The sequence below is a fragment of the Acomys russatus genome, chromosome 1 (assembly GCF_903995435.1).
Source record: "Acomys russatus chromosome 1, mAcoRus1.1, whole genome shotgun sequence".
In the NCBI taxonomy this organism is placed as follows: domain Eukaryota; kingdom Metazoa; phylum Chordata; class Mammalia; order Rodentia; family Muridae; genus Acomys; species Acomys russatus.
In genome coordinates, this window is record NC_067137.1 from 4991703 (window position 1) to 5054808 (window position 63106).

At 45.2% G+C, this 63106-nt stretch overlaps 1 protein-coding gene across 1 annotated transcript; it reads left to right on the plus strand.

The window, feature by feature from the left end:
* The first annotated feature begins 9869 nt into the window (after positions 1–9869).
* Lhcgr (luteinizing hormone/choriogonadotropin receptor) lies at positions 9870–60423 on the plus strand. Its single transcript, XM_051156932.1, has 11 exons — positions 9870–10045; positions 30160–30231; positions 32286–32360; positions 34844–34918; positions 37008–37082; positions 37171–37248; positions 44796–44864; positions 47616–47690; positions 50029–50214; positions 53474–53554; positions 59237–60423. Exons 1-11 carry the CDS (start codon positions 9870–9872, stop codon positions 60396–60398), a joined length of 2124 nt encoding a protein of 707 aa, XP_051012889.1. The 3' UTR covers positions 60399–60423.
* The last annotated feature ends 2683 nt before the right edge of the window (positions 60424–63106 follow it).

The window sequence follows — 63106 nt, forward strand, 5'->3', positions numbered from 1 at the left end:
TAGGGAGGTGAAGGCCAAGGAGCACTTTAAATAATCATAAGAAGAGAACTAAGCACATTGAAGAAGGGACGGATGCCTTCCTGCCACAGGAGAAGCAGAAGCTCTGCCCACATGAAGGGATAATTAGTAGGCAAAGTGACCAGTGCCCATCACGGACCTAGGAACAGTAAGCACTTTCCAGTGCAAATGCTGCAAGCAGAGTGAAGAAAAAAATAATGTAACAATTAAACAAATAATAAGCAGCCGGGAGCAGAGTGCAGGAAGAGAAGAGTGGACCATACCCCATAGGATCAGGGTAATGGGAGAATAAGATTGTAGGACAGTGGAGATACAGAACTGTTTTCTTAGGCAAAAATATTGTTCCTTGAAAAAAACGATTTGGGATTTGTTCAAGAATCTGATCCCCAAATCATGTATCATTGCTGTACAGACATCTATTCAAACTATGTAGTAAAAGATATCTAAATTTCCTATTAATGGGTGATTTCAGCTCTTCACTAACTGTTTATATCTTCACGAAGTCCTCAGTCAAAGGAGCCATTTCACTATCAAACATTTATCCTTAGCTGTCTGGAAAAATTCACTGCATGTGAGTAGTGCCTCACTTTATTTCTCTGTGGAACAGTGGACCACACATAAAGACAGAGAGATAGATTTGTTTTTTAAAAACAAAGTAACTCTGTTAAGGTGCCATTTTCCAAACCGGCTCCCCAAAAATGAACTCCTAGAGAGGATGAAAAATACCAGAGCTGTGTGAGTGAACACAAGTGGAGGCCAGCAGCCTCTTAGTAATACCCCTCCCCCGAAACAAACCATCAGGCAGTGATAAAGACAGGGACTCTGAAAGTAAAACAAGATTAAAAAAAAACATGGATGATCTAAGTGACGCATCTCACCCAGGAAGTTACATTATCAAAGATGTCTAGTTGTGGCCCAAGAACTCAGAAGTCATAACACTTTGTTCCTTTCCATAGCTTATCTCAAGCACAGTTCAAGAGTTGGTTTCCAATGACATGGATAAACCTCAGAACGATCATGTTGAGTATAAGAAACCAAACAAAAAAGAGCGCATTGTCCAACACTTATGCAAACCAATCTACAGGGACAGAAGACAACTCGTTGGGTGGCTGTGGGTGGGGACACAGGTCGGTGGAAAGAATAGGGCTGAGCTACAAAAGGGCAAAGGGAATCTTTGGGAGCATTAGGCATGTTGATTTTTTAGATTATAGGAATTATTTTATACATGCAAATGTCAAATTTAATCAAATTATACAGCTTATTATTACATATAGCTATGCCTTTATACCTGATAAAGTTCCTTAAATAAGAAGAGTGTGTGGTTCATTGAGCTAGTGCATAGTAGTTCTCAGCCTCAATGCTATTGATACTTTAGTACCAGGGGCAGGGGACTGTGTATTGTAAAGTATCTGGCCTCTACCCACTATTAGCAATAGCACCACCAACGACAACCAAAGATGATGCCAGACACTAACAAATTTCCCGTAAGGAAAAACATTGGGAAAAAAAAAACAGTTTAGAACATGTGTCTGTAGGGAGAGGAACAGGACACAGTCTCTGCTGTATGAGAGGAAAGTTAAGCAATGGCACAGCAAGACTCAAGGAGAAAGGTAAAAAATGTTCGTTTATCTACTTATTTCCCAGAGGACATTCATTCACATTATGTCAGTGGGGCTTTCCAAAGCCTGTGTAACATGGCTCCTCACTCACTGTTCATATGTAGAAGCTAAGACCTAAAAGACAGTCCCACCCTTGCTGCAGCCCTAGGCCTCCACAGCAGCTTGAGCTGGGACTCTCATGGGTAGGAAGGCTCAGCGATGTTCCCTCGCCCAGCTAAAACTTCCAAGTAGAAGCTCCAGAGAGCCATAAGGGACGGATCTCATTCCTGGTGACACTCTAACAAGAAGCAGGCTGCACACTGTGAGGGACTGAAGGCATTCAGTGTGAGGAGGCATTCTAGGACGAGTCTTGTCAGACAAGGGACACATGCGTGAGGGTGTTGAAGAATATTCTCTTCTGATACTTAAAAGTGGGAGGAATATGCTTCCCTGACATGACTTAAAGTCACTGATACAGGGCAGGCAGATAAAACAAGAGGCCAGTGGCCAGCCCTGGGGGTGTCAGCAGGAGAGAGACCCCAGAGAGATGAACAAGCGTGTGAACCTCCCTCTTTTTAAGAAGGAAGGCTCCAGTGCAGCCAAGCTCCCTGCTCTGTGCCTTTGTCCTCCCAGAGGAGAGAAACTTGGCAAAGGGGCCCTTAGGACCTACACAGAAGATGATGTCGCATGGTCCAGCCACCCCCTAGACCTAAGAAATCTAAATCAGTCCTCAATAAAGGGTGACCACCTAGAAACAAATTCTCAAAAGGCTTTAACCATAACACTGTGATTGGACCTTTTATGGCCATCTATGTGTGTGAGACTGACAGACAGACGGAGACAGACTGAGAGAGAATTGTATGTGTGCATGTGCTTACACAGCAATAGTATTTTAATGGCCAAGGCTTGCATTTTTGAAGTGCCTTTCTCCTTTAGATCTCAAGAACTGTTTCATATGGGCCTTTAAAATTTCTAATTATATATTTTAACAACTTTATAGTGAACAATAAACAGAATCATCAAAGTAGGGAAAAAAAATTCCTGTGCCATAAAACTTATACTAGTGTCAGGACACGACGGCCTCTCCTGTCTTTTATGTTGTACAGATATAAATTTTTCATAACTGCTATTAATATCGCCATATTACCTTAATGTTTTATTTTACTTAACATTACATAAGCTACATGTGCTTTATATCCTACTTAATTTACATATTTTAAAGTGAGAAAATATTCAAATTGTTAACCTAACTGATTATTCAACAAGGTTGTCGCGTTGCCTTTCACAGGAAAATCACAGTTACCATCTAACATTTTGTTAGATTGTTTGTTTGCCTGCTTGCTTTTGAGACAGAGTCTCGCCATATAGTTCTGGCTGGCCTATAGCTCATTATGCAAATGAGGGAGGATTTGACCTTACAGAGGCCTGACTCTGGTCCATTTATTTATTCACTCATTCACTCAAGATGGACCAGAAGGAGTCCTTGGCAGAACACCGCTGCTATCACACGGACTGACCTTGAATTGCCTGCCTCCTGGGCACTGCTTACGTAAGCAACAGCAATGAAAGTCCTGCTTCTTGCCGCCCTGGCCACCACAGCCTTGGACCCTCTTGGGTCTCTGAGGGAGTAGTGCCCCCTGCTACTGCACCAGGCCCCCAAGGGCAGGCTGAATTCTCCTTCTTCTCCTGGCTCCTTTTAGGCCAGGTTCTTAAATTGCATCTGTCCTATCTCCATCCTCACTCTCTCCCTCTGTGCCTTTTTCCGCCAGCAACAATGATGGCATCTCAGGGAAGCAGCCTGCCCAGTTCTCAGGGGCCACAGAATTCTGCCAGGGCTACACTTGCTTCGAGAACTGATGCCATCCTGTTGAGCTAACTCTCTTTGGACTGCACTGTGGACCAGAAGTTTGCGCCCACCATTCTTCCTCTCTCTCTCTCTCTCCTTCATTCTCTTCCCAGTCTGAAGCCTCCTTTTCTGGCTTCCACTACATTTTCCCTAACAAAATCCTGTGTGTTTGATGTCATCTTGGCACAGAACGATGTTCTTTAAAGAACCCGGAGTAATACACAACTGTAGGTGAAATAGCTTTAAGAAATGTTTGTAAAATAATAAGTAGCAAGTGCTGCCAAATAAATCCAACCTGAAAGGCCAACACAAAGAAATGCGAAGAAACATTGAGCTAATTTGACTAGAATGTCCAAAGTCTTCGGACTTCACAGCACTGCTGCGTGGGATGAGGGACAGAAGTAGCCAGGGATGCTGTGTGGCCATGCAGAGCTGAGGTGACATGTGCCTGCAGAGACAGCCAGGAGGCATACAAACTGCACTGGTCAGAGCAGAAGAAAATCGAGTGAAAGGAACTTGCGAATCCCTATGGTCCTCATACATAGAGAACTTAAGACTCCATCCATTGTGCTCATCAGTCTTTTAGAAATCACTGTGGGGAGGTTTTTGGGGTCTTGAGTTGGGGGGTTCCCACTGTGGGAGAATCTATGCCTGTATATTTGCCATCCATTTAGGAAATGTGTACCCTAATGTCTCAGGTGACTTCTGGGGTATGGGAAGAGGATGCCTTCAATAAAATACTTCACTGAGTGGTCGGAGGAACCTGGAGAAGGGAAACAGACTAAAGACAACAGCCAGAGAGCTACAAGGAAAGAGAGAGCGGGGGAGGGGGGTCATTCTGCTTGCAGTCAGCCAACTTTGAGTCTGCAGCACAGTACCATGTGCTGTTCCCAACTCATTGAAGCCAACCATTTGCAAGCCCCAGGAAGTGGGGCCTCTTTGTCTACATTGCACAAGATGTCCAGAAAACATAATTCAAAGTGGTGAATTTTAGCAACACCAGGCAGTGAGGTGGTACATCCCTGATAGTGCTGACATGAAGCAAGCATCACTAAGAGTATGAGAAAAAGAGAGTGAGAGGAAAGGGCTGCTACATCTTGCTCAGTAGCAGGGAGCAACACGCACTTTTTTCATTTCCCCTAAGCTGTGTTCGGAATGCATCTGAGCATGCCGTTGGTAGGGCTTTCTGATGCTTCCATGATGAGATGGAGCTTGTAGGAAGGATGGCTCCCTTCCCCTGGGATTGACTCCAGTGGTCCTCAAAAGGCAGATCATTCACATGAAAATATTATTGGCTCCAATTGTTCCCACTCTTTGGTGTATTTTCAAGAAAGAGGAGGGTAAGAAGAAGGAGGAGTAAGAAGAAGGAGGAGGAGGAGAAGCAGCCACATGGGAAGAGCAGGCTAAAACAGTACATGATGAGGGAATATATCGACCTTGAGGAATAGAATGCAGAAGGGCCCAAAGACCTTCCCCTCAGCACGAACTCCACACACCAGTGTGCCATCTAGATGCTGAGGCAGCCATCTTCCAGGCCAGGATAATGGTTCTCTTCTGTAAAATCAAGGCGTTAAAAAAAAATCTGAATAAATCCACTTTCTCAATGTATTCTTAGGTCAGTTCTTCTGAGCAGCGGCACACCACCATTCCCTCTGCATATGCTCCTGTTCTTAGATACCCAGGGCTGGGGATTCCACAGCAAAGAAACTTATCTAACTTTCTAAATTAAAATTTCCCAAATGTCTTGAGTCGTGATACCTTTTCCCTGCATACTGTCAATTAGCAAGCAGAAAAGCACATCCTGGGGCCCACACTTTGATTCTATATCAATTTTTTTTTCTCAATCAAATCCTCTTTTCTTGATGGCTTTTTATCGATATTTCAGAGAGTTTTCTTCTTTCCTCGTTGAGTTTACCTAATATTTTGGCTTGAAACCGAACTTCTAACTCAAGGTCACAGTTTTGCTAGAAAGCTTTATCTGAAATCAAAAGAATGTTTGGTGAATTGTATTTTAAGACGTAGCTGCCCTAAGACGGGACAGCATAGCCCTTGGGACCTCATTTTTCTTCCCTTATTCATTCGTCCATTCGTTCACTCACCCACTCAGCTTCCCAGAGGCAGAGTGAGAAATCCTTCTGACACAGTGCTGGACACTCCGGTGGGGGGCAGTCCTGCACCAGACGTGAGAATGGAAACTCTACTTCCCTGCCATCTTGTAAAAGGTAGGGGAAGCAGATCTTAAACAAAGCCGCAAGACTCATAGGAGAGGTAAGGAGTTGGGGTTGCAGGTGACAAGGATTCAACTCCAGCTGGCTTAAGCAAAACAGTGAATGTAGCCGCTTGTTACCTGGGAAAATCAAAGGTAAAGATGGCGTGTGGCATGTCTCACTGCTGTTCTCTCCAGGGTTTAATCATTTCTAGTGCAGACATGAAGCAAGGCAGGGAACAGGACCCAATCCCGCCACATCCCTGCAGCATGGATGGCCAAAGCAGGTTCCCTTCTCAGCCTTCGCTCAATCCATTTCAGAGAAGGCTTCTCATGCCCCGCGTTTACAGCCCAACCTTCAACCCATCGAAGGACCAGAGCCAGGCCCCATGTGGCCTGAACCCAAAGGCTTCTCTCCTGCCCTCAAAAGCCTCAGGCTGACCCTGTATATGACAAAACTGGTTGCATCTCTAGTGTCATAGGGTGATATCAAGATGAAATTCCTAACTCTTAGGAGTCATCTTTCCACTCTGCCTGGTTTGGTTGGTGTCTGCTCCAGGTGCAAGGTGAACAGCTCTGGGAGGTAACTGATTTCCCACCCCCTAGCTTCCCCCTTTCACCCTCTGCTCTATACGTTCCTTCTCTTCTGAGAGAAAAGTGAAGCCACAGCTCTTAACATGGAAGAAACGCCAGTCTCAGTGTTAACACAGTGTGCACCACATTAGGTATTATCTCTTTAAGTTATTACTTTGCGGCTGCCTATAGCCCCAAAGTCTATCACCAAACGCTACCATTTTGATTGAGTGAGGTATTTTTACAAAATTAGACTCCATGATCCTGTGACATTCCAAAAGCAAAAACTAAAGAATTAGCCGGGCGTGGTGACGCACGCCTTTAATCCCAGCACTCAGGAGGCACAGGCAGATGGATCGCTGTGAGTTCGAGGCCAGCCTGATCTACAAAGAGATTCCAGGACAGCCAAGGTTACACAGAGAAGCCCTGTAAAACCACACACACACACACACACACACACACACACACACACACACACACACACACAAGAAACAAACAAAAACCCAAAGAATTAACCTCATCAATGCAACATAGCATATAATTTTAAACATTTAAACATATATACATACATACATACATACATACATACATACATACATACATACATACACAACTGTCTGTGTTCATTATACATACAGGTTTCTTTAACAACATATCAAAGTACTTAGGCATCACTCAAAGTCTTTAATGAGAATTATTTATTTGCTTGGGTCTGATTTGTTTTATTATATCCCAGGCTGACCTGGAATTCTCAGTCATCCTCCTGCCTCAGCTTCCCAGGTACTGGATTATAGATAGACATCAGCCATCATAGCAGGCTGTTAATAAGAACCCTTGGGCTTTCCATGGAAACTCAGTTCTAGCTCTTTAGCTTTAAGGGTTCTCATATTGTGTCCTGGGAACTTCCGGTGTATGGATCAAGTTGCATGGGGCAGTTTGACAAAATGCAGATTTGCATCTGTTGAGTTGGAATCTCTTGAAGGGGAGTCTTGGGAATCTTTGGTTTTTAAGCTTTGTAAATAACAGTTCTTCAACCTAAAATATGAGAAGTTCTGTCCAGAAACTTTGGGGAGCTTTACTGTGGGGTTTTTTTTTTTTTCACATTATTTTGTCAGTAAAATATAACTAGCCATCCTATGGGTCACTCTATTTTGAAGTTTTATAATAAAAGCATTTGCACACCCAGTTACAGAATGCAGCTCTAAAAACAGCCACTCAAAGGAGGGCACATATTAATTAATAGGAAAGGTAAATTCCACTGTAGCAAATTTTTCTGAATGTAACAAACAATTCAATGTGATTTAATTATCATGGATTCATAGTAAGAAATAAGTATAATTAATCTAACTGAAATTAATCATAGACAACAATGCTTTGTGAAGCTTTCTTCCATGTAAACAACTTTACCTCTTTATAAATAGCATTTGATCCCAAGACAGGCTATCAGGTCACATACACAGCAATATCATGGGAGCCCCTCACGACGTTCATGCACTTTTGGAAGAAAAAGATCTTTATGGGATGTAAATTTTAACCCTTTCTCCTACAGAGGAAGAAACTAAGAACCACGTCACAATGCTGATGACAAAACAGAACTTCCCAGCATCTCCATGTCCCAGTATTTCTGCTACTGGAGTGCACAGTGAGATAGATCTTTCTGGAATATCCACCACTCTTAAAGATTCAGTGGCGGTTTCAAACAACATACCTGTGGGAGTAGGGAATACATATGTGCTCTAGGAACACATGCACACATACACACACATGCACACACACACACATGTACACACACACACATGCACACACACACACACACACACAGGTGCCTAGATATGTAGGCAATATAGATAGGTTAATATGATAGGATGATATGAAATAAAAATAAGGGCCACACATAAGACATGAGCCTTGAAACAAATGCCATCAGCCACTATTAGTTCCTCATTTATTCTCTCCTGCTATTTAGGCTACATGGCGGAAATGTTTGAAAGGCCCGTGCTACTTCACCCAAGCTGCCAAAAGTTAGACGCACAGCTGCAGCACAACACCAAGGTATCCGTGGAGGTAGATCTGGTGTGGCTGACAATAAACCACACATTTGCTGGGAAGTCCTGCGTTGGGATTCAGAGTGTCTGCTACAGCCCCGAGCCTGGGCTTCGCTCTGCAGTTTACTGGTCAGCAGATATGTATGGAGCACCAACTACAGACTAGAAGCTATGACGTGCCTCTCAGTACTGAGGTCAGTTGACAGGAGAAAGCAAAAATCACATCCTTCATTGCAGTTTTAAGTTACAAGCTTTAGAAGCAGGTGCTAGAAAGCTATGCTGGCTCAGGGAAGGCTTCCATGGAAGAGGCAGCAGTCTGTCTTGAAATACAAGCAGGAGCTTACCTAAGGCAATACCAGAAAAGGAAGAGGGGGTCGTGCAAGCCCAGGGAAGTGGCACAAAGCCATGAAAACCTAAGTCAGCGAAGATCACATCCAGCACGGTGTGGGCAAAGCCAGGTGGTTTACAAGTGAGAGCGATGACAATAATAATCACCTACCCTACCCTACGTGGTTGGGCAAGAGACAATAGGCTGGTGACTGAGAGCGCTGCCTCTGCAAGCAGACTTCAGAACAAGAAACTTCCTATCCTGAAAACTTTAGATGCCCTTTCAGCTCTCAGAGTCTACCCTTTCCAGAAAAAACTGCCAATATTTCTAGAGTCCAAAATCAGTCCTTGGAAGGAACAGGGCCTAATGATTACAGTAGAGAGATAATGATTCCTTCCCAGGGTTGCTCTAAGACTGGGTCTTCTTTCCACAGGGTTTGGACTCACAGGCCATATAGCCCGGTTTTATATTGGTATGAGGCAGGTGGGTGATAGGAGTTCTTACCGTAAATGCCCTGAGGCAGGTGGGTGATAGGAGTTCTTACCGTAAATGCCCTGGGAGTCTGATGTGACACATGATGTGGGACGGGCCATCTCATAAAGTCTTAAAGTATATTGGACACCCACTGAGGTCAGACATTGCAAACTTATTAATTAAAGACAGAACACAAAGTAAATCCAAACTGGATTCTGCTCTCAGGGGCCTCACAGTACAGTGGGGAGACTGAGGACAGAGCCGAAGAGCTATGCTGAGGAGAAGAACAGTTACAACCAAGAAAAGCCGAAAGGGATCACTAGGGAAGCGGAGAGGGGAGAGATTACTTGTACTTCAAGTGTGGAGAAGCGGAGCCTGGGGCTAAAACACAGCGGACCTGGCATCTTCACTCTTCTGATGTGGATGTGGACAGCAACCTCTCATTTATGGAACCAAGAAAGATTTCCTTGAGGCCCATGGCAGGGCAGTCCAGAGCTCCCTACTTTTCACTCCTCGCTTACCACATCACCCTATGTTCTAACCCGCAGCTCATTTGCAGGTTTAGATAGAGGACAGGTCATAGGAAAACAGCGATGGAGTCGCTGGCCACAGTCCCAGGTCAAGGAGAGCAGGGACTCGCCAAGGGCACGTGGTGAAAAGGGAGGGCTGGAGTAGGCGGGTGGGAAGGCAGGCAGAGGGGCGGGCAGAGGGGGTGGGAGGCCCCCCGGGCGGTCCAGCATACTAGTCCAGCCACTGAAGCTCACACTCAGGCTGGCGGGCCATGGGGAGGCTCGCCCCTATGCTGAGACTGCTGCTGCTGGTGCTGGCAACGCTGATGCTGAAGCCGGCACCTGGGCAGTCCCGAGAGCTGTCAGGGTCGCGCTGCCCCGAGCCCTGCGACTGCGCACCAGATGGCGCCCTGCGTTGCCCAGGCCCTGGAGCCGGCCTCACCCGACTGTGAGTACACCGTGCCCCAGGTCGCTACCTTTTGCTACTTGATGTTGGGACCCTTTGTTGGAAAGCAGGACAGAACTTTTCATCATAGTAAACTTCTCATCCTTCCGGGAGACGAGGACGCAGAGCTTGAGACTATCTTTACTTACCCTTTACAGCCCAGACCTGCACTAGCCCCATGGGGGAAACTGAGGCAGGTGATATAAAACTGCCCCCAAAGCCACAGGAGACCTCTCTCTGCAGCTGCCTGAAGGTCTGGTGATTTGAGTCCCCCTCTTTCCCCCATATTCTCTGCCTGGGCAGTCTGAATGGTTCGGAGCCTTGGCCAGCCAAGTCTAGGAAGGTTGCTGTGGGCTCTATGCCCGCGGTATCTAAGAGCCAAGTGCTCAGGCACTAGGGCCAGGGGTGTCCTGATTTGTCATCAGGGATACCAGCAATCTCGCCTCCGGCCACCAGGCGACAAATCAGGACTGAGCAGGCAGAGAATATGGGTGAAGGAGGGGTACCCAACACACCAGACCTTCTGGCAGCTGCAGAGAGAGGTCTCCTGTGGCTGTGGGGCAGTTTTACATCACCTGGCTCTCAGTCTGAGTAGCTAAGCAGTGAAAGAAGAGCCTGTTACCTGACTTCTGGTGTGCCACCCACATAAGTGACAAATCTACTGCAAGCATCAGCAAGCACAGGAAGGCCCTGAAGTCACGGGATGATGTCAGGAGGGGCCACTCATACTAAGATCCCAAACATCCTTCCATTAGAAAAGGGTTCCTCGTGTTGCGTGTGGAAATGCCAGATGGAGGGAAGGTGGGTAGGTTAGTTGTTCCCTGGGGCTGAGGAACGTCTGGGAGCAGCCGTAAGGTTAGAGATGGTGAACTTTTTTCTAAAATTGGATTGTGGTAATGGCTTCACGTAAGCATCCCGAAACCATGGCATTGTACATTTGAAGTGGGTGGATTTTATGTTACATGACATAAACCTCAAGAAAACCACTAAAGGATGTAGGTGGGGTACCACAAATGTGCCAGGCTGCTGGACATCTTCCCTGTGAGAAGATACATTATGAGAACCGATACATTCCCCCTTTTAGAGGCCAGCAGCCTGTCTGTGACAACTTCCCTGAGCACTTGGTCTGTTCCCTGTGGACAAGTTAATCACCTTCTAGGAAAAGCTGTGGTCGAGAGAAACAGTTAAGGGTAGAGGGTTTCTATTAATTAGCTTCCATTAATTATCTTGTCAGCTCTATTCCCTGAAGGTGATGACCATGCTGATAGGATTTGTTTCAATCAATCAACAAATCCATGGGACCTGCTTCCCAAGTTCTGGCTTGCCCTTCCGTGACAAGCCTCCTGCCTTGCTCCTGTAAGTGGCTGTGTCACTAGCAGCCTTTCTTGTATGCCTGGAGCTTTCACTTTAGAAGACTCTTGAGATCTAAGTGCATGGGGATGCCTTGCTCCATATCCCTCTAGAGAAACATTACTAATTACCTTTCTGCAGTTGTCTGTCTTTCTAAGAAAATGATGTTTCCTTTAATTAAAAGAATTGCTTCACCATCAGTACCAGGTGGAAACTGCCAATAGAGGAAGATGGAGAAGAAATAGGTGAACCAAGTCCTAGCTTGTTGACATGTCCTCAGGAGGGGACCCCTGGCAGGTCCCTCCCCTGAAGAAAGCTGAAGTAAAAAATACAAGACACTACTTCGCTGTCCCACAGCATGGTTTCAGCAAGCCTTTATGATGGTTGCAGTGCTCAGTATGGCTAGGCGGGAGGCAGGGACAATCAAACTACAGCGTCTAATTCTGGATCTTAGGAGTTGGTTATAAGGGCTTGGAAGCCCCTTACTATCCATGAGGGATCCTAAAGACTCCTCAGCATCCTCCACAGGTCCTACCTTAGCATCCCCCACTGAGAGCATCCTCTCCTAGACATTAGAAAGTCCCACAGCAAGCACGGGAACTCTTACAAGGTCATGCCTCCTGGTGACCAGGTGACTGAGAGGAGGCTTTGTCCTTCAGCTGAAAACTCTGTGAAGGTAGAGCCACTGCAGGAACAACACTGAGAGTCCAACATCCATGTAAAAACAGATGCATATGAAAAGACAGGAAGATTGTCACTTTGAAACAATGTCTCTCCAAATGTGAACATGGGCCAACAACAGGAGCCTCTCCAGGATACACTTGGATCTCAGGCTCTGCCCATCATACTGAAACAGAAACTCCGAGAGATCTCCAGAGACCTCTCTTCGTAGTGGCATAAACTTCCTCCAGCTGTATGTGTCCCTTCTCCTTCACCTCCTCCATACATATGCCTATTTATTGGAAGAAGAAGAAGAAGAAGGAAGCATAAAATTAAAAAGCCCAAACTCAGAGACAGATGTGAACCAATGAGGACAATGGAAGGTTTTGTTCCATGTTTTTTTTCATCAAGGAAGGATAGAGGAAGGATTTCATAGAGAATGACAGGCAGAGGACATCAGGGAGGAGGGAAGAGGGAGGAGGGAGGACATATATGTTAACGTGAGCTATCAACTGGAAAAGGATGAAAGCACCAGTCTGAAAACTTAAGGAAAGAGTTAGTCTGTGTGCTGAAGAAAGAAGGCGTGTGGGTACAAGGTGTAACTCAGTCCTGAAGCAAAGGATGGAGAAAGCACAGGGCCTTAGACTGTTAGCCCATCATAGATTTATCATTTGTGATGAGAAATGAATAAAGCAATAAAAAAAATCATCACAAGACAAGAAAATGCTCTGGGTAATGAATTCTTAGACACTAATAAAAAGAAGAGAGCTGAGCTTTTGACGTAAGACATCCAGAAGGGAGCTGTGGTCTGGCATATGTATGTAGGGTTAAGCTTTGCAGAGGGAAGGGGCCAGCCAGGCTGTGGAGGTGCGAGGAAGAGAGTACCTCAAAGTACCTCAGAAGTCATCAGTCTCCCTCAGTAGATACAACTGTGCTTTAGGCATTTCAGATCCTGAAAACTCTGCCTTCTAAGCCCTTTGTCTGAAGTTCACTATTAGGTTTTAAAAGAACAAAAAGGTGCATGAATGATAATTGCTTATCACTGACAACCCGCTGCTGGCAATTTTTCAAAATGGCATTGTTCAAATTATTCATATTTTTCCTCCCCTTCCATTTCTCATTAAAGACATAAGTGTTTAAAACCTAAACTGTGACACAAAAAGCAGCCTCCTACATTTTCATTTGTTTTAGTGAGGGGTGGTAAATGGAAAAAATAATTTAAATTTTTCCCTTTCCTTTCTTCTTATTAGCTCTAAGCAACTGGTTGGGGGCAGGGAGAACTCTCACCTTGCACATAGTTATATAAAGATCTTTGTCTCTATGACAACAGAAAGGTTGATCTGCTTGATATGGAAACAGCTTCTGAAAACCTGTAAGTAAGTAAATGCTAATAATAATTGTAGCAATTTATTTTTTGCATGTTGTGCCTACTTAACAGAGAGTAAGCTTCTGGATGCTCACTTATGGCACAATGCAGAGACTCTGTAAGGAGAAAACGTGAGAACCCACTGGTCCAGTGTGCCTGGGAGGTGAGCATCTGTCACTCTCTCACCACCACCCCAGGCGGGGTCAGGGTCAGGCATAGCATCAGTGCAGTGGGTGACAGCAGGCACATGTGGGGTCTGTAGCTCTGTTCTAAGGTGCTGATCAAGGGGGAAACTCACCCAGTAGACTAGTGTAGGAGAACAGAGATGACATGAGGCTCTAAGGAACTTTGAGATCAGTGACGCATGGCTGACTGAGTTCTCCAGAACAAGGCTTTGTGGGCCAAGGAGGAGGAAATATATGCAAGAACTACAGGTTCCACTAGAGGGGTCTGGCTTGGGGTGGGGGGGGAGGGGGAGAACAAAGCTGAGTGAGTTCCTCCCTCTCTCAGACCCATTGGAGAAAAAAAAGGTTGGTTTTTTTTGTTTTGTTTTGTTTTGTTTTAAGGAAAATGGAAAGTCATCAGAAATCTTGATTAACTACCAGGGGACTGTACAAAATGTTGTACAGTTGATTGATTCAAGTGATTGTTTGGTGCTTGCTTACAAAGAGATAAGTACAAACAATGATTAGTAATCCCTTCCCCTTGAAGCCTTTATCATGCTTGCTATGCACACACACACACACACACACACACACACACACACACACACACACACACAGAGCACATATGCATGCACATACACTCACATATACACTCATGGACACTCATACAGTCATACACACACACACACACACACAGCACATATGCATGCACATACACTCACATATACACTCATGGACACTCATACACACACACACACACACAGCCCCAGCCTCTGCATACTTGCCTTGGTATCCTGTTCTCACATCTTTCTTCCATATTTTACCATTGGTTCAAGTGTGCCTTCTGTAGTAGAGTGGGTGTTTGAACCTCGGCACTTTGACATTTGGGGACATTGGTGGTTTGTTGTGGTGTACTGTTGGCCAGCATCCCAATTGCTGATCACTAGATGCCAGTGGTTCTGTCCTCCCAAATTATGACAAGCCATAATACAGCCACCTTCTGAGGGCAAATCTCCTCTAAGCTTTTGATTTCCAATGGACTAAGAACCATTTGAAGAAGTCTTACTTAACTTACGATTCCTAGCATGCCATAGACATTCTGTTGATTAAAGTATTAATCAAGCTAAGGATGATTGAATTAAGTAGACAGGCTGGGTGTGGCAGTGTATGTCTACAATCCCAGCACTCAAGAACCCAAGGCAGGAGGATGGTCCTGTGTCCAGGAATTCAAGGTCGAGCTCGCTTATATGGTGAGTACAAAGCCAGCCTGAGAGACCTTAGTAGGTAGATGAATAGAACAATAAATCAATGCAAAAGGAGCATATGCGAACTCATGCCGCAACTAAACATCACTTCCTAAACCTCCATCTACTCAAGGACAGCAGCAGCGAGGGTGCTATGGGCAGTCAGAGGAGTTCTTTGTGTCTTTCTGTTGTGTTAGTATCCAGATCCTGCAAGCTCCTGGCTCTCTGTCTGCCCTTTGAATGGTAAATAGCATCTCTATCTCCAGAGAAGCAAGGCCTGGCTGGGAGTATAAGTCCCTGACAGCGCTTGCCTGGCAGGCATGAGAACTTGCCTTGCAATTTGCAATCTGTCAGTCAACCAATCACTAGAACAAGAGGTTGGGGGAGGGGGATCTACCACTTATTCATATGACTATACTCATCTAAATTGTTTTCATCTTTGGTTGCTATCCCAGAAGCCATTAAAAAGAAAATTAATAACATCAAGGCAAATGAATTGGGACACATAGGTCCCAGAGCAGGGAACACCAGCAACCAGGTCACATGAAAGTACCCATAAAAGAGAAGAGAAAGCTTTCCAAGCTCCTGGGAGAACTTGGACTTCCTGTAGCCTTTTGACAGCCTGTACAGCCATGCTTTGAACACAGCTCTCACAACCGGTTGAGATGATAAATAGTTTCCTTGTACCAAGCTGTGGGAGAACCAAACTTTGCTTTTGAAAATCATCCTTTTAAAGAAAGCAAATGATGCCCCCTAGCAGAACACTAAAACACAACCAGCTCCTAAAATCTCAATGAAAAGCACAGGATCCAACTGGATTACATAAGAATCCCTTTGGGCCTGGGAATAGATCCTTGCTTAGAAAACAGTAATTCCTTGGGCTTTCAAGGCTTCTCATTGTTTAAGTCTAAACGCTGTCAATTCAGAGCTCATTTCTGGTCACTCACCTACTATTAACTGCTTCCAAGCCCATTAGTTGGCCTTCATTTATTTTTTTTAATTTTTATGTTATTTATTTGGGGCTAAAGAGATGACATTGCAGTTAACAGCACATACTGCTTTTGCAGAGAACCCAAGGATGGTTCCCAGCACCTATACCAGGCAGTTCACAACTGTCTGCAACTGCAGTTCTAGGAGTTCTGACACCCTCTGGCCTCTGTGAGCATTTGAATGCATATAGTACACGTAAACTCAGAGAGAGAGAGAGAGAGAGAGAGAGAGAGAAGAGAAGGAAGGAGAGAGGAGAAAGAGAATAAATTTTTAAAAATGCTTTATCTTTATTTTGTATATATGAGTGTTTGCTTACATGTATGTATACGTGCCACATGGATGCCAGGTGCCCAATGAAGCCAGAAGAAAATATCAGATCCCTGGAACTGGAATTACAGATGACTGGTTGTGAGCTATTATGGGGTGCTAGGAATCAAACTCTACAAGAGCAGAAAGCAGTCCTAACCACTGATCCAAATCTCCAGCCCCAGCCTTCATTTCTTACCATAAGGTGACACAAATTTCTTTCCAAAATGCCGTCTCCCAAAGTGACAGGCCTCAAGGCCTTAACCTGTAACTCTAGCTGTTCCCAAGGCAGGTGAATCAGGACCATAGCAAGAGGCCTTGTTGCTCACTTAAAACAGAACTGTTCTGGCTCCTTGGAACTGATATTCTCTGTGCCTGAACTTTCTCTTTCTCTTGGTTTGAGGAAAAAAAATGCAGATTTTAATGAAGATAAGCAACTTTCCTATCAGAACTTTGGGGGGAGTTGTTTCTTAATTTTTGGTTTGTTTGGTTTGAGAAGAGAAGAGAGGGGAGAGGAGAGGAGAGGAGAGGAGAGGAGAGGAGAGGAGAGGAGAGGAGGGAATTAGCAGAATTCCACTGGCTCTGGCCTGTGAGCAGGTTTTAGCAGCTCCTCTGTTAAGTCTTCATTTTTTTCAGCTTCCACACAATTGGGAGATGGCACGCCTCCCAGGCAGCAAACTGCTCACAGCTGTTCTGCATGTGGCCTTGAATGATACTGGTTTAACACCACTCAGGCCAAATTCAAAAAAGCCCAGGTCACAAACGAAACACAACTTGCGGAAGGAAGGCTTGGTCCTATTGCTGCTGTTACAGCTGCCCTTACTGTAGTGGCCTTGAGGTTACTCCTGGGTCCCCCCAACTTCTCACGGCCATCAGCAGCTGCAGGGAAGGGGCGTTCTGAGGTGATACAGCAGAGTGTGGCACAGCCCCGGCGTGGTCTGATTGATGGAGATGACAATCCTGGGCAGTCCAGGCTCTAACACAGGCTTTCTCCCCTAATTTTCACTGCATGTTTGGCCTAACAGTAAAATCCTGTGCCTTTTATAAAGAGACTGTAATGGCTCTTGCCTCTGAGTGGGGCTCTGTGTGAAGAGGGTAAGCACGGCAACAGAGCCAAGAGTACTAGAAAAATCGAGATTTAACATAATGACAAAATATTGTCGTAACAAATTGACAAGGCAGGAAGAGCAAAATCCCCCACAGCCTAGATATAAAGCTGTACAGCAATTATCTATCATCCAAGGGCCAAGCCTGACAGAACAGCTTTGTGCCTGGGAGTTATTCATTAGAGAAAATGACCCACTGGTTCCGCTCAACCTGGGAGGCGAATACGTTAAAATCTCAAAAATAACGGAGTTCATTATTGCCTGGAGTCTAATATTCTGACAACCCAGCCTGCACCGCCTCTGAAATATCCCTCTCCAGGTCTGCGCTGCTTTCAGGCTCAGCTGCCCCATAGGACAGCCAGGGCTCTTTTTAGTACTCTTCTTTCCTCATTTGTCATCCCCAGGCCTCAGGCTAGACACAAAATATGTTCAGGTCAGATTTGTTGAGCACTCAGGATCTACCTGCACTGAAACATAGAGTTCAGAGACCCCAGTGCTCTGCCCTTCAGGAACCCCATCTTCTGGTCACATGAGAAGGACAATGCTCAGACACCTGACAGGAATGCAGGTGCTTACTAACCAGATGAAGATCATAATCGTGATGGAGCTCAGAAATGGGAACTGTCTTTTCTAGCCAAAGGAGCAAGGAAGCCCTGGTGAATGGCTAGTTCACCAAGTTGAATTTTGTAATTTCAAGAATTTCAATTCTAATCTCAGATTGATTAACAGTATTTGGCATATCAGCTACAGACAGTACATACATGTTCAGTTCCAAAGAAAAAGAGGGGAAAAGACGTTTTGAAGTGTCGGGAACAAAAAGCTTTTAATGAATGACCAAGCTTCCCAAAGCATAACTATGGGGTTGCTGCCCTGACAACCTAATATTCTCTACCTCTGAGAAATATTTTTGAGAAATCATTACAGATGAGACAGACATTCCCTGGGGAGAACTCAACATGTAGTTTCATTTGCCAGAGTTATTCTTGTCATGTTATATTATTGCTGGAAGAATTCTAGTTTAGAGGGCACACTGAGTTATTTTGCTGTGTGTCTTTAGAAAACTTTAAATGGATTTTGAGTAAAGGCTTAGATGTGTTTACCATTTTCCTCTGAGGCTTTATATTTTTAATTTAGTTGTTGCACAAATGACTTGGAATAGCCATTATCCACAGAATCTTCTTAACATCTTCGTTCACAGGATTTTTCATAAACTCCTTGCAGGAGCTTCCTAGGTGCTCTGGAAATGGCCATCTTAGAGGCAAGTCACTCAAGCTACGTTTCCCACTGGGGAAGTTCCAACCAGCTGGAATTTTTTTAAATCAATGAGCAAATGCGAACTCTCAAAGTGGCTCCCTAGAGTCAAAACATTTCGTGGGAAGTTGTTCTTTGTCATCTCCCTAAAAGGCTATCAAGTGAGGCTTCTAAGAGCTGAGTCTAAGAGAAAAGTACCCAATGGGGCTGCTCGCCTCTCCAGTCAGTTGTGCGATCCCTAACCAGTGGAGGGGCAAAGTGAAAAATAAGTGACATGTATGTTATAGACTTAAGAGGGACCCAGCACAAACGGAAAACTCAACTCCAAATTGTCGAACCTACCCACAGCGGCCCCTGCCAAGAAAGTGAAGTTGCCCTGAGGTATAGTCCAGCTAGGTTCAGTCTGTCACAGTGAAAAGCTGTGAACAAAAGCATGTGGTAAAGAGTTCCTGTCCTGTACTATGTGTTGAATTAGGATTATATACAATTTTTAATATACTATTTTATTAATTCTTTGGGAATTGCATATGATGTATTTTGATCATATTCCCCCTCCTCCCCCTAACTCCTCTCAGATCACTTCCCCATACCCCTTGCCAGCTTCACAACCTCACTTAAAAAATAAATAAATACCTACAAGAAGAACTTTATGACAGGCAGATCTGGGTCCTGGGGTCCTCCTCAAACTAAGGCACCAGCCAAGGAAAATATAGGCAGTAAGCTTCGAACCCCTACTAAGACCTAGCCGACGAACAGGATATTCTCCACCGTTGAGTGGAGAGTGAGATATGACTCTCACACGAACTCTGGTGCCCCTTTTCTGACCATGTCCCCTGGATGGGGAGACCTGGTGGCACTCAGAGGACGGATAGCAAGTTACCAAGAAGAGACTTGATATTCTAAGAGCATATATAGGGGGAGGAGGTCTCCCTCAATCACAGACCTAGGGGAGGGGAGAAGGGGGGAAGGGGGAGGGAGGGAAGAATGGGAGGAAACAGGGGAAGGGCTAACAATCGAGATGTAATATGAATAAATTAATAAAAAATGTTTAAAAAATAAATAAATAAATAAATAAATAACCTGCCAAGTTCAATTTGAACTGCCCACACACTCATCCACTGGAGCTCCACCAGGGACCACACCCTTAAAGAGAACTGACTCCCTCCTCCAGAAGCCATCAATTGACAATAGCACCTCAGGAGTTGGGGCTGATGACTCTCCCTCCTCCATTCTAGAATGTTGACTGGATAAGTCTGGCTCAGGTCTTCTGCAGACCATCACAGCTGCTATGAGTTCAGCTATAGCAATCTTGTCATGTCCAGAAGACACTGTTTCGTTCTGGTCCTCCAAAACTTCTGGTACTTAGTCTTCTTTCTTGTCTTCTGCAATGGTCCCTTAGCCTTGATGGTCGGAGGATGGGTATATATAGATGTCCCATTTCTTTCTGAATACCGCCATGACACTTATTTTCTGCCCTTTGGTCAGTTATGAGTTTCTGCACCAACTACAGTCCACTAGACAAAGAAACTTCATTGATAAGGTCTGAGAGCTGTATAGAGATAAGAATTTGGAGGGAAGTTTAATACTATGCCCATTTGGAAAAATGATGGTACTATACTCACCTTAGGAGTCTGTGAGTTCCACAACCATGTGTTCTCAGCCAAGTTCATAGTACTAGACATGCATTTCCTCCTGTAGAATGAGCCTTAAATACAGCCAGGAAGCAGTTAGCTACCTCTAATATTCATACCACTATTACACCCATGTCATATCTTGCCATACTGGCCATTATTGTAATTAATAAAGTTTACAGCTAAGTAAGACCATTGATGACTTTTTACTACCAGAACTTTGACTTCTCCATTGTCTGCAACCAAAGTGTGTGGTGTCTTCAGCAATACAGTCTTATCACTGAGTTATAGTGGGCAACTAAGAAAAGTGACAATGGCCTTTATCATTTGGGGGATCTTCCTGGCACCCCTACCAAAAACTTAAGGGGACTGTCTCACACTCACCTGGCACTGGACTTTTCATTTGACAAACTATAGCTTCGGGAAAGACATTGTCATGGTCACTATTCTATTGCCATGAAGAGACACTGTGATCAATGCAACTCTTATATTTAAAAAAGCATTTAGTTTGGGGGAGGGTTGCTTACAGTTTCAGAGGGTTAGTACATTATCATCATTGTAGAGAGCATGGCAGCAGACAGGCAGGCACTGGAGCTGGAGCTGAGAGCTTTACATTCTTGATCTATAAACAGGGAGACAAAGAAAGAGACTGGGCCTGGAATTGGCTTTTGAAATGTCAAAGCCCACGCTCTGTGACATACTTCCTCTAAAAAGACCACACATACTGGAACAAGGCCACACCAACTAATCCTTCCAATCTTTTCAAGCAGTTACATTCTCCGATGACTAAAGCCTATGGTGGCCATTCCTATTCAAACCACCATAGATATTATCTCTCCTGTGAAGGATAACTCTAATAAAACTCCTTTATGTGGATATATATATTTAGGAAGCTTATAGAAATAGTAGGTCTCCAGAAGTCACTTTCAAACATCCTTAGTGTTGGTTATCTCTTCCCCAGCCCTCTATATTGGGATTTCTAAATTTAATATCAAAATTATAGGTTTTGCAGATGACATGCATTCTTTAGATCTGAAATGAACGTATGATTTGAAGCTGAGTTCTTTGGTTCCATGCACCTCATGCTGCTCAAAAGAAAAAGCATATATAGTTTCATATGGAAGATACAAATGGAAGATGCATAGCCTGACAAGGACCTATAAGTCAGGGCAGAATTTGGCCAGTAGTGCAGGGTGAAGATGTGCCAGGTGTTAGAAGCAATGTGAATGAAGTCAGGGCCATGCGAGGCAAGTTCAAGAAGCACAAGCAATCAGATTTGTCTAGGGAAACACTATGCAGAGGGAAGACGTGAGCCATGAGCACAATTTAAATTTTTCTAATAGCCACATGTAAGAAGTTTTCTAAAGCTGAAATGAACTTTAATAAGCTATTTAACCCAGTATATATAAAATATTATCTAAATTAGCAAGCAATTCAAAACTTATTGGGATGCTTTACATTTTTTTTAACCAAGTCTTCAACAATTAGTATGTTTTTGAGACTTGAGAGCCATCACAATTCAGACACAATTTCAGCTAATTGGAGACTGACCAAATGTGGGCTGGTGGCTGTCATATTGGACAGTACATGTCTAGTATATGAAAAGTGCAAATGAAGATTAAGACATGAGTATACTCAGTCTAACCATTTGTTGATAGTTTACTAGGCCAGGGGACAGCACAGAAGGTATTTGAGCAGTCGAGTGCATAATGGGGAAAGGGCGTGAAGAAATCCAAGTGGAATGGAGAAAGAGTAAAGAATGGGCAGGAGGTGATCAGTGGAGAAGAAAGAGGCTGGAAGAAGAGACTAAATGACAGCAGAAGCAGCAGAAATGAAGCGCTCAATGACAGAAGAGAGGACATATTAACACCTGGAAAATTCCCAAACAACGTGCAGTGCTAAAAGCATTGACATCACTTGGGCCGGAACTGGACAAAGAAAGGAAAGAAACCATCCCATTTGCTCCAAAGCCTCAAGGAAGAACAGAAATTTAGCTGCACTTTCAAATCAAAGTCTGAGGGTGCACCCTCAAAAACACCAAGGGCTTATTCAGAAGGTGAGTTTTTCACAGGAAAAGCAAAAGACTGTATGGCTGGGTGACTTGGTTCTTGGTGAATACTACACAGGACCACAGATGTGGTGACCAGTATCAAGCTCGTCCTTGAACTATCATATGCTTCAGGATGTCACTGCCCTTTTCCTAGCATGAGTCTGTCTCTGTGTAGAGAGGAACCGAGACAAATAGCGTGAGAGGAGCCCCTTGGCCTGGCTCATGGACCTAATACAGTAAGTGTTTCTGGTAGTCATCAGATGGCCATCAGCCCAGGGCCACTCCAAGATCCCCTGACGGGAAGCTTCACCAGCAGGTGCCCACTTACACCTACCTCATGTTGAGCTAACATAGAGGGCTCAGCTCCCTCCCACAAAAAAACCTAAGCCTAGGGACCAGAGTGAAGATTCTGCCAGTGATGAAGTCACCTCAGTAGCGCCATCCTTAGAATACTCAACATTTAAAGGAGGAAAACCATTCCCGTGTCATTCCAAGTGAAAGGAAGCCTTGTTGTAATTGCTGAGACAGTCTGAAAAGAGCAGAAAAATCTTGTGTCTGTTAAATGTAGAACAAAGCCTCATTTAATAAACACTAAGGTATTAGCATTCTTTGAATTTAAATATTCAGGCCCACTTTGCAACAAGTTTATGTACAAAAAGTTTAGGGGGAAAAAGCATTGATCTCTGACTTCTACCTTTTCTCCATTTTAAAATGCAAGGCGTAGCTCTAATAATAAGCTAATGTCTGTAGAAAATATATGTGTTTATAGCTTTCTTGAATGGATAATGTGGGTGGTTGTTTTAAACTGTTAGAAGGTGGTTAATAAAATTATTTCACTCCTGCCTCACACTGGGCAAAGGAAAGGTAAGAGCTCCGGAAAGGTGACCAAAGACTCTACCCAGGCTGTGGGGACTTCCAGATGAATGCTGTTTCTCTTCAGGCCCTCCTCTCCCTCTGGCAGAGCTCAGCCTAAGAGTCCCAGGAGGTGGGGCTGCCCAGGGAGGCAGCTTGCACTCTGAGAAACCTCAGGGCAGAGGGAACCCTGCAGCTGTCATTTGCTTTCTTCAGCCAGAACACTCTCTCTCTCTCTCTCTCTCTCTCTCTCTCTCTCTCTCTCTCTCTCTCTCTCTCTCTCTCTCTCTCTCTTTTTAAGTGTCAGTTGAAGTCTTTTTTTTCCCCCATTCACCTAGAGAATTTGCTATTTAAAGGAACCCTGCAGCGAATCCTTCTGTAGAACAAAGACCTTTTGATAATTCAAATGTATCTCAATTGATAGGTCTTCTTAACTAAGGATTTCTAAATCTATCTGCTTCCTTAAAGGCAGGGCACTGGAGCCCTCCTGAGCAGTAATGGTGCTCTCCAAAGTAACCTTATTTTGAGAGCTAGTTAACCAGCCAGTGAACTGGACAAATTGGCTCCTCCCAAGGCTGTCTCTGCTTTTAAACTCAAGGGGGTAGGGGGTGGGGTGAGAGAGGCGTGAGAAGCAGTGCACACAGATCATAGGAGCAGCAGTGGACACAGAGAGCACAGCAGTGGACACAGAGAACAGGAACAGTGTTGGGGCAGCAGTGGACACAGAGAGCCAGAACAGTGCTGGGGCCCTAGTGGAAAGAGAACAAGAACAGTCCTGGCGCAGCAGTGGCTACAGAGGCAGGAACGGTGATGGGGCAGCAGTGGACACAGAGAGCAGGAACAGTGCTGGAGCAACAGTAGACACAGAGAGCAGGAACAGTGCTGGGGCAGCAATATTCCCTCAGGAATGGGGTCTGGTGTTTGGGATAACAGGGAGGATGGCCTAGATCCGGTCTGAGGTTCACAGGGTACTACAGGATAAGGAAATTGGGTAAAGCAAGAATAAACATGTCATGGAAGTGAGCACTAACGGCCTCCCTGCTGTCCAGAGATGGTTGTGTCCCGTAGGGGAGGGGAATAAAGCGGAAGGGAGGGAGGAACAGGAGGATACAAGTGAGGTGAAAACAATTGAGATGTAATCTGAATAAATTAATTAATTTAAAAAATAAAAAATAAAACATGCTGATAGCTTTACAGGAACTGCAGTGCTCTTAATTTCATTCTGACACTAACCAACATGAGGAGGGGAGGTTTTCTGTCAGCTTAAACTTTCAGGTACCGGTCCCACACTGAAGGAAGTAAGGGCAGGAAGTAACTCTGCTTCTGCACGCCTCCTCTGGCTCCTTCACACAGCACAGGTCGGCTTCCTAGGGATGGTGCAGCCCACAGTAGGCTAGACCCTCCCACAGCAACTGTTCATCAAGACAGCCTCTCACAGACGAGATCACAGGCCCATCTGAAGGAGGCAGCTGACTCCAGTTGGCAGGAAAACTAACCAGGACATGGGCCACTTGCAGGATCCTTGGGCTATGAGTGGCTTCATTCCAACCCTGAGGAGCTGAGACCACTTCTTCAACTTGGGCCCGCATGTGGCTTGGTACCCACAAACTGGATTAATAAGTACAAACATGCCCAGAGCTGGCAAAGCCGAGGCAGTCCTTATTACCAGTACAGCACAGGCAAGTAGCATCCAGTCATGATCCAGGTGACACCTGCACTGTGTCACTGATGTGTAATTAGTATATTTTATTATCCTGAGGATCAGCACACAAGGGTCACAGTCTGTATAAGGAATTAATTCATCTGCTTGGCAGATTCTGAGCTGTTCTAATCCTATATCCCTTTAAACCTACAGAAAGGCCAATCACTTGCTTATCTGATGACTCCCAGGCAGCTTTGACTCCCTCATGGCACATTTCCCTTGACCTCGTGCTCCTATTCTATTCTGTCCAGCCATGGAGATACTTCCTCCTTCTCTTCTCTCTCCTACTACATCTTCTGCCCTCTGTCCACATGATCTCACAACTCCAAACCCAGGAACCTAAACTCTGCCTCTCTCTCTCTTCCACCCAGCCACAGGTGTCAGCACCTTTATTAACCAATCAGGGATAACTGCGGAACATTCTTTACACCTCATCAATAGAGATGGCTCACCATTCATAACAATGGCCGTGCTGGAGCAGTAACCAGATCTCAGGGCACTAAAATCAGCATCTGAAAACATCCTCCAACAGCACTCTAAACTCCTAACTATGGTCCTAAGCCTATCTCTCCAAGGCTGCTCACCTGCGTGATGACATGATGACATACCTTAGCTGAAAGTCAGATGCAGTCTCTAACGGAAGTCTCTGTTTCGAGGGTCAGGATCTTGAGGAGACTCTCTAGCCACAGGGCAGATCAAAGTGGTGTCTCCAGATGTGCAGAACAGCTCTTGGCCTCTGCTTGTATACTGTCCAGTGGGAATCATGGGGTTCTAAGGCTGTATCTGGTTACCTTGAGTGAGTGGTGTCACTGGGTTCTGGTTATCAGGTGCAGCCTTGGCTGTAGTGGGGTTTCTAGCTAAGCTATTTTTAAATGACTAAAATAGGTATTTTAGTCATTACACCCTGGGTTCCTCTCACTCATCCTAGACACTTTGCTTCTTTAGACTTTGATTGCCAAAGTCTAGTCCTGGAAGCCCGATTGAGAGCCAGAGTCCCGAGTCAATGCAAAAGCAAAGGGATTTATTAAGCTGAAGCATCAGGGTCCACCATGATTTATTAAGCTGATTCGTCAGGGTCCACCATACTCTGGGGAGATGGAAAGACCCTGTTTTGTAATGACGGAGGGTTTAAATACCCTTACAGATGCAGAACTTAATACAAACATGATTGGTTAGTTGACCTTTAAAATGATTGGTTACTAGTTATCTTATCCCTGAGGGGCAAGAGCTCAGCTTGGGACATGACGTGCTGTCAGGTGCTTGGGACAGGTATGAGGATGTGGCTTTTCTCAGATAGAATACAACAACCCTGAGGCCATCTTGGAAAGTACCAAATGGCCAGGGTGGAAAAACAACTTTTCTATCTCTTCACTTGTTTATCATGGCAGCTGTCTGGTAGCCCCAAAGGCCATCTAGGCACAAGGCCCCTTCTGTGGCTGCTTTTCCTTGTTCTCCATCGCCAGGGCCCCACCCCTGCATCCCTCTCCCTCGCAGATACATGTTTAGTTAGGAATGCCATAGGAGTGCTTCAGACAGAACAGGAAGGGGTCTTCCTTTGCCTCCTCTGCTATGTGCCTGGCATCTTTTTTTTTTTTTTTTTTTTATGCTGGCCTTGAGAGCTGCTGTCCTGTGCTGATCCTGAAGGACTCTTTTCATCCTTTCTCCTTGAGTTCTGCTCTGTGTTAACCTACTACAGGGGTTCCTGACAGTGACAAAAATTTTTTGAATGAAAGTATGTCTAACTTTAATAAGCAAATGAATAGGAAGAAAGAAGCAGCCAATCAAAATACAATCTTTTCTTCTTTTACTTCTTGGGTACATGGACTTAATTAAGCATATTTCTATATTGAGATGACACGATCATTGACCACTTTAGTTAATTTTTTAGTCCCCCTTTCTGGCTTCTGCCCTTTTTTTAATCCACCATTGATAACAAACCTAAGGTATGCTCATGTGTTTCATTTTTAAATGTTTAGCATTTGTGGGAATAGGATCATAGGCTTATTTAGATAACTGTTCTTATTGCTAAAAATCCCTGGTACCATGGAAAAAATACTTGAGGCATCCATCAGAAAGGGAGGACTTCACAGCCAGGTGGGAGGAATAACTCCAACAGGAGAATCCATCAGGAAGGGAGGACCCTCGGAGGGAGGACCATGCCTAGTTGCAGGCAGGTAATGACATCATAGGTTGCTAGGTAGACTGGGGCAGTATGCTAACACACCCTCCTACATAACAGTATGTTAACTATGGCAACACTAATTGACTGCTTCAAAATGGTAAACAGAGAGGATTTTTTAATGTTTCCCAATTTTTAACACAAAGAAGTGATGTGTGTCTGAGGTGGTGGATGTACCAACTACTCAATCTACCTATTATGTGTTGGTACACTTATGTGAAAGTGTAACAATGTCCCTCATGATTATGGGTCAATATTTAAAAAGAAATGTGGGTCACATCACGAATGGGTGCTTTCAGAGATGAAAACAGACACTTGACTGCACTGCTGTCAACTGAAGACAAATCAGAAATGAAAACATGACATCTTGGAATAAAAATATGTGCCAGTGGGAAACCATTCTGAGTGTATTTCGAAGCTGTGGGACCCTGTTCCCCACCCGGCCTCGAAGGAGCACATCTGCCCGTGAGCACCAGGTTCTTCCTCCCTCCACGTCTCCCCTCATCTTCTGGTCCCAGGCCTCTCGCTTGACCTAGTCACAGCCACAAAGCCACCTTCTTTTCACTCAGTGTCCTTTGGATGGCGGGGACTCTTTGTTCTCATCTCCGCTGCCTCTCCTGTTCTGCAGCATCGACATCAACTGGAAATTTTCATCTTGCACTGGGGACAGCCAGAGTATGAGCTCAGCTCCTCTCACTTCAGTCCAACCTTTGCTCCTCAGCCCTCAGCCCTCCATCAATCAAGAGCTCAGGCAACGTCCCCGGTCAAATCTAAACCAAACTGCTCCTGCGGGAACCACAGCACGCTGCTCCCATTTGGAAGAGGAGGCTGTGTGCCCAGAGGCTTCAGCTGTGAGCTCCATTTGCATGAATAAACAGCTCTGGAGACATCAGCTGAAGCTTTTGTGTAAACACTCTCCAAAATATGTTCTGTGCTGCATTCTCCACAGCAATAAAGGCTCTGGAATCGGAATTTGGCTGTCAGTTTTATTGATGTTGCATAGGGTACAGTAGAATACAGCTTTCTCTTTTGGAAATTTATTGGCATGGCAGTGCAGAGAGCAATAAAACTGTGTTTTTAATCAGCAAGCCAAGCGGACATGATTCCAGGAGAAATATAGGAAGCAAACATGCCATGGCAAGAAGGTTTCTCCCTCCACTGGCCCGGCTTTGCCAAGAGCTCTGGGTAACTAATGGTAGGGTGGGGTGCTCGGTGTGACTCTCCTCATGAACAGAACTAGAGAACCTTGTTTGCGTTGCTCCTTCAACATGTTCTCTAAGAAATGGCCGAGTGAAAGCATTTGTCAGAGATGAAGTTTCTGAAATTCCTCTCCATCATCTCCAAGGAAGAAACTCCTGGTAGGTGGCTCTGTGAGAGGAACGGAGAAGGGCAGAGCATGCCTCCAAGAAAGGCAAGGTGTGCTGCTGCTGCTTTCCAACAGACAAGGGGGTAAGGAGTCGAACACCCCTCAGTGTAATATTGCCCAGAGGAAAGGGCATTCCGGATCAGCCGGCTTGGTTGTTGTCTTCGTCGGATTACTCAATCTCTTTGTGACCCAATGTCTTCTGTTGCCAAAAGCAAGTATCCTTTTCCCTCTGCTGTCTTACTGTCATGTGGGATAAATAATGTTATAGGTGGGTGTGCATAACTTGCACAGCCGCTTATGAAGGCAGCGTGTCCCCTCTGCCACCCGCTGATTGAAGTCTGCTATCAGAAAGAAGGTGCACTGTCCTGGTGGCTGAGGCAATCCTAACTGCGCAGACGCCTGAGCAGCCAGGCTGGTCTCACGTGTGCTTTCACTGAAAATGCCCTGCCTCACTTCCTTCATAGCCTTGGGCCCCAAAGTCTTGAGCCACTGCAAGTACTCATCAAATGGGGACATCCGTCCTTGCCCTGAAGAAGTATGACCTAAGTCACCTCACATTAGGTCCCTTTGATGCTTACATGTTACTCGGCACTAGTTTTGCTATGGCTGACTGTCACTTTCTTTTTTTAAATACTTAAGTCCAGTATGGCTTTGGGGGCAAGTGTAACAATATTTAGGTGGTCCCTGTGTCTTTGAGTGTCTGAAAGAAACCCTCTCATAGATACTCCCACAAATGACATTGTGATGTTTATGAACTAACCGTAGGAGGAAAGTGACCAGGCTCAGAACGTGGAAGCAGCTGCCTGCCAAAGTTAACGCAGTTGAGACAGAAAGATATTCTCAGAGAGATAGGCTCCTATTCTCCGTGGAGCTTTCCTTCTCCCACTCACATGGTTCCTGGCTGTCATCTCCTTACTTGTTTCCTCACAATTCTAAATAGCTTCTTGTTCATCTTCAAAACCAAGCCAAGAAGCGCAGTTCAGAACTGTTCGTAACTCTTCACTTGGTGTCATGCCCTGTTTGCAGGTATCTTTTTTGTTTTTTGAATGGGAGTGGGGGGATTCAAGACAGGGTTTCTCTGTGTAGCCTTGGCTGTCCTAGACTTACTTTGTAGACCAGGCTGGCCTCAAACTCACAGTGATCTGCCTGCCTTTACCTCCTGAGTGCTGCTGGGATTAAAGGCGTGTGCCATCAGGCCTGGCTGGTATCTTTTTTTTTTTTTTAATTTTATTAATTTATTCAGATTACAACTCAATTGTTATCCCATCACTTGTATCCTCCCATTCCTCCCTCCCTCCCTCCCACTTGCACCCTATTCCCCTCCTGTAGGTCTAAGACCAAGGGGGACCTCCTCCCCCACTATATGGTCATAGGGTATCAGGTCTCATCTTGGTAGCCTGCTTATTCTTTCTTTCAGTATCTTAATGAAGAAACTGAAACAGAGTGCTTCCATGGCATGCTCAGGCTGTGTAGCCAGGTGTGGCATTGTGGAGCTGTGATACATATCATCATCTGTCATCTTAAGCACCAAATTATAAATTTTGATAAGGACCAAGAATGGCTCCGGCCATAATCCCCAGTGATATAAATTAGACTACTAAACCGGAATGCAGTTATTAATCTTATAGTGGCCAAGTGCACACACACACACATACACACACACACATATACTACACACTACACACATACACACCACATACACACACATACTACATACACACACATACCATACACACACATATACTACATGTACTACACACATATGCTGCATACATACACACTAAACACTACACACTACACACACACACACACACACACACACACCCTGCACACTATTCATGAACTTGAAAACCAGCCAGTCCTAACCCTGAGCTTTTACCTTTTCCTTTTTCTTTTCCAGATCACTCACCTACCTCCCTGTCAAAGTAATCCCATCACAGGCTTTCAGGGGACTTAATGAAGTCATAAAAATGTAAGTAAAATACTACATATCAAAAGACATTTATAATTGAAATAATGAATTTTTTCTAAGAGAAAATACAGTTGCAAGGGGATAATTTTTCAAGGAGAGAAACTGTGTTTAGGATACCCAACTATTTTTATCTTTATAATACAAATAATATCTATCAGCCTTTGAAGAAATGGTATGATTTTCAAGAGTCATTAAAATCCAGATAATTAACCTTGCTTCAAAGGATTGAATGCATTTTGATAAGTGATGATATTCTTTTTAAGTAGAGAAGAAATAGATTCCAATCACACAGTTCCCTTTCCGCTGCAGCAGCTATTCCCTGGTGTCACTTTTTTTTTGATAGCTCCCACATTGATGAATGTTAAAGTTTATTGTGCATCATAAGATAATCACTGTATCTAAAATATAATAAGTGCATGACAAAAGCACAGTATTATAGCTGTGCTGATGAAAAGCACGAACCAAATTTGTGAAGCAACCTGATGACGCTGGATGACCTCATCCTCCTCAGAGGGGACCTCAGGCATCCTGGCCTTCCAGAGCCTCCTGGACCTCAAACACAGGTAGAGGAAAGAAAAGCTCGCATCATCCTCATTAACACTGGTCTGAGCCAGGGTGGCTCAGTGGTCATTCACCCCACCTCCAGCACCACTAAATAATCCAAGTGACTGTCAAAGCAGATCTGCATACCCAAAGAAGGCTGTCCAGACCATCTTAGCTCAGTAGGAATGGTAACATTAAAAGGTATTGTCATTATCAAGGGCACTTCCTGCTCTTGCTAAAGACTGGAGTACAGATCCCAGCATCCATGCTGTGTGATTCATAACTGCCTGTAACTCCAGCTCCTGGGGCATCCCATGCCATGTTCTGGCCTCTAAGGGCACCTTCACACACATTTACATATATACAGAGAGAAATACACGCAACACACAAAATAAATCTTAAAAGCCATGTCCTCAATAGCAGTGTTTATTACAGGAAAGTCATTGCGAGCTGTAGGTGTGGGCTCACACACCTGACCTGTGCTCTTCTACTCTGAAGATGCATTGAGAGCTCCTACCAAAAAAAAAAAAAAAAAGCATATACAATGAAATAAGCAAACCATCATCAGGTAGGGAGGAGATTAAACTGACCTGGAGCCATTCTTTACATGCCATAGCCTTAGGCTCTGCCTTTCTGGGACCTAAAGCTCTCTGAGTCCGAAGTCTTCAGTGAGCATTAACCTTAGCAATGCACATACCCACACTTGTGAATTGGAGACTTTGTTCTCAGCTGGCAGCAAGTGGCAGCTTTTGTGGGGATTGTGACATTAACATCATGCTTGGGTTTGATCTATGACAAAACTGGCTCGTTTGTTTCTGTGCCTTTCTTAAGAAATATGTATAATCAGTCAACTTTCCCCCTTGTTCACCCAATCTCTAACTATGTACCAGGTGATAGGAAGCCACCAGGGACTTGGAAGGGAACAGAAAGCATCCCTTGTCTTGAATTTGCTCCCAGAGTGAGATACTTGAGGAAAAGGATGCTTAGAATTCATGATGTGATTGGATGGGAGGTAACTACCTTGAAAGAGCATCAGAAAAGGGTTTTGAGAAACCAAGAGTTAAAAGTTATGAAACAACTAATCCAGATGAAAACCTTGCTGAAGGGATGTAACTGGTACCTCAGAGATCTCAGCCATGGCCTTGAACCTGCTTGTAAATTCTATTAGGATATTGCTTTCCAGAGGTGACAAGCAAGGGAAACTGACCAGAGAGTTTTTCAAGGGCCTATGCACTCCCAACAATGTATGACTCAGAGTCAGACAAGCTAGAAAACAGACTTTGTATAAATGGGGGTGACGGAAACTCATGATTCAATTGCATTAGAGTTGTAGACACCCATTGGTGTTCCTAACGGAAACGTAGCCCTTAATGATGTAGAGACAACATCTACATCCCCCCCCCCCCTTCTCAGAGGACACAGAGGAGTATCTAGGGACTGAGTCACACACATAGTTCATTATCACAAGGATATGTTCATTTCTCTAATGTTTATTTTTTCCTCTCCTCTAGTGAAATCTCTCAGAGTGACTCCCTGGAAAGGATAGAAGCTAACGCCTTTGACAGCCTCTTCAATCTGTCTGAAATGTAAGTATTAGCTAACAGACAGCTTATTGCCACACAGTTATCCTGGCTGCTGGGAAAGCACTTGGTGTTTGTGTTCAAGCATCTGGTGCTGCGTAGCCAAGAGGAAAAGACTGTAACAATTATTAGGTCTGGGCAGGCACTAATCTCTCACTGTAGTGGCCTGAAGGTTGTCATGGTGACAACTGCTTCTCCCTAGGAACTGTGTAAACTCTGAAACATCACAACACAATGCTGGAAATTAAAACTGACATTGTGAAGTCCTGCCAAGGAGCTCTTGCCTCATGGGGCGTGGGGGGAAATGGGGGTACTGAACACTTAGAGTAGGTGGGAAGTTGAAAGGAGCTGAGAAATCATGTGTTGGCTCATCAGGGGCTGTTGAGACATATTCATTCCTTCAGCTAAGCGTTTCTTTAGTGCTAAGCATGGCAAGCCTGGTGTTAGGCCTGTGAATTTTGGGCTCTTTGGGCTTTATTGGTGGTGACATTCTTAGATTCATTCTTAGAAGTGCGTGTTTCCAGATGATTGTACTCAGACATGCCCAGCTCAAAGGAGACGGGAGAAGAACGGCTCCATTCAGATCCCAAGTGATGGGCTTAGGCCTCAAAGCTTTAACTCCAGTGGTTGATGTCACACAGCAGGTTGGTTCCAGAGCTAGACTGGACACTGGGTCACATGACTTACAAACCAGGCTTCCTATGCCACCACAGGGGGCTCGCACCACAGCTTCTCGCAGCATCCTCAAATTCTCACATAGGCGAGTCCAAAGGAAGGGAAGGGGTATGCATGGCGCGCCCATGAGTTCCTGTGCTTAGCATTCCCTCCAGGTTGTATCACTATCTCATGGCCACTCAGTACGGTTAGACAATAAGCCTTTTGTCCAGAGAAAGAAATGGAAGCTGTGAGGGTATGTGGACACTTTAGACACTGACTGGGCTAGGACTGAACTCTAACCCCATCTTTCTCCAAAGCTTGTGTATTTTCCATCCTACCAGAAGCCCTCCATCAATGGGCCAGGGAGTAACTGTCTAAGCAGATCGACTAACTATAAGTACATGACTGCCTGCTGTACGTCTGTCTTGGCCTAGGAGCTGCTGGAACACAGAGGAGCTGAAATACAAAGGCCCACCAGAATATGACAGTCCTGAGAGTAATTCACCAATTACATAAAGAGCCAAACAATAGATATTTAAATTCCAGAGAAACAGTCTGGACTTCCTATGCATTGTGCATAGGGTTCATTATTTCGTAGGTGATTGGGCAATCCCAGACCTGAAATTCTTCAGCATTAACTGGCCTCCCAGATAAAGCTGAAGCACCATCAGGACAGCAAGTGATAAAGCAAGCATGACATCAACTGAAAGGAAAATAAGACACTCTGCAGAGGATGTCTGTGCATTCCTAAGAGCCTGAGACTCGCATGCTAGCGCCATGCCGTCTCTGTGCTTTGTCCACAGTGGCCTCCTGTATGGCTAGGGCACTGTTGGGTGTGCATAGACACTCAGTAAATATTGACAGGATGCAGGACTTTATGAGTAAATGCTCTATGGTTAGACAGCAAAGGATCTTACTGAGGTGACAGTTCCTACCATTTACATATCTGATGATCAATTGATTCAGTTATTAGAAGAATAGCTATCACAGACTACCACTCAGGTCTAAAGAATCCACACCCTATGCCCATGTTCCAAGTGTCAATAGTCAGTATAGTATGGCAGAGTGAGCACTACATTTGGAATCAGAAAAACTAGATCTCACTCAGGTCCTGATGCTCTTCAGCTAAATGAAGAGACACATCACTCAACTTTCGCTGGGCGGGACTTTAGTGTAAGCCAGTCACATTGGCTCCTCAGAACACACTTGCATGACGGACTACATGTAGAAGGAAAGCAGGAAGGGCACTAACTGGGGAGAGAAGATAAACCAGCGGGAGGGGTGCGAGAACAGTGGGGAACATTAGGATTAGAATTAGGATTTATAAAGGGTACCTGGCTTGGGGAAACTGGGAATCCTACACAGCAAATTGTCTATAGGATGAGGGTAAGACTCCACAGCTTTGTCCTGTGCTGTTCTGGATGCATGCCCATCTGGATGAATTTTCCGTGTGCTTACCAATTCAGCGAAGAGACCTGGTTTGCCTGCAAGGGGCCATGATTATATGTTCATTCTCCTGAGGGCAGCGCCTCCTACTACTTCTGGTGTACAGGCTCCACAGCAGGCTCTATGTGACCAGGAGCCCTGGACATTGGGGTCATCTGGTGGGAAAGGTCAAAATCAGAGGTAGCACAAATAACTCCCACCCAAGATACCTACACCTGCTGCTTCGGATCTTGAAAACAGTGGGCAGGGCCCTCAGGACATCCCACAGTTCCAGAGCTTGTGTTACACATTGACAGGGGTTGATTCATTGGTGGGATTGTAGTCAGGAATGCCTTGCATTCTAACATCTATTAAACTACTGGCAATTTCCCCTTCTCTCTTTGCAGACTGATCCAGAACACAAAAAACCTGGTATACATTGGACCCGGTGCTTTTACAAATCTCCCTCGGTTAAAATACCTGTGAGAAAACTTTCCTTTATAAACATTGTGGAGGAGAAGATGAGTAGCTGATGAAACTAAAAGTGATCAAAATGTTGAAGAAATTTTTGGGGTTTGTTTTTAAGATTTTGGTTCAATGTCTTAATTATGTGTATATACGTGGGTCTGAGTGTGGATTTGTATAGAAGTGGAGTGCCCACGGAAGCCAGAAGAGGGCACCAGATCCCCTGGAGCTGCCTGACGTGGGTGCTGGGAACTTAACTCTGCTCCTATAGAAGAGCAGCAAGCATCCTTAACCACTGAGCCATCTCTGCAGACCCCTGAAAAAGGTTTTTTAACCTATAGTCAACACTGTGTTTGAATGCCCCTCCTTGTTAACCTTCTGGTTTAAATTTAATCAGTATTTCTTGTTTGTTGCTACACTGGGCATTTTCACATGAATATAAAAAGCTCCCAACACTCCCTCTGCCCCACATATCTGGTGAGATCATTGCCCCTTTGCAGTGGTTTTCAGAGATGGAAACGGGAATGGGGGCTCACAACACTTGATAAAGGACAAGTGGTAAAGGTGAGTGATAGCAAATAAAACTGGGAGAAGTGTTCAAATTTGATTTCTCCCACTGCTCATGAGAACTTCCTCTCTTTGGTCTCATTTGTCCATTCATTCATCAAGGGAAAACTTTCTAAGTATTGCCTAAGGTAGGCAAGGTACCACATAAACTCAATCATTACTTTCTATGCCCCATTAAATCCTACCAAGTCTACTGATGAGCACTGACAAACTGAGCCCAACCATAGCCCAACAGCAACTGGCCCTACCAGCAAAGCAAAATTCCTAAAACATCCTACAGTCTAAGGCTGTGTAGCAATGGATCGTCTCAGCCTTACCATGCAGAAAGATTTACAGCCTCCTAACAGAGACCTCCTTCCCTCTACTTTTGGACAAACTACGTTTCATGATTTCCCAGGGGACAACCAGTACTACCATCACCACTACCACCCAAATGAAAAGAAAAAAGAAAACAGATAATAAGAGAAAGGATCTCTCTGTGATGAACTAGTGTTCTTTCCAGTCTCATGTAATTCCTTCATCCTCTGTGGATTGTAAATCCAAGTGCTGTATGTCTCCCAACCTCCAGGGTAGCTTGGGCACATAAGTATTCACAGGTGTAGAAGGCATTAAGGACAACCCAAACCCAAATTTGTTCAGCATAGCCTATTAGTCCATTGTCTTTATTAAGTAGCATTTCATGCCCCCCCAAAATGAATTCCCCAATCCAAGCCCATGGTACAGTCTGAGCCTCCTGCAGACAAAGCATGAATTCACTGTGACCACCTTTATCCCTTTAGCACATTCATTCACACGTGTTCTCAGTAACACAGAGATGAGAGCACATGGAGAGAAACCCGGCTGCATGTTACTGTCATCAGAATAACAGGCAGCTCCCACCAGTTGTCCAGTGGGTAAGGCCCAGGTGTCTGCACGCCTCTGACGGAGTCTCCCCCTTATGATGAAATAGTCTTCATTTCATCTGTCACATAAGCCCTTCCCTTCTCCAGAGGTTAAATAAAAGGCAGAAGCCTTGAGTGTCTCCAAACACAAAAAGAACGTTCAATGGTTTAAGTGAGATACAAAGAAGAACCTCCTGAACCACAAAGTAGCTAAATGGGGTTTCTGATAATGAAGGGTACAGGTTTCTCAAAAGATTAAAACCAACTCCAGAGGAGAAGGCGCCTTCCTGGAGCTGTCAATAGAAAGGATTAAAAGTGTTATCAGAAGGAAATGGAACGCAATCCAAAAGGAAAATACAATGGCTTTAAAGGAAAAAATGGGCTGGAAATACAAAGGCAAAAGACCTGGCAGCTTGGTCTCAGCCTCTAAACATCCAAACAGGAGCCATGACGAGAACTTCTCCTAGTGACAGAGCCTTTCAATTCTAACAGCCTTCATCAGCCACTGAAACCATAACTCACAAAGACAAGCTCAATACTTTACAGTGTAATGTGACAACAATGTCTTCAGAATGCCTTCCTCCTCACCTTTACGTTGATGACTTAGTGATAACCACTTGTATCTCTGCCCACATCACCACCCTGCCCCGAATCACAGGAGCATCTGTAACACAGGCATCCGAACCCTTCCAGATGTTACGAAGATCTCCTCCTCCGAATTTAATTTCATTCTGTAAGTATCAGGCTGATTGCTATGCATAACTGTTTCCTATTTGCAGCTAAACTTGGGAAAGTAAATATTTCTCATTTCTTTCCCCTAGGGAAATCTGTGATAACTTGCACATTACCACCATACCAGGGAACGCTTTCCAAGGGATGAGTAATGAGTCCATCGTACTGTGAGTAGACTCTTCCTCTGCTGCACACTCGGCTGCGACTCTCACATCCGCTCTGAGGTTGGCACTCTGCTTGTGCTTAACCACATTCCTTACTCTCTGGTGATGAGGGTCTTCTTAACTACACTGCCAACAGCCTAGTTGGATAGGGTAGCTGCAAGCCATGTGCTCACATGACAACTGAACCCAGAGTTCCATTTAGCTTTCCTCAGCTGGGTCCTAGGATTGGCCGCCATTGACTTCCAGTTGGTGAAGTTCTTCCTTCACAAGGGCAATTCTTTGAGGCTGGCCCTTTATTCAAAGATCAGAATATAAAACTGCCAGCAATTTAGCCCTGAACTTAATCAGGAACCAAGAGTTTCTCCTCACAGGAATATGTGTGCGATGAATGTATATGATGGGAATGGAGCAAGAGTGAAAAGGGTGCAGCCTTCACGATGTGCTGGGACAATCCCTGGGGAGCTGCGTCCTCCCAGAGAGCCTTTCCATAGCACGGGATTCTGCTGGTATGCAAAGGACCTGCACAGTGTTGGTTTAGCAGAGCTATTAATGTTGGTTGTGATTTTAAGAGGAACCGTACACCCCAACAGGGTGTAATTGCCCTTCCTATGAAGTTAATGGGGACTTGGGGATCTGCTCCTCCCAGAGTGCCTGTGGGCCGTTGTGCTCCACCTCCCTCCCTGTTCTTGGCCCTTCATCTCAGGGGTGTGATTAGTCATTTGCTTGGCGCTTGTTCCCAGCTGAATGGGCCCTTGTGTAAATGAAGGGTCCTGCAGAGCACCCTGCTAGATAAAGGGGATTACACTTGCTGAGGAAAGCCTTATTTTCCCAACTATACAGTTCAACTCCTTAATTAGAAAATAACGAAAGGAAGCCTTCTCTTTTCATTATTAGCTGGAGTTTTTATTTTGCTCTTGGTGGAACTGGTCCCGCCCTCCCCCTCCCAAATCTTTACCAACTGTGAGCTCATTTAATGAAAACAAAACACTTCACACAGTGTGCAAGAAAAGCTCTGGCGGGCTAAAGCTAAGATTGTGCATTATGCTTGTGTGTCCCTTCACAGCCACTGTGGCTTTTCATTAAGTCTCCTCAAGAGGCCACCTTGACATGTCCCTCACTCACCCCACCCCCAGTGAGCAGCACTTTAGCTTTGCAACTTTTAAAATGTTCTGAACGATGATAGGTCCAGCCAATCTCACAAAACAAACAACCTTGATTTTCACTTGAACTCCACAAGTTAGAGAAAGGTCATGTCAATTTTTTTTCCTAAGACCTTTCAGAGTAAAGGCATACTGAAAACTGTGACAGGCTTTCTGGCTGCACATATAGCAAGCCACAGTACAAAGACAATTGGGTGTGGCACCACAGTGTTAGTCCCAGCTCCAAGAACAGCCAACCAAGCAGTCTTTGTCAGGTTGGGCCTGCAAAGCCAGGCCCCATCTCTATTGGGTGGGATTATTAACGCCTCCTTGTGCAGATCCAATCACACTGTGTCCACTGCATAGTTACCACAATTCCACAATCCACCACAGTCAGCAGCTGAAACTAACAACCCAGAGCAAGTCGGTTGGTAGAGACCGCCTCCAATAGCTCATCATGATTTAAGTGTTTGGGTTTTGTTAATGCTGTTCTGGTTTGATTTTTCTGTTGCTATGATAAAACACTCTGACCAAATGCAATTTGGGGAAAGAAGGGTTTGTTTTCTTGCACTCCCAGGTCTTGATCTATTATTAAGGGAAGTCAGAGCAGGAAGTCAAAGCAGGAACCCGGAACAGAAACCATGGAGGAATGCTATTGGCTGGCACGTTCTCTGGCTCATTCCCAGGCCTATGCTCCACTAGCTTTCCTATGCAGCCCAGACCTAGGGATGGTGCTGCCCTCATCAATCAAGACAATGCCATAAACATGCCCACAGACCAATCTGAGCGAGGTAATGCCTCAGTTGGCTTTCCCCTTCCCAGGTATTCTGCTTTGGTTCTACTGCTGTGAAATGCCAGGATGAAAGGAATTTGGGGAAGAAGGGGTTTATTTGACTTACACATCCCAATGACTGTCAGTCTTTGAGAAAAGTCCGAGCAGGAAGTCAAGCAGGAGCACAGGCAGGAACCGTGAAGGAACAGATTGTTTTTTTAAGCTTGGAGTCTAGTTTATGCACTGACCTTCCATGCCTCCTCTACTCCCTGAGCTATCCCTGCATTCTCTTCTGTTTTGTTAGGCTCTGCATCCTTCAAGGAGCTCAGGCCAGTGTGGGAATTTGTCTCACTGCATTGCTGTGACTAGATTCAGCCCAAACATTGCCGCAGGAGCACCGCAAAGGCACCACGAGAGCACCGCAAAGGCCATGTTGCGTCTCTCTTGCTGCATCAAACCAAGAAGTACAATCGGTCTTACTCTTACCACTTGGCCACTTGCTGAAGGTGTGATCTGTCACATGTGCTTCCCTTTGACCCTTCCAAATCAACTGTGTTGCAGTTCCTTGAGCTGTGACATGCCACTGGCCAAACCTTTTAGCACCTGTTGTTTCTTTAGAATTACAAAGAGAATTACACAATGGTTATTTGTACATTTCATCATTTTCCACTATTTATTACCCAACATTTTTATTTTTAAAGGGGACTTTCTGTGCTATTGTTGTTCCTTCTGCATACTCTTTTTTATTCTGTTTTTAAGTTTTACTTAGAATGTGGATTTCTCAAAACTGTATCCGCCATGTTAGAATCCATTACTGTCATCTTTATGAAACCTGCCATCTCCTTTTTAATACAGCATATGGTAAAGTCACATAAGTTGACGTGCAGTTGATTGAGGAATTGGAGAAGATGAAAACAGCTCAGCACTGCTGAAAGACAGGCACCTCAGTTGGCTCAGAGACTGGGAGACACCCCCAGACATGCAGGACCCTGCATATTCAAAGCAGGTTCATAGCGGTCCAGGAGCCAGAAGGCAGTAGCTATCCACACCATGCTGCCAGGACATGCACTAAAAATGGGCTTTGTCCACAGTGACTATTCACATAAAAGAACTCCAGCCATATAGGAGGCAAAGGGTGTGACATCCCTCTTCTTTAGGATCCTTTTCCTACCATCATTTTGTTTAATAGAAAGAAAGACAGCAGGGAGAGCAGGAGGGAGACAGGAGAGCAAAAGACAGGGTCGCTCACGCGCATGCGCCAGCAGGCAGGGTGCTAAGTTTCCACACCCTGTCCTTCCACAACAGGGACACTTTTGAGATCCTGATGGCCTGCAAACATAATCTTTATTCCTTGAAATCAACCAAAATCTAGGTGGCCACATAGTCTGAGAACATCTAACACTGTTAGTGTTACCCCAGAAGCGCTGCGCCGCACCCCAGGATTGCTCAGCTGGGAAGGCAGCATCTAGAAGTATAGTATCATCTGTGATTAAGTTCTAACTCCCAAATCTTACTTGGAATTAAAAGATGCCGTTGTCTCTGTTTGAGTCACGATTACTGATATCTGAACAAAGAACCTAGACAATGCCTACAAGTGTGGGGCGGCCACTGTGGCAGAGAAGCGAGGGGACCTTTGTCTCATCTCTGTGCGAAGGAAAGCCCCCTCCTTTCATTCTCACACTGTGAGGTTCAGTATCTGAAGTAACGACTCTCCAGATGTTTTCAAAGGCTTGAAGGCGTTGTGTGAGCCTGGCAGCTCAAGGCCTCCCACTCACATCCACAACTTCTCCAAACCAAGGGAGCTGTTGTTTTAACCAAGGCAAGACAGCCTCCTCCTCCGTTGTAGACAGCCAGTGAGACCAGAGAGGACTTGCCTCTGAAAGGGAAGAAGGGAGGCAGAGTCCAGAAAATTCCAACAAGTGTGACCCAGACTATTCAAAAATAAAAACGAGACATGAAAAAAAAAAATCCATGACAGTAGCCCAGAGGGGGACCGAGGCCAACCCAGTGAGTACACTGTGGGTACAGCCCAGGCCACTGACCTGGCCTGCTCTACAGAAGTAGAAAGGTCCCCCTCCAGTGAAGGGAAGTAACAATTCACTTAAACATGGACCTACCGCCCATAGAAATCCTGTCTAAATCTTGTAAAAGGAGCCATTTCTTTCGGCTCCAGTCAGCAGGCTGGAGACCACTGCATTGGTTGAGTTCCAGAACCTACCTCACATGACTGCTTTACGAAGTTGATGCTATTATTATCATCCCAATTTTGGATGAAGAAATCAAGGTATGAAAGGTTATGGGGCTTATCTGAAGTAATTCAGCTTGTAAGGAAGCAGAGGAGGACTGAAGGCCAGGCAGCTGGTCCCAGCCCTGCAGACTTAGCCACGAAGCCACACGTACAGCACTGACTTTATGAGGCAGCAAAAAGTGGCAGGATCCTCACATGCACCAACACTGAAGTCACAGGCACAGGCTGCAGAGGTGCTCAACAGCTAAGAGTGGTCTTCCAGAAGACCTGGGTTCAAGTCCCAGCATTCACATGACAGCTCACAGATGTCTGGAACTCTGGTCCCAGGGGATCTGATACCCTCTTCTGGACTCTGAGGGTACCAGCATGGTGCACAGACATACATGCAGGCAAAACTACCATATATACAAAATAAAATAATAGGAAAAAAACTTTTTAAAGCTAAGATCAGGGTATCAAGTACAGCAAAGGGAAGGGTCATCCGTGCAAAGAATGCTTTGTCTTAACCCACCAGAGATGTAACTCTAGCACTGTGAAGAGAGGAAAAGACCCATGACACTGCAATGTGCCCTGTGTCTGGGGCAATGGGACTGGACTGCACCCGTGGTGGGACTAAGCCTATGTTTCTGAGAATCAAGCTCACGTGATTCTGCTTAGGAGAATGGTGACACATGCTTCAGCAAATACTGGCCTAGACACTGAAAACTTAGATCTCAGAGCTACTCAGAGGAAACAGAGCTGTGACTTTTTTCATTGCACAAAGATATCTAAAGAGCCCCTGCCATGCCAGTAGCTTGACAGAGACCACTATTCTAAGCATAACACCTTTTAAAAGTCCCATGGGATTCAGCTCCCAACAAGGCGAGAAAGCCAAGTGTAGTTACCCAAAATGACGAGTCTGAAAGGACTTATCCTCTTATATTTTACACTAGAAAAACAGTAGGGAGAACTATTGGGGAATGATATCTAACCATCTACTATGGGTCACAGCAGCTCCTGTGTGCATCTGTATACACAAAAGAATCCCAGAAATTAGGGAGGGCTCTCTTTACCACAGATGCCAAAGCTAATGGTGCCTGTTAGGTCCCTGGAGTATTGAAGGCTTTAAGTTTTTCAGGGGGTTAACTATTGCATATTTATTTTATTGGTTATGGAGCATGGTTCAATATTTCAATAATATATACAATAAATATCCATCAGACCAGGGTAATTAGTATTTCCATTTCTTCATTGTTTCTGTGTCTGGGCCTTTGTGTCCCTTCTTCCTAGTTCTTCATAAGATGTGAACAGGGCGTTGAATACAATGTTCCTCTAGCTCTCTCTGACCTCGATCCAATGAGGAGGCCGTGGGGACTATGTGTAACTTCTAATTTAGATCTCCTGAGTTTCATAGTTCGAGTAATACTTCGGCATGGGTGCCACATCCTCATGCCTGATTCTTTGTCAAAGGTTTGCTGTGACTAATGGGAAGAAAAGGCACACCCACACGCTACACATTTGCACATATGACAGGAAGTGGACATCCACGCTGGCCTGAACTAACAGAGACTAGAGAAACGTTAGGGACATTGGAGCAGGCGTCTCACAACAGGTGCCTGAACCACTTTTCAAGGCATCCGCTCACACATCTGCCAACACTAGCAAGGAAGGAAGCCACAGTCCTGGAGACAGGCCAGCTCAATCATGTCACACCATGGCCCTTTCACATGCAAGGTCTTATTTCATAGCTCACAACAAGTTGACACAGATATTGACATGTATGATGGTGGCTCTCAAACATGTTGGTTATGACTCATCGCAAGAAGTCATCCCTAGACCCACTCAAATGTTTGGCCAGTTTATTTAACACGCTGTAATTCTCTGAATGCCAAGCATTGCTAGAGCCTGTGATGAATGTCGTGGCTTGAAATCCTTGTTGTCATGACATTATGTTCTGCTGAGAGAGGCAAACAGGAATTAGTAAAGTACTTCAGGTTACATGGTGCTAAAGCGAGAATGACCAATAGGGAGGACTGGGACAAGAGGTTGGAGTGTTAAACAGGAAGACCATGTGGAGGCCTATGTGGCATTGACCATGTGACCTCCTCATAGGAGAGTGAGTACATCTTGAGGTCATGAGGACTGGAGAAGAAAACAGTTGGCCTCTGACAGACTGTGCCCTGGCGCCATCCTTGTCACTCTTCAATCTGAGCCCATCTTCTCTGTAAGATGATGGGGTGGGGTTCTCTGTGAGCTGCCTACACTCCTTTCTGGCTCTGGCACTTCGCAGCATGGCTAGAGGCTGGAGCCTCTTATGTCTAAGTCTGGTTAGGGGTGTGTGTGTGTGTGTGTGTGTGTATCTGTGTGTGTCTCTGTGAATATGTGTCTGTGTGAGTATGTTTGTGTGTGTCTGTATCTGTATGTGTCTGTGTATGAGTGAATGTGTGTGTGTATATGTGTGTGTATCTCTGTACCTGTATATGTGTCTGTGTGTGTTTGTGTGTGTCTGTGTGTCCATGTGTGCAAATCTGTGTGTCTGTGTTTGTGTGTGTGTGTGTGTGTGTATCTGTCTGTGTGCATCTGTGTATGTCTTTATGTGTATCTATGTGTGTATCTGTGTATATGTCTCTGTGTGTGTGTGTGTGTGTGTGTGTGTGTGTGTGTGTGTGTGTGTGTTTCAAGTATGGAGAGTTGTTTTATAAACACCATATAAAATGTTGGAAAAACTTGATGCCACCCAACCCTGACTGCCAGCGATACACTCTAACACTCTCTCACTTGCTCTGCTTCATTTCACTTTTTAAAATGCTGGTTGCACTCACTACATTGATTTCGCTACCTGCTAATGGGGCTTAAAGAACCATTTGCAGACACTTAGATCTTTCAGGCTATAGAGCTAGTTTGGCATCAACAAAATCATGAGCACACATACAGAGAGTGGGTGACTCAGCTCTGAAGCTTTGCTCTGCAGGCCACAGAGGCCAGGGTGCACAGGGATCCACAGAGTCTATAAGCCAGCCTGGCGTCTCAGTGTTGAATCCCACTCTGCCCCTGCTCCCAGTAACCACAGGCCCAACAGCGCCAGTGCTGGCCTTTTTTATCAATACAATGGAAGCAACAGCCATGAAAAGCAAATCCAGAGATGGGCATGCCAGGGCCGGTCAATTACCCAGCACCTAGTAAACACTTTAGAAACTGGTGCTGGGGATGGAGAAGGTAGAATAAACCAGAGCAGAAAGAACAGCGTCACCTCACATGCCTCCTGAGTCCAGCATGGTGGAAAGACAGCTAGCTGGTGTGAATGCCAGTGGTTATCTTAGCAATAAATGTCACAGGAGAGAGAGAGCATCTGCTTCCAAAGTGTGCTGTCAGCTCCTTCCCATGCCTGAGCCCTCTCTCCTCCCTCCCCCAGCAAACTCTATGGAAATGGATTTGAAGAAGTACAAAGCCACGCATTCAATGGGACTACACTAATCTCGCTGTAAGTATATGCTTATTTCCCTGGCTCATGAATAAAAATGAAGTATTACTCTGGCTACCAGATCACATTCAATCTTCAGCAACTAACTCAGGGCAAAAATAAACTTTCAAGTGGCTAGTCCTCCGAGTTGCCTGCGTGTTACCAAGCAACCAGCTGGCTGGAAACCCCAGAGTACCCTGATTTCAAAGACGGAGCAGCCTCCACGCATTGAAGTTGACAGTGTGCTGAAATATTCAACAACCTACTTTGTGCCTCCTCCATCTCGCAGCTCCCCTCTCTAGCCCCCTCTCACAGGTTGATGGTGTGTTAGAGGCAGAATATTTCACAAGGAGGCTCTTCCCCAGACCCCACTGCAGAGAAATGGGGTGACACCATTTACCAGCCTAATTAGACACAGCAGCTTCACTTGCCCACCTGCCCCCTGCTGGGGGGGGGGAGAAGCAGCTCCCCATAGAATGGGGACTGATCCTAAAGATGGCTCCTTCTGTTGCCCTCAGCCTCCCCTTCCCGTTGCTGTCCTCAGGAAGAGTGGTAAGCTCACGTGTTTATGGGGTAATGTGGTCTGTCACAACATAGGATAAGGTTCTGCACGCTCAAGTCATGAATAGCAACACCTAAGAGCACCTGGAAAGCTACACTGAAGATAAAGCTAATGAAAACAAAGAACAGCTTTTAAAAGAAATGAGCCAGTGAGGTGGCACAGAGTTTAAGGAAGCTTGCCCTCAAGTTTGACAACCCAATGGAAGAAGAGAACTGACTTCCAAAAGTTGTCCTCTAGCCTACACGCGCGCGCACACACACACACACACACACACACACACACACACACACACACACAATGGCATGAGCACGTTTTCTCTCCCATAGTGATAAATGATAGTTAGATAGATAGATAGATAGATAGATAGATAGATAGATAGATAGATAACGTAACAAAAATTAATAAAAATGTGTGAGGCATGATCCGACCAATGATTCTCACGCATTATAATACGAAGAGATCACCTCTGCCTGTGACTGCAGATTCCTGAGGAGCTGCCCACAGTGGCTTTGCCTCAGTGGATCTCAAAGGGGCTGAGAATCTGCACTTTTAACAAGCTCCAAGAAAGCTCTGCTATGTTAAGGTCTGAGTCACAGGACCTCATATCTGTGTGATATACTAATGATTTTTTTTTAATCTATAGCTCTTAAACCAAGAAGCCTAGTGTGCAGACACCACGCTGTATAGTAAAGTAGCTGTGAGGCAAGGCCTCGGGGCCTCGGGGTCACTAGCTGGGTCTGAACTCCAACCCACTGCTTCTCAACTTGCATCACCTTGAACAAGTTAACCTGCCCAAGCCACAGTGTCCTCATCCATAACGCAAGGCTGCCAGTAGAAGATGATTTGCTTTGAGGACTGGCCCAACAAAATGAAAAAATCCTCCTTTCATAAGGTCCCTTGATACTTCTTACGCTGCCTCAGTAAGTGCTCACTGATTAAGTGTCTGACTCCTGTGAATGTGTGGATAAAGACTTGTGTGCACTCAGCTCAGGGTCTAGATCCTACAAGGATCGGAGAAGTGGAGCTGCATAAGCATTGTCCTCATGGAGGGGATTTGTACACTGTCTTGTTGACAGCCATGTAAAGAGTTCATTAATCCATTAATAAGAACTCCAACATAAGCTCTGAAACATCACGGCCTTCCTGGCCCACTCTCAGGTGCCTCATTCCATTATTCACTCAACAAACGACAGGTCTACTGAAAGGGACATGCTACGTTCCCAAGGGATGAAAATGAGTAAACTGTAACTCAGGGTTTAGCTACAGAGATTCACAGCACAGGAAAAGGCAGATCCAAAATGGTTCCTGAACTGTCTGAAGGGTAACTCAAATGGAAGGCGGAGTGGTGTGTCTGCCCTGAGTGCAAGCAAGTCCTCCAGGATTTAGAGGCTGGGGAAGACCCCAAAAACAATGGGCAGTGGAGTTGCAGGCTTTGCTCCAGGCTAATGCAGACAGGTAGAAGTAGAAGGAAACGTGTCCTAGCCAGAAGCCAGTAAGATGAACGGTCCACAGAGGCGATGTGTCCAGACAGGCAGACAGAGCTTTTCAGAACTCTCAGAATATGAGGGTCAAAGCAAAAAGGCTTAGATAACAATGGAGGAAATTCAGAGAATGTCCCTCTGTTAACAGAAAGGACGGGGGCTGAGGCATCAGGACAGGGATACAGGGGTCTTCCCAACAGGTGGAGCCTGAAGTCTGTTGTGGTACAAACTGTGACCACTTGCTCTACATATCCACTGAGAATGCACACCTCAAAACAGTCAGATTACATCATGAGACAACCACTTGGAAGGAGCTTTACTCTTTGGTTTGTGGCTTTTGACAAATTCTGAGGCCTCCAAGGTCACAGCAACTCAGAGACCGATAAGGAGCATGTTGCGCTTTAACCCGGTAGCCTTGGACGGCAGAGGAGCATTCTAATCCTCCCCTGCCTGCATGGTAGCAAGTCCTCACAAATCCAACAGGAGGTTGCTGAATCACTGGACAGAGGGTTCCGGGGAAGGACAAACAACAGGTGAAGCCAAATGCACACACTAGCAACTTTACAGTGTCACCAGAGACTTGCATCTTTCCTCCAGTTTGTTCGCGCCTCCCCTTTCCGCTCTGCCCCACCACACCACGCACACAGCCTAGTTTGGGCATGTATACACACAGCTATGAAGGTCGATGTGAGGTGCAAACATGACTTAAAAAACTGTCTCTCCACACAGGGAGCTAAAAGAAAACATCCACCTGGAGAAGATGCACAGTGGAGCCTTCCAGGGAGCCACAGGGCCCAGCATCCTGTAAGTACCTGGCACAACCCCCCTCCCCACACAGTGCACCCTGACAGCCCTTTTTAGTGGCCAGTCACAACACTGCCAGCTTGGCTTGCAGAAAAGAACTAAATGCATCAGGGCTGCTATTCTGCAGTGAAGCACTGCCTTCCACAAAGCCCCACATCACTAGGGGCTGCAGGCCCTCAGTGGACGGAGCAGTGTGTTTGGTGCCTCAGAAGGAAGACTGTACTAAACCTTTGTCTTATCTGCTGAGGGTCCCTCTGGATAACTCCAGTCTCCATGTGTTGTAGCTATTGTTGTGTGTGTTTGAGTGCCTATCTTCTCTATTAATTCATTTCTCCCCAGTTTTATTAGGACATAGGCATAGTGGGTTACAGCCTACCGTGACAGCATCATGTGATACGGTAAAGAGCCTGTATCCAAATAAGATATTCTGAGCTTCTAGAGAATAAGATTTCAACCTGTGAACTTGAGGGGCCATTAATTCAACCAGTAATGCCAAACACAAGGTGTGGCCTCATGTGCTAGTGGAGGGTGGCTTCCTGGCCCCACACCTGGACCCCACTCAGAGAGTGCACTCTGATCTGGCTCACCCACAACACTTGGCTAGCCATGGCTGAGACGTTGCAGGTGGATTCTTCTTACAACTGTGTGAGGAATGAGCCTCGAACCCTCCGTGAATTGGGGCTCCCTGCAAGGGCCTGTACAAGGTTGAGAGACTGTCAGGACTATAGGTAAAAATATAAACATTTAAAAGGGCAGTTTTAAACCGTGACCAATTAGCAGAATCACAATAGTAGGTTCCATTCTAGGGCTGATGACTTCCTCAGCCATAGGAGGCACTAATTTTAAATACAGCCACTCAAAACAAAAGGAAAGAAGAAAGAAAAACAAAAACCAACCAACCAAACAAACAACAACAGAAAAACCATTAAGCCTCATATCTGGGAAAAATCTGGAGCCTGCTCACTAACAATCCATATAAAAACTCTAAATCAGAACACAGCACTGGTTTCCTAAATCAGCAAGTACAGGAAGCAGGAAGGAGGCCTGGAGCCCTTGGGGCAGTCTCCTGTCTCCACTGTTCTCATAGGAACCTATACCCTGTACCTTGTACCCTGCACCCTTCCCACTCATACTCATGTGGTTTCCCTACCATCATTATTGACTGGCCCCTCCTTGTGCTGGACCCTGGGCCTCCCATGGCAGCATACTGTCCAGGATGTGCTGAAGGAAAGCTTTGGGCATTAGCCATTTAGAAAACAAGCAGGATTTTCCCTCGTCCTGAAATTTTGCACATTTGGGGTTTCCTTAGATTTTGCCTTGAGTTAAACCAGGGAGCTTTGCTTAAAGGCCTGAGCCCTCTGCACAATTGTGCTAGCTCAGCATGCTTGCTTTGGATGGACACATCCAACTGATTATTAAAGCACACGTGCTTTGCTTCCCAGATGGATGATGGTAATGCCACATGAAGCTCTTAATAGGGTGGTCCATCTGCACTTTATAAAAACCTCCCCTGCAGAGCTTGATTAATCAGAGACCGAGGCATCAAAACCATGACTGTTACCCCTGGAACAGAACACAGATGTCACCTACATGCCTGCCATGTTAGAAAGCAAGCAGTCAGTTTTTGCATAATAGGCATTATCTAAAAATATAGAGATGCAACAGATCTGATATGGAGAGATTTATGTGGAGGAAGGAAAGGGAAAAGGAGCTATGGTCTGAGTGAACCATGAGGGGAGAAAGACAGTGGGAGATAGATATATGGAGGAAGAGAGAGTACCCCAGACACAGGGAGGGATGGAGGGAGGGAGGGAGGAAGAGAGGGAGGGTGGGAGGGAGAGAGGGAGGGAGGGAGGGAGACAGACAGACAGACAGAGAGGAAGCGGCAGGTTCATTCTTTTATATCTGGCACACACCTGGCAGCAGGTGATGATGTCAGAGGTTGCCAAGCAACCTAGAGGCAGGCTAGTGGATCTGCTTGTGAACTAACATTACGGAGAGAGCAGTAGGGAAGAAGGAGTGGAGAGTAGACATAAGGAGGGAGAGGTGAAGGAAAGGAGTCAGAGATAAAGAGGAATCAGGAGAGAGCAGAGAAAAAGTCTAGTAGCCATATGGAAGGTACAAGGAGTCCACGGAAAACTTGAAAAGAGTAGTGAGTGCCCACAAAGCGAAAACCCCAGAGCAGTTCTTTGGAATTCAGATTATGATGAGAGTAACTGAAATGAAGAATTAAAGTAGAAACAAAATGGAGGAAAGATTTCTCATCCATAAGGGAGGACTGTCGAGTACAATATGTAAAATCAGTCAATAAAAGGCCTTTCTTCCCATCGCTGTGCAGGGACATTTCTTCCACCGGACTGCAGGCCCTGCCCAGCCATGGGCTGGAATCCATTCAGACCCTCATTGCCAAGTCATCCTACTCACTGAAAACACTGCCCTCCAGGGAAAAGTTCAGCAGCCTCCTGGTTGCCACACTGACGTACCCCAGCCACTGCTGTGCTTTTAGGAATCTGCCAAAGAAAGAGTAAGTAAAAAGCAGAGGGGACAAACGGGACAGTGCTGTCTGTGGAGAGCCTCGCATCTCCATCTAGTCCTGTGGCACACAGTGCCCTGTCCTCTGCTGGCTGCGTTCCCAGCCAACTCTGCAGTCATGAAGAAGCTTTCAGATAGACAAAAAGAAAACAAGCTGTTCCTCATGCTGCTGATCTCTGATCCCTGAGCCTCACAAACCTGCCAAATAGCTGAAGTACCTCTGCAGCCTTTGCAAAACTCAAGTGTCAAAAAGAACCAGCCTGTTCTAATTCTTAGCAGAAAAGATAGTTTTACCCAATTAATCTTGAATTTAACATTGTCAGATTACTACATGGTTTGGTTTGGGTTTTGGTTTTGAACTTTTGTCTCCCATGGAAAGCAATGTCCAGTGCTGAACAGAAGAAACATGGCTCCAACAGCTGGGTTAGTGGGCAGTCCCAGAGGGCAGGAGCACCTAGCAGCTGGCTCTGTGTCCAGCAGAGGGCATCTGACCTCTTCACAGCTCTCTAAACTGCGAGTGGGGGTGAAGTGGATGGGAGGAGTTAAAGGGCAGGATTTCATTCCAGACAGCATTGTTTTTCCAGTCTTCTGGCTGAGAGGCACCATTCTGCATCATGACCCAGTGTCGCATATAAATGAAAGAAAAAAGCAAATAGCTAAAGCTAATTTTTCAAATGTGCACTGCAGACACATGATACTACCTGCCCTTTCTCTCTCTCTCTCTCTCTCTCTCTCTCCTCCTCCTCTCCCCTCTCTCTCTCTCTCCTCCGCTCTCTCCGTCTCCATCTCTCTCTCTCTCCTCGCTCTCTCTCTCTCTCTCTCTCTCTCTCTCTCTCTCTCTCTCTCTCTCTCTCTCTCATGCCTGTTTGTTTTCACTGCAAGCCTTGATATGCTCTATTGTTTTCATAACCCACTATTGGGTCACAGCTCTCAGTGGGAAAGAAAGCAGTGCTCTGAAGTCACTCCTGAAGCCTGCAGAGGTGTGCTCAATCAATCAATAAGATAAGGCACCGAGAAGCGCTCCAGGCTGCTACTGTCTTTGTTCAGAATTAACCTATTTATAGCTGATCAACCAGACTATATTTTTTTGTGCCTTGAGTAAGTAGAGTTGGTTCTCCCTAAAGATTTGAGGCAGCTCTATTATCATTTTGGCTGGGAGGGGGGGTGAGACAGGATAGCTTGCTATGAAGCCCTGGCTGTCCTGGAACTCACTATGCAGGCCAGGCTGGCCTCGAACTCACGGAGATCCACCTGTCTCCATCTCCAGAGTGCTAGGATGCACCCAGATCAGGTTCTATATCATTAAGGGAGCTTCAGAGGATTTGAACTGAGCACTGGCCATGTCCCAATGCACCAGGTTTAAAGACAGAAAAGATGAGAAGTCATGTCAGCCCTCCCAGGGTGGACAGCAGCATAAAAGAACACCAGAGGTGGTGTCGGCGAATGCCGTAACAACAGAGAATGTGGCAAATGCCCTAGGGCTGTAGAGGAGTGTCGGGGCACACGGAAGTCTTCGTAAAGGAGATAACTTTTGCTGAGTCTTGCAGAGAAGGCTTGGGGAAAAGCGTGCCAGGATGGAAGGGCTCACATGAAGGCACAGGGTGAGAGAGGCTAGAAGATGAATGTTATTCAAAAGCAAGCATGGGAAGACTGTGGGCACGTGAGGGAAGATGAGTCAGGAAAAGCAGCCCGAGTGCAGGCCAAGGTGGGCCCTGAGCAGCAGCCCAAGGCAGCTAGAGGAGGAGGAGCAAAGACTACAAAGTAAGAGTATGCAAATTTGCTTATATGAAGCCTCAGTAAGGCCTCAGAATGAAGGGTGGGCAGATGCTGGCTTAGGGTAAGACTGGTTCTGGTCACTTCTGTGGTGAAGAGGCCACACTCCTGAAATTACTGACATATGAGTGCTTAATTCAAGACCTTTATTCCAGAAGACAAACGAGACAGCTCTAGGTAGAAAGGGGATGATGGGATTACGACCATCTGAGCTTGGCATGAGCATCGTCATACTCAGGCTGTCCTGACTGAGCGTGGAAGCCTCCACTGATTCACAGGTACTTCTGTGACTATAAAGCCCAATGAACCTGTAGAAGCCGATGAAGTTGAAGTTGAGTCTGTGAGATTTTAGTGCAAACTGAGGCACCTGTGGATAATGCACAGGGCTGCCTGGGCAGAGCTTTCTATGACTTTCATGGTAAATGTGAAGATAGAATTATTATCATCCAGTGTTATGATTCGAAGGCCAAGCTCCTGTGAACTGTGGACTTGTCTCCATACTGACTTCTGTCTAATACTGAGCCGAAACTACCTCCCCCCCCCCACCCATGCACACACCAATGCACACTCACACGTTGGGCAGGTGAGGATTGCGATCAGGGCAGAGACTCTGTCCACATTTATAAACATAAAAGTACCTAGACTAACAAGATGATTAGTCTTTGAAAGGCTATTTGGTCAAATCATTCTGACATCACTTCCCATCTTTCTACACTTGCAAAAATCATTACTACCAGGGCTTGCTTCATTGATGCTAGAAAATTACAGGACAGAGAAATGTCCACTCTGGGCTGCCTCATGCCTCCATTCTCTTCGGGGAAGGCTGAGGTGCTCACGGCAGCTCCCACACCCTCATTCCTTATCCCGGAGCCTCCCTCAGATTGTGTTCCTATGTGTCAGCCTTCTTTTCTCTCCTTGTCCCGTCCCCTTTTTCCTAAACCAGACTTCCCAGAGGAAAAGAGAGGAGAGACAGGAACATCAACATAAGCTCTTGAACAAAAGCTGAAGGCCTACAATGCACAACAGCAGCTCACCCAGCCACTCCGAGCCCTCACAGAAGGACTTCCTGCTATAATTCAAAGCCATGAATGCCAAGTAGTTCATCAAGGCCAATAGGAAGGAGAAGAGTTGGTGAGGAGCAAACTAGAAGACACCACAAAAGGGAGCTTTTAATAAGCATTGAAAACCCATGATTCAATGTAACAAACTTACGTGGGTTTTTTTTTTTCTCCCTCTCCCGAACCCACACAAAACACTTAGCATTCAGAGGCATTTTCTCTAAGCTGGAGACACAGGACAATGCAGGAGGGTTTACGCTCTCCTTGGGAAGCATCTCAGTCAGGACAATGGCGCAGAGCCCACGGAGGGTAGGATGCACAGAGAATGTGGATGCCTAAGGCGTAAATAGACATGATCAGGTTAAAGGATCAAAAAGCTCAATGGCTTGTTTTTCTCTTTTTCCACCTCTTCTCTTTCAGACAGAATTTTTCATTTTCCATTTTTGAAAACTTTTCCAAACAATGTGAAGGCACGGCGAGGAACGTGAATAATGAAACGCTGTAAGTATTCGCATGCAGATGCTCGGAGAGCCGCGGCTTGTTCTGCAGGCTTCTCATTGTTATTTGCTGCGACGATTTTCTTTTGATAAAAGTCTTGGTGAGAGGATGTTTGCAAGGTGTTTTTTCTATGGTTTAAAATGGGAATAATTTTTTTTCGTTGTAAATGGCAGCTAGTTGTACATGTTATCTTAGCTGTTTAAAAAAAAAAAAAGCAAAATGGAAATAAAAAGTCCCTTTTAAGAATAACAGGAAGTTGTTACTGTATACATTAGTGTATATAAAATTGCAGCTTAATTTTCAGGCATTTGGGTGTCACTAAGGGTTACTCCAAGTGATGGCTCCATCTGAAGTAACTGTCACTAGTCACATGCCACAAAGACAGACTGCACACATAGCTTCTAAAGACAGCTACTTCCCTTCAGAGACATTTGGGCCAGCTTGACCGCTACGTTCCTGAGTATGGTATTGCTCTCTCACATGTGTGTGTTCCTTTATGTGGAGATGCATGTGCAAGTGCGTGGATGAGAGGCCTGAGGTCACACCTTGGACATCATTTATCAGGAGCCATCACTTCATGTTTTTGAGACAGGGTCTCTCTCCCTGAGACCTGGAACTCACTGGTTAGCGTAAGCTGAGAGTTGCAGGGCGCTGCCCTTCATCTCCTCTTCCCCAGGCCTGGGGTCTTCACATGGTGCTCGTGCTTGCCCAGCAAACGTTTGACCAATGGCACCATCTCCCCAGCCCCTTAACATTAACTGTAATGCCATCATTAACATACGGTAGATGGCAGCTACATGTCTATCCTATTGACAGATTTCTAACATTTTTTCCTGTTTTAAATGCTGACTGCCCTGGCATTTCACTTACCTGCAACTGTAAAAGAGCACGCCTCAAAAGGCAGCCCCCATATCCCTAAGCCACATTTATTACTATTCCTCCCGTGTGCCCTGAAAGACTACAAAACCAGATGTCCTTCTCAGATACTCTGCAAGTTTCTTCTGTTTTCTCTTCTCCTGTCAATCTCAGAGTACTATGGAGGCAATGAGAGGTGTGGTGGGGAAGACCTGGACCTGGGGGGTATCTCAGGGCTCGAAGTGGCCCTTGGAATGATGTTCTCACAGCACAGAGTTTGGCATGCACTTTTGAGGGCAGTAGTTCCGGTCAGCACTTGCACTTTCTGGGATATCACCCTCCTCAAGGAGAGTGGTAGAAATGAGACGACTTTTAGGACCAGTTTGAAGAAGGGCTTCATCCCAGCCGCCCCCAGGGTGGGTGCCAGCCTGTCTCCTCCTCTCTCCTTTACTTCGAGTTGCCACTATCTACCCTGTAATAGTCTCTTCCTCACACATCCCTCTTTGCAGCCACATAGCTTTATACTTATAAGCAGGATTCCATCTCTAAGCACTGTCATTTGTGATGCTGAGGATGGATATGAGGAGATGTAACCCACCCTCAGCAGCTGGCATCAGCCCTGCCTTTGAGTTTACTCTGCTAAGAGGCTCCAGAGTCTATCTCACACAACTCAGACTGCAAGAAAGCAATGCATAATCTAAGCTACTTTGCTCCGAGTGGAAACAGTTTCTTTCTTTTCTTTCTTTCTAATAATTTGCATAGCCTAGGTTTTCATCCAACTTATTATATAGACAAAAATTACCTTCAACTCTGATCCCCTACTTCCAGCTCCTGTATTCTGGGGTTACGGACATACCCTCTCATATCCAGTTCATTTGGTCCTGGGTACTGAACCCAGGGCCCCAGGCATACTAGGTGAGCACTCCACCAACTGAGTAATGTCACCAGCCCATGAAAGCACTTTTTTTGATCATTGCAAAGTGCTACCAGATAGCCATCCCTCAGCCTCACCTGTTCTTCCCAAGAAAACATAGTGTTCTCACCACCTGGCTGACCCCACTGTCCTCCTAACTACCTCCCTCCCCCCCCAACCCCCCTCAACATACACACACATTCCTCTTCCTCTCTCAGTTGTCACTGGAGCAGTGATGTGATTTCTGCTGCCACCTAAGCCAGCATTCCTAAGTCCCTGAGGCCATTTGCACTCCCACAGAGCCACCAGAACCAGGCTTTGTGGGTCAGCATGACACTGCCCTTGGGAGCCTCTGCCAGACAGACATATGCCTGGCAGGGCAAAGGGCCACGGAGGGAGTAAGGAGAAACATGTTGGACTCCTTATTAATTTTTGCCCAGAAATCATGACAGAATTCTTAGAAATTGTAAAATAGTGCCCCAAACAGCTGAGATGATTTGAGTGATAAAGCAGAGTGAATAAAAGAAATCAAGGCAACAGCGGTTGGAATATTTTTACCTGTGTTTTGTGTTGCTATTTTGTTTGATGCAACTACAGAACCTGCTTGAAGTGCAGACTCCTGGGCTCTGCACCTCTAGAGTTTGGTCTGTATTTTTTACAAACACCCTGGTGGTTCATATAATTGATCCACGGCCCACACTTTGGAAATCACTGATTCAAAGATCTCTGAGCTAAGGATATGAAGGCCAAATCCTTGTTCCCACAAAGGAGCTTGGGACTGTCCCTACCTTCTTTAATGTTGGTTTCCTTTCTAACAATACAAGGGATTCAATCAGTTGATCTATAACAGCTCCTAATCCTAGCACTTAGGAGCCCGAGGCAGGCAGGTCTCTGTGAGTTTGAGGTCAGCTTGGTCTACAAAGTGAGAGAGCCAGGACAGGCAGGGCTGTTCCACAGAAAAACCCTGTCTCAAAAACAAAAGCAAACCAGTCAAACAAACAAGAGACCAGATGACCCATGAGCACCAATATTAAGGATTCATTTCCTTAATTGTTCCTTATAATCATCTTCTCCTGGAAAACTAACAGTATGTAATTACACTGATGTCTATTATGTAAAACCTAATTGTGTTGCTTTAAAGTTATTTAACAATAACACATATAAGGATCCTATGCTGTCCTTTGTGTGGCCACAGCCCTTCCCAGATCTGAATCCAGTTCTAGTTTTGCACATCTTTTTTTTTTTTAATCTATGTTTTCACTTTAGTACTGAATACCTCAACTATGCCCCCACACGTGTAAATGCGGGGCTGCCCACTAGAAGCATGAGCGGCCTCCCAGGAGCCACACTCTTAAAGCAGGAGTCCAGGCTTGTGAGCCTCCCCTCAACTGCCCACTGAAAGGCTGACCTTTGACCTTGTGCAGGTCTTACACAAGCAGCCACGGCACTGTGAGTTCATGAACGCAGCCACACTGCTCTCGTCCTCCCCAGTTCTGGCTCTCACAATCTTTCCACCCCCTCTTCCATGATGACTCCTGAGTCTTGGAGGTGGAGGTAGAGAGATGATCTTTTTGTGGCTTACACTTATTCTCTGACCTTTGACCAATTGTAAGTTTCTGTGCTAATCACCATTCACTGCACAAAGCAACTTCTTTGATGAAGACTGACAGCTTCACTAATCTATGGGAATAGAGATTGAATTTAAAAGGCAGTTAGGTACCATGTCCACTTAGAAAAGGTGGAAAAAGGAGTAAGTTCACTCCTGCAACTCTACCATCATAAGTTCATAGCCAGATTTACAGTACCAGGCATGCATGTCCTCATGTAAAGTGTACCTTAAATTCACTCAGAAGTTAGTTCTCCCCATAGCATTTGACCCACTATTTCATCCAGGGGTGTATCTTTCCATACAGGTCATTATATATATTATATGGTTCACAAGGTTCACAGATGAGTGAGACTATTAACGACTTGTTTTTCCCTATCAGCCTACATAGCACCTACCTGTACTATGAAAGCTGGCCAGTCCTGAGAAAGCTAACCTCATACTTCATGCCAAGGAAAAGATACATTTAATGAGAGAAATGCTGTGATGAAATACATACTTAAACGGCCTTTACAGAAAACTTATACCCATTTCTCTAACTCCCCAAATTATCATATTATGAACAAAGTCAAAACGCACTGAGTCCATATCCATCATCAAATATATGCTAAGTCCCCAAGCCCCACTGAGCCCATTCAGAGCCAGGCTGTCCCCATGCCCTACCAACCCCATCCAGAACCAGGCTTTCCTAGTCTAGACTTATTCCTTCACAAAGATTGAATGGAACCAAAACTCTGCTAGACACCATGACTTCAGAAATAAGATCTTGATCTTGCTAAAGTTCATGTTTTAGAAGCATGAATACCTGAGTTGATTCCCAGAACCCACATTTCAAAACAACAAGAAGAAAAATGCCAGATGTGGCCATATAAGCTTTGCAGTCCCAGTACTAGAGAGTCAGAGACCGGCCAGCCAGCCTTGCCTACTTGGTAAGCTCCGGGCCAATGAAAGATCCCATCTCAAAAAGCAAAGGTAGATATTTTCCTGAGGAGTGAAGAATGGCATCCATGGTTCCCCTCTGTCCTATACACATGCACACACACACGCACATGCACACACACACACATGCACACACATGCACACACACACATGCACACACGCACACACATGCACACACACATACACACACATACACACACCAAAATTAAGAGTCAGCCAAACATACCTATAATCCAACACTTGGGAGATAAGATCACGAGCTTAAGGACAGCCTTGACTATGTAACAAGTATAAGCCCAGCCTGGGCTACATGGAATCCTGTCTCAAAAACTAAGATAATATTAAACAAGATAACCACACATCATTACTTATTGGCAACTAAGTGCAACTCCAGCAGAGAAAAAGGATAATAAAGTCTTTGGTGAAAAGAATCAAGAATGGCTTCCCTGAGAAACTTGTTTTCCAGGATGAGGGAGAATTTACCAGAGAGATCAGACTAGAAAGAACATTTCCAGAAGTAGGCAGATCGGCCAAGCAAAGGCTTGAGGCTCATCAAAAGGAGTGTGGATTTTACCCCATAGGTGATGGGGACGTGGAAAAGGGTTGAGTTGCATAAGTAGAATTCAGAATTCTGTTTAAGACAGACCATTGCAGCAGGCTGGAATGGGAAAGAACTAAAACTAGATAAAGGCTGTCCAAAAAAAAATCAATAGAAGTGCCTGTAAGAGAGAGGATGTGAGTCCAGGCATTGCAGTGGGTGGGGCACTTCATGGGGAATGGACCCATACCCTAAGGGGTACTGGGTCTCATCCTTGTTTCTGTTGTCCCTGTCCGTCTTCCTAAATTTCTACTATCAGCTGTTCTTTGCTGGCTCCCATTTGAAACACTGGATTAGCTGGGAACATCAGTGCAATCAAGTCCCCACTAGCTGAGGATTTCTAATGCTGCAAACCATGCAATTCCACTGTGTGCTACTACAAACAGCTTGGTAGCAATTCGGTTAGCAACTAAATGAGACAAATAGCTAAGAAAACGCCAAGAAAGGATTCTTTTAAACTTAGCGTGTATATATTATGTCTCTAAACTTGTTTCCCAAAGAAAACCATCACTTGTAAACAGCTTCATTAAGTCTTTGCATCAGTGTGTTACATAGATATAAATTACAATATATAGATGGCTTTCCATTTTCTTTTGAAAGAATTCCATCAAGTGAGATAGTGTAACCAACAAATGTAAGGCCAAGACCATGGTAGCTTTGTTTTCTTTTGTTTCTTAGGCTTTAAAAGCCCACTAAGGATGATTCTAGAATTTCTTTTAATACTCTGAATCATAGCAACCTCTTGTTTCCCTTAAATCAATGCTTGTCTTGCAGTTATTCCGCCATCTTTGAGGAGAGTGAACTCAGTGGCTGGGATTACGATTACGGCTTCTGCTCACCCAAGACACTCCAGTGTGCTCCTGAGCCAGATGCTTTTAATCCCTGTGAGGACATTATGGGCTATGCCTTCCTCAGGGTCCTCATTTGGCTGATTAACATCCTAGCCATCCTTGGCAACCTGACAGTCCTCTTTGTTCTCCTGACGAGCCGTTACAAACTGACTGTGCCCCGTTTCCTCATGTGTAACCTCTCCTTTGCAGACTTTTGCATGGGGCTCTATCTGCTGCTCATAGCCTCAGTGGATTCCCAAACAAAAGGCCAGTACCATAACCATGCCATAGACTGGCAGACAGGGAGTGGCTGCAGTGCAGCTGGCTTCTTCACTGTGTTCGCGAGTGAGCTTTCTGTCTACACCCTTACGGTCATCACTCTCGAGCGGTGGCACACCATCACCTATGCTGTTCAGCTGGACCAGAAGCTGCGCCTGAGACATGCCATCCCAATTATGCTCGGAGGATGGCTCTTTTCCACTCTGATTGCCACATTGCCACTGGTGGGCATCAGCAACTACATGAAAGTCAGCATCTGCCTCCCCATGGATGTGGAATCCACTCTCTCCCAAGTCTACATCTTATCCATCTTGATCCTCAATGTGGTGGCCTTCATTATCATCTGTGCCTGCTACATTAGGATATACTTTGCAGTTCAAAATCCAGACTTGACAGCTACTAACAAGGATACAAAAATTGCTAAGAAGATGGCAGTCCTCATCTTCACAGACTTCACGTGTATGGCACCAATCTCCTTTTTTGCCATCTCGGCTGCCTTCAAAGTACCTCTTATCACCGTCACCAACTCTAAAGTTTTACTGGTCCTTTTTTATCCTGTCAATTCTTGTGCCAATCCATTTCTCTATGCAATTTTCACCAAGGCATTTCAAAGGGATTTCTTTCTGTTGCTGAGCAAATTTGGGTGCTGTAAACACCGGGCTGAACTTTACAGAAGGAAGGGATTTTCTGTGTATACCTCCAACTGCAAAGATGGCTTCCCAGGATCGAGTAAGCCTTTCCAGGCTGCCCTGACGCTGCCCACACTGCACTGTCAAACATCCCACTGTCCTAGACAAGACTCATCACCAAGAGTGCTAATGCAGTAACTGCATTACTGAATTGTACTTAAATATGTAGACAAAAAAAAAAAAAAGTCTATCTGACTTATTCACCTTAATATAATGGTTTTAGAGAAGTATAATGGTTTTAGAGAAGTATTTATTCTTGGGCACTTTAGGAGAATGGTACCTGGCTCAGAGGGTAGCCCATGACACAGCGCTCATGGGAAATGGGCAGTGGGAACTGCCTCTGAAACTTGATGACATCATTTCAGGAGGGTTTAGAAATTTTTATGATAATCTAGACAGAGTAATTTTACTTATGAACCTAAAATCAAGAAATTTTAAGTTGTCATTTTGCATGTCTCTGATCTTTTTCACTCCAATCTTGTGATTTTTGTTGTAAGCTCCAAATGTGCCAGTTCATAACAGATTGGAAATATAAAAGTGATCTTTGTCTTCAGATCGTTGAGTAAATATATTCAGGAGACGCTCTGCGCAGTGCGGTGGCTGTTGGCCTCGGATGTAAACAGCAGTCCCTCAGATGCTCTGTGCAGTGCAGTGGCTGTTGGCCTCGGATGGTAAACAGCAGTCCCTCAGATGCTCTGTGCAGTGCAGTGGCTGTTGGCCTCGGATGTAAACAGCAGTCCCTAAGATGCTCTGTGCAGTGCAGTGGCTGTTGGCCTCGGATGGTAAACAGCAGTCCCTCAGATGCGCTGCACAGTGCGGTGGCTGTTGGCCTCGGATGTAAACAGCAGTCCCTCAGATGCTCTGTGCAGTGCAGTGGCTGTTGGCCTCGGATGGTAAACAGCAGTCCCTCAGATGCTCTGTGCAGTGCAGTGGCTGTTGGCCTCGGATGTAAACAGCAGTCCCTCAGATGCTCTGTGCAGTGCAGTGGCTGTTGGCCTCGGATGGTAAACAGCAGTCCCTCAGATGCGCTGCACAGTGCGGTGGCTGTTGGCCTCGGATGTAAACAGCAGTCCCTCAGATGCTCTGTGCAGTGCGGTGGCTGTTGGCCTCGGATGTAAACAGCAGTCCCTCAGATGCTCTGTGCAGTGCGGTGGCTGTTGGCCTCGGATGTAAACAGCAGTCCCTCAGATGCTCTGTGCAGTGCGGTGGCTGTTGGCCTCGGATGTAAACAGCAGTCCCTCAGATGCTCTGCGCAGTGCGGTGGCTGTTGTCCTCGGATGTAAACAGCAGTCCCTCAGATGCTCTGCGCAGTGCGGTGGCTGTTGGCTTCGGATGTAAACAGCAGTCCCTCAGATGCTCTGCGCAGTGCGGTGGCTGTTGTCCTCGGATGTAAACAGCAGTCCCTCAGATGCTCTGCGCAGTGCGGTGGCTGTTGGCTTCGGATGTAAACAGCAGTCCCTCGGATGCTCTGCGCAGTGCGGTGGCTGTTGGCTTCGGATGTAAACAGCAGTCCCTCAGCCATATTCCAAGTTCTTCACACAGCTGACTAGTAATGGGCGGCACAGATGCATTGATTTTCATCAGTGCAAGGAATTCTATTAGACAGCTCTGTTCTAGAGACTCCTGGTCCCCAGCTACGCCCTATTCACTTAGCTTTCTGTCTGAAGGCACATTGCTGCATACTTGTTTGGCCTGCAGAACATGAACAGCTTGTGGGCAAGACCCATCTCATCCCATGTTGTTTCCTTATCTCCTACCTTGGGATCTTGGAAAATGGCACACAACAACCGTGCACAGTTGAACTCACTAGATCTATACTGGAAAAATATTTCTAGGACCTTTGCAATATCTTAATGTTAATAATGATTAACATTTTCCCATTACATCACATTATTTCCTTTACAGTTTATCAGAAAATGTATCTAATATTTGTCTGAAACATTTTGTATGTATTACAATTGACCCTTAAGGACAGCCAGACTATGGGTCTAATTGCAGTGCTTTTGTTTGCTCCTTTGACCTTTTTATTGAAAGTTCATTATACACCCAACATCTTGGTAGTTGTCTTTATGTAATCTCACCAACCAAATCTTCATAAAGCTCTTCAGTGCAGATACCATGAAACTTATAGTAAAGAAAAATCTATTATCTTTTTTGAAAATACTGAAAACTAGTAAAGATTCAAGTAAGAAGATGCTATCTCAAAGCCCTCCCTCAAAGCCTAGCCTCTTAATGATTCCTACATTGGAAAATCATGGTTTTCCAAGAGTTACTTTGGGTTGTAATATACCAAAAAATAAGATACATTGATAGATGGACAGACAAATTATAATTGGATAGGCAGGTTTTGTTATCTAAAAGTTTATATGCTTTTAAATTTCCTTAAAATTTCACAGTTTTATTATCAACATTTTCAAATGTATAGAAATATTGAAGGAACCATGCAGTGAACACTATGCATCACCACCATTTACAGCCGGCAATCATGTTATTTATCTGTCCATCGATGTGTCTTATATTTTGATATTTTAAAGAAATTTGCAGACATCATTCTCTACATTCCCATGTACATAAACGTCAGTGCTTTTCGTCACCAAAGTGTAATATGCAATGTTGATTTACATTTTAGGTATAATTAACATTAAGAGAAATGGACAAATCTTGAGTGTGCCACTTGACTTTTGAGAATGGCACCCACCTGTGTGACCCACTCTTCTGTCAGGATTCAATACACTGCTACCATTAGAGTTCATCATCCCTGTTGCAGAGGTGATGGTAGCCAGACACTCTCCACAGATTGGTAGCTCCTGCCCTAGACATCTTATAAGTGCTAGACATCATATAAG

What these genes read in the sequence shown, in the direction of transcription:
- Lhcgr (XM_051156932.1), top strand. Translation starts at nt 9,870, where the DNA reads ATGGGGAGGCTCGCCCCTATGCTGAGACTGCTGCTGCTGGTGCTGGCA. An exon ending in GGAGCCGGCCTCACCCGACT is followed by an intron (nt 10,046 to 30,159) that starts GTGAGTACACCG and finishes TTTCTTTTCCAG; the next exon opens with ATCACTCACCTACCTCCCTG. An exon ending in CTCTTCAATCTGTCTGAAAT is followed by an intron (nt 32,361 to 34,843) that starts GTAAGTATTAGC and finishes CTCTCTTTGCAG; the next exon opens with ACTGATCCAGAACACAAAAA.